The 72,089-nt window shown below is 44.6% G+C and overlaps 1 long non-coding RNA gene across 1 annotated transcript; it reads left to right on the top strand.

Annotated features, from left to right (window-relative positions):
• Nucleotides 1-17,541: 17,541 nt before the first annotated feature.
• LOC123649188 lies at nt 17,542-67,586 on the top strand. The gene is made up of 2 exons (XR_006738891.1): nt 17,542-17,863; nt 67,065-67,586. It is a non-coding gene; the product is annotated as an uncharacterized LOC123649188 (long non-coding RNA).
• Nucleotides 67,587-72,089: the final 4,503 nt, after the last annotated feature.

Genomic DNA, 72,089 nt, shown 5'->3' with positions numbered 1-72,089 from the left:
GCCCTGAAGTTCAGAAGCACTGTCGGCAGGGATGTTGGCAAGTGTAAGGTCCCCGTAAACTTTGCCAGTTGAGGCTTAAGAGTACTGTGGGTGCATCCGACTCGTCCGGAGGACTGAGGACGATCAGTGCGATGAAAGTGCTGCAAGACTGCGGATGGCACACACTTGTTTGCTGACTTGTGCAGTTGCTGGGAGCGGGCGGGCGCGGGGTTTCCGCAGGGTAGGGATTACCCTAAGAGGACTTTAGCCCCTGCTGAGGCAGTGGTTCATCTGTAGTGAAGTGCTGCAACCTAGCAGGATGACATCCAGATCAAGACTAAAATATATTTGTCTCCGTGCAAAAGAAGTAGCTGAATAAAAATCCATCTGCCAAACCTCGAATGGCCCATTAGGGAGGTGGAAACGGCTGGGGGCTGTGTGCACTGGCTTTCCCAGGTTGAACGTGGGGCAGGTGGGGTGGCTAAATGAGCATTTTGGCTGATTTTTGATGTCACCCCGCCAGTATTGTTTCATAAAAGTAAGCATCTTTTCTGTGGCTCAGTGACTTACATCATGCAGGGTAAGTTAATAACAGAAATTCCCTGGAGTCTGGTAGGACAGCCTCTTTACTAGCCTAAACCGGAGTTCCTCCTTGTCACTGGCCCGGCAGCCATTGTTTCCCCAATTCTGTTTTTCAGCCTCTGGCGCTGGATTCTGTGCATCTGTAGTAACTGTTTTAAGATCGTCCTTTGGGAACCTTTCCAGCTGAGCCATGACAGAGATTCCATCCGTAGGACCTTAAGGGCCGCATTCTCTGCCGCAGTGTCAGCAAGGTGATTTCTTCCAGCTTCCACAGAGTCTAGTTTTGAATGGCCTGGAACTTTGGTAACGGCTAGAGCAGCAGGTGACTCTATTGCATCTAATAATTCTTTTACATGAGGCCCATTCTTTATTTTATCTCTCTTGGAAGTGAGGAAACCTCTTTGCTTGCACAACATTGCAAAGCGTGAGAGATGCCAAAGGCACACCTACTGTCTGTGTACACGCTAAAGTCTTTCCCTTAGCGAGGAGACAGGCTGGGGTGAGGGCACATAACTCTGCCTGGGGGACTGTAGTGGCTCGGGGCAAAGGAGCTGCTTCCAGACTTCAAAGGAATAACTGCACAACACTCACCAGAGTAGCCCTTTAACAGGCTAAACCCGGGCAGCACAGCTCTGCGCAGGGCAGTCTCTCGCAGAGCCTCCAAGGAGTGAGAGGTGGGCTGTCAGAGTCAGGCAGCCAGGTGTGTCTCCTCTGGAGGAGAGGGGAGGAGAGTTGCAGGGTGAGGGTTACCACAGGGTGGGAGAGGGACACGAGGAGTGGCAGGTAGGAGAAACCTGCGGGAGGTGAGGGGCTGGCAGCAGGTACTGTGTGCCGTGAGCATGAGAATTTCCACAGCGTGAAGCTCAAGTGCAGCTGGGGGACCCCATGGCCGCCTCCCCAGCTGTCTTCACTAACGGGGCTGCTCCCAGGCGGAGGGGAATCCGCGGGCTGTGAGAGCCAATTGTTGACGATAGTGTCCTGGAAAACATTGTTACCCTCCATGCTTTTGGGTTAAGGCCCCCAAAGCGTTTCCTTCCCTTTCATATACAAAGAGGGAGAAGGGAGCTGATAGTTAGGATGACCTAGAGCTGGAGGATTTACCAATTTCTCCTTCAGTTTGTTAAGAACTTGCTCTTCAGATCCTGTCCAAACAGTGGGGCCTGGTTTGGTAACTGTAAGTGAAGCACGTGGGGGTTGGGCTGGAAGAGAAAAGTCAGGGACCCGGTTACTGCAGTAACAAGCAAGTCCAAGAAACCTGCAGAGTTGGCCTTTGGTTTTTGGTTTTTGGCTGAGGAAATTGCAGAACGCCTTGAGCTCAGTCTGGATCTAAATGCAACTCATTCTCTGAAATGCAATGGCCCAAATATTTCACCTGAGCTTTTACTAGCCGCAGTTTTTCTTTAGAGACTTTATGACCTTCAGCAACCAGTGGCTTTGACAGACACACACTGACTTTGCCGCACCTGCCCTGTGAAGGGGCAAAGAGGGAGGTCGTCTATATACATGGTGTAGGCAGTGGAGCCTTGGGGAAAAGTCGCATCCTCCAAGTTTGCCTTTGTATTTGAGAAAAACAGGAAGGGTTTTCAGAAAACCCTGGGGCATTAACGTGCAGGTGGACTGTTGGCCTCGCCAGGTAAAGGCAAAAAGATATGGGCTGCCCTGATCCACTGGAGTACTGAAAAATGCACCACTCAGATCCACGGCAGTGAAAACCTGCTGTCAGTGTAATTAAACTTACTGAGTTTAATGAGGTGTGGGGATTTGGAGCCACTGGATGCCTTGGAATAACAATACAGCTTACTGCTCAGAGGTCCTGAACAAACCTCCCCCCATGGTTGTTTGGTTTTTTAATAGGTAGAATTGGGGTGTCACAAGGACTAGTACAAAGACTCCAAGGTGGAGTCAGCACCGTTTGGTTTGTCAAAGTCTAAAATTACTTCCTGCTTTCAGGAAGAAGAAATTTCATCATGGTATTTTTTCAGAATATCCCATCCAAGCAGGCGGATGGGGTCAGAATTAAGAAGCAAAATGGGGTGGGTGTCTTGTGAAGGACCAAGACTAAAAGGACAGGCTGTGAACCAGCAGCTATCACAGGCCCCTTGGGGACTCCGCCCTGTGGATCTTCTCCTTACTGCGAGGCGGGGGCTGGTTGAGGCTGGAGGGTTAAGGACTAACTGCCTCATTCCCCTATGAACACAGTCACAACCTCATTCCCAGCTTGAAGAGTAGTTTCACCCAGATGATTATGAGAACTGGGGGAAGCCCCTGTAAATCTTCGAGCCCCTTCACTGAGGGTGGTCCCAGGTTAGGGGGGGGGCAGGTGAGAAGGAGATTCCTGGTTTCTTTGGCAGCAATCTCCTTTCCAGTGGCCTCGCTTCTTACCTACGCCACGCAGCCCAGGGAGTCTCTGCCCAGTGTTACGTCTGGGAGCCTCCATCCATGGTGATTGGAGATTAAGAATTTTAGTGGTTTTCTTTTTAGTCGTGTTCTCAAGGGTGTGGGCCAGCTGATTTGTCAAATTAACTTGCTCAGAAGTGGGCAGAGTTCTAGTGGTAACCTTGTCTATCTGGGTACTAGTTTATCCTGACACAAGATAGAATTTTTCTTTGGAGACTGACATCCCTCATTGAATGGTGGCAACTGCCCTGATGACTTTTAAAGAGTCAACTCATGCCCACCTTTTTAGAAAGTAAATTCTGTTCTAGAAGAATGTTCAGAAACAGAGGGGAAAAAATCAAGCAGCAAACAAAAGTATAAGCATACACAAACAACTCAGAACAAAACTGAAAATAAAAGTGCACTCACAAGGATCAGAAAGACAAAATGTCTTTGTACTAGAAAGGACTTGCCAGAAAAGACAGAAAGTCTTTTATAGCCCCAGAAGAGATGCAGTGTCCTTCATTAAGGTGCCTTAATCCAACCAGATCTCAAATATGCTCCCTAGCAAAGCGAGGGCGCTTGACCTGAGAGATGGTGTACCTGGGCAGAAAAAAAGGTGATCTACAGAAACAGAGGATGCAAAGGGATGGGGGGTATCTCCCCTTGTTCCAAGAATCGCCAGTCTTTTCTGAAGGCAATTTTGTTTCATCTCATTTATGACACCAGATTATGTCAACCTAAAGAAAAGACACTAGAGAAAAATATCTCCAAGTATGTTGAATTTATACGGGTATGAAAAATAGGGCAATAATCTGGGATGCATGAAGTGGCAAGCCACAAGCGCATCTGGTAAGAGAAAGGTAAAGGAAGTTTTTATTAGCAAAAATGGAGAGGTTCATGTAAGCTGCTTAGAAACAGAGTCCATTGGTTCCAGAGGCTCAAAGCCAGAGTTGTTGTTACCTTATTGGGGGAGATGCTATTACCAGGCAAGTGTTCTTTTGAGAGCATCTTATATACTGCAGTCCTAAAGAATGTCTAGTGATGCATCTTATCATGGAAATATATGCGTATGTGTGGAACATGCAAGCTGTGCAAGGCAGGAGAGGTGTGAAAGATGTGAAGTGATTTCTTGTGGGGTTTTAAAAAAGTACTTGGAAACATTTCTTATTTCAGACATGCAAGCATGAGAACTCCCCTTCATGCCTTCCTAGCCCTGTTTTGTCTGGGTCTGATAAGAGTGATTTCATCCTGGTATCTGCAATTCTCACAGTTTGTATAGACATAATTTTGCAACTGAGCAAATATTTCTGCAGAGTAATATCCAGGAATAGGAGAGCTAGATCAAAAAGTAAATACATTTGAAATTCTAATAAATGTTGTCGACAGCCCTCCTTAGTGCTGGTACTAATTTACACTTCTAAGAACTGTGTATGGTAGAATCTGCTCTCCCACAGCCTCACCAGATATTTCATTATCATATTTTTGAGTTTTCCTACCTGATAAGTGGACAGTGATTTCTCAGTGTTGTTTTAATTTGCATTCCTTTTATTATGAGAAAACTTGAGCATCTTTTCTCATGTTTAAAACTCTTTCTTCTTTCTTTTTCTATTAACTGTTCTGGTCATTTTTCTATTGGATTGTTGGGTTTTTTCTTATGGATTTCTAGGAGCACATTATCTTATTCCCAGTTCCTCTTTTGACATTGCTTATAGTGTTTTTTGTCATATAGGTTTTTAAAATGTTTTTATGACTTCTGGATTTTATGTTGTACAGTTGGCCTTTCTTATCCGTGGGTTCTCTACCCACAGATTCAACCAACCATGGATTGAAAATATTCATAAAATAGCAATAAACAAGAAATATAATACAAATAGAAACAATACAGTATAGCAAGGATTTGCATAGCATTTACAGTATATTAGGTATTATAAGTAATTCTCATAAGTATAGAGATGATTTAAAGTATTCAGGAGGATGCGCATAGGTTATATGTAAATACTGTACCATTTTATATCACAGACTTGAGCATCCATGGATTTTGGTATCTGAGGGGGGTGCTGGAAACAATTCCCCAGGGATAAAGAGGGACGAGTGTAATTAGAAAATCTTATTTTTTTTCTAACTTTTGGAATTTATTAAGGTTTTCTGTGGTCTAGTAAATGGTCATTTTTTATTGCTATTTCATGAACATTTGGAGAAAGATTTATCTTATGTTTTCAGGTTACAGGGTGTACAGAAATTGTCTGTATACTTACTTTTATTTTTTTCCTACATGATCTGCTGTGGACTGAAAAAGTGAATTAAAGTCTGTGACTAGTAGTATTTCTTCCTTTCTTTCTTGTAATGCCTATAATTTCTGACTTATGAATATTATTGGCACTTAGGCATTTATAACTGTTATATATAAATTTTACCTTTAGTATTATAAATTGCATTTTTTGTTCCTGTGCAATACTCTTCACCTGAATTTCTTCATATGTGATGTTGAGTTTGTGACTCTGATCTCTTTTTTTATTTGTATTTTCCTGGAATATCTATGCCATTTCTTTTAATTTTCAACCTTGGAATCACACTTTTTAGGTAAGTCTCTTGTGTATAGCATAGAGCTTGGATTTGCTTTTTTCATCTAATCTAAAACTCAATATATATAACCTGAACTTTTGTACCCCCATAATAAGCTGAAATAAATTAAAAAAAAGAAATTATCAAAATAAATTTAAAAAAATAATAAAATAAAAATCCTTTGAAAACTTAACTCATTTACATTTATTGATGTGTCAAATATGTTGCAGCTTAGGCTGGTTATATCATTTTGATTTATTATATATATATATATATATATATATATATATATATATATATTTTTTTTTTTTTTTTAGAGACAGAGTCTTGCTCTGTCACCCAGGCTGGAGTGCAGTGGCCAGATCATAGCTCACTGTAACCTCAAACACCTGGGCTCAAGCGATCCTCCTGCCTCAGCCTCCAGAGTAGCTGGGACTACAGCTATTAAATATCTGCTGGAAATGAGACTCATTTATCTGACCTTACTAACTGTCTGAATTACCCAGCTGTGGCAATTGCTTCCACAAATTTTCTGAATTCATGGTTATATTTGGTCACATTTTTTATTTGCTCCATGAAATATTTTGATGATAATTAAATTCACATTTTTCATTTCTTGTGTAAGTTCTGATGCTCTTTTTCACATGGTTTAAGAAGCATCTTTTTTATTGAAACTGGGTCAGTCTTTCCCTTTTTCCTTCTTTTACCCTCACTCATCATTGAACACATGGAATTTTCCCAGGCTGGGCACTTGAAGGACGAGGCACTTTCAGGAGGTCCCTATAGAAGGAAGTCGGAGAAGGGCCAGAGGAACCTTCCGCAGTCCACATAGAGATCGACGTTCCCTCCTGGAACCATGTCCCATCTGTGTGACTCTTTTAGACTCTGGCCTAGTCTGCTTCTGTAAATCCAGCCAGTTCCAGGAGAGCTTCTGCAGCCAGTCCCTGCAAACGCTGTTGCCAAGAAAGGATACAACTTCGTATTAATACTTTAAGAAATGCTTTTGCTGGAACTCCCTGACATCTGTGGCTGCTGGCCCGTTCACCACTCTCTCTTCTCTCTCTGTCTCTCCCAGATCACTTTGCTCAACGTCAGCTAGTTTTGGCAGCCCTAATACTGGCGCCCTGTATTCCCTGGGTTGCATATCCACAGATTCAAAATACAGAAAATATTCAGCAAAAAAGTTGCCTCTGTGCTGAACACATACAGACTTTTTTCCCATGTTGTTATTCCCTAAACACTACAGTATAACAACTACGTACATAGCGTTTACATTGTATTAGGTATTATAAGTAATCTAGAGATGATTTAAAGTATAGGGGAGGATGTGGGTAGGTTATGTGCAAATAATACACCATTTTACATCAGGGACTTGAGCCGCCTCGGATTTTGGTGTCCATGGGGGTCCTGGAACCAACCAATCCCTCACTGATACCAAGGAGGGCATATATATATATATATATATATATATATACACGTATATAGTATATATATATATATGTACACATATATAGTATATATATATATAATATATAATATGTATGTGTATATATGTGTATATATTATATATATATATAAAATGGAATCCATAAAGAATATCTGCCACTTAATATTGCTGAAAATGGATGTTGAGTTGTTTTAATTTTAATTATCTTAATTTTTAATTTCTTTTATATGATTTTTCAGGAGCAGAGGGAAATTATACTAAATTATACAGGAATGTTCATCTCAGACAGCCAAGATTTTGTGAAGGGGCTTGTGAAGGAAACGTGTCAGTCACTCAGATTCCTAGTTACTTGCACTCTTAGTACCCGCAGGTTTCCAGCAAACCCTGTGAATTTTCTCCACAATTTCCTCCAAACGTACCTGTCTGTTTGTGGAGGCCACACAGCACAGAAAGGGTGCTGGATTCATTTCTACCTACATTCACAGAATGGTGATAAACTAGGATTTCCACCTTCCTTTGTCGCCCGATGACATTCCAGAGTTTTTATGCCGTCTTTCTGACCGCTCAGTCTTCTTAGATTTTGCCTTCACTTGGCACATGTGCACTGGTCGGTGTTTATGTGTGGTGGTATCATTGTCAGGGGTCCTAATGTCCTTTAAATACTGCATACTTATTTCCAGAAAACCCATTTTTTTCTCTTTTTATTTTAAGGCCAAATGTTTCAATTTTTCTCAGTGTGCAGCTGTCTTCATTTGTAATTCATCCACAAAACACTTCCTCACTTCCACAATCTGTCAACATCAGCTAAGCTTATAGAAGCTTTACCTTGTAATTGGGATTCTGCTTCCCTGTAAGATGACAATTTGAAGCAGATGGCCTTAATTACCAACAATGGGGCGCTGAACCCACCAATTAGTGCTTAGCAATTCTGGCCTAGGATATTGTCAGTGTATTGATGGGTGACTGGGAGAAAGATTTTTTTTAGTATCTCAATTCTATGTCCCTTGTGTGTAAAAGGAATCAGATCACAGCAAACATGAGATATTTAAATTTTAAAATATGAATACTTTTTCCATTGAGAAGATATTAATAAATAATGATCTGGCAACGCCTGCTGAAATGCATTAATCGCCCACGTAATGATGGCTACCACCCAGCAGCACAATGGAGCAAACTCCTAATACGCACGCCGCACGCATGAATCTCAGAAGCGTTACACCAGCAGAAGCCAGACACAGAGGCGTCCGTACCGTAGGGCTCCATTTTCGTAGGGTCCAGCAGCACTCAGCGCCAGCCTGCAGGGACGGGGACCACAGCAGTGGCTGCCTCTGGGTGGGGAGGGGGAGAGACTGGACACAAACATGAGGGGACTTTCTAAGGGGAGAGAAATGTTCTATACTGAGGTGGTAATTACCTGAGTGCATACATTTTTCAAAGCTTATCAAACTCAACTTTTAAGATCAGCATGTTTTACTGTGTGCACTTATACCTCAATTTTTTTAATTTATTTTTTTACAGTAGCTACTTCATTGCTTCAGTTCCCTTCAGGCTGTATCAGGGAATTCCAAGTTTTCCAGGAAGGCTGTGGTGAGAGCAAGCTTCTCCTCTGAGAGGAATCTTTACCTGATGTGTCTTAGCACTACTAACGTGTGGAGAGGTTACAGAAAATGCCTAAGTTTGGAGGGAGATAAACCGGTTTCAACCAGCTGTGTGAACTTGGCCTGCTTCATTTAACCTCCAGAGACGTGGTTTTCTTCTATGTGAACCTGGGTGACAAACAAGAGCTGGTCGGGGCACGTGCGGCCCAGCAGCCCTTGGTCAGGGTCCACAAATGGTGGCCGGCACCATGTGCGGCAGGGATTGCAGACACTGGTTTTCTTAACCTGACGAGGGTAGAGCTTGGCTGGAAAGAATTCTGGCATGTGTCGGAATGACTTTCCCACACAGACGCCATGTTCTGTCCACTCATGACGTTGTCTTCTCAGGACATGGTGACCCCTCTGTGTGGGGTTCAGCAGAGGCGGGGATGGAATTGTCTCTCTCCTGGACTGTGTGACAAGCCTTCTCAGGGGTGTGTTCATGCCTCCCAGCTCCTGTCCACACGCTGCCAGACTGTTCCTTTCAAAATACCCAGGTGTTTGGCAGCCTCCCGCTCCACCCGATCCCCTCCAGAGAGCGTGCAGGGCTGAGAGGCCAACTCTGGAGTATGGGGGACTCAGGTCAGAGCTGCTGTCCCCGCTCTCCTCACTCCCGACCGTGTTAAGCATGCTTTTCACTCCTGTGAGCCAGCACTCCTACAGCTACATGATGGCCACGAGCTGTTCCCAGTAAACCGTGGCCCACCCCAAACCATCTGGAGCCTTAGATAGCCCCAAACCACGTGCAGTGACAGTCACAGAGAAGGTGAATGTCGCGACAGCCCCGCTTTCAGTCACAGCCAGACAGTGCCCACTCACCCTCCGGTCCTGCCTTCCCATGGAAACTACAATGAAGGCTCATGCCCACAACTCTGATTTCTCCCTCTGCCTTGCAGCTGGGCCTGGTGCTTCCCTGTGTGACCCTGTGTGGCCCCACGTGGGTGCTATGTCCTCCCCCGGAAACTGTGGGTCCAACCAACTGCAAAACTCCCTTTGGTCTCTCTCTCATGAGCCACGTCTGGCCTCATCAGACATCCCCTAAGGTAATGAGGTTAAAGCACCGACTCCCCTCAGAGCACCTGGCACAAGCCTCCAGGCCTTGTCGTGAACTTTCACTGAGGGAAGTGCCATCACCCTTCAGTCCTTAGGTCGAGCATCACTTACTCACTGACCCCGGGAGGCCTTGCTGGTGTTGCTTTAGCTAAGTCCCAAGCTTGTCCAAGCCAACAGGCTGGGAGCTGAAGAGTTTTCTTGGCAGAAGGTTTGCAACCCCCAAACAGGGAGGTTTGGGGAATTGAAGTGAGTTCAGCATGTTGAGAGTTCAGCGAGAGACCCTAGGCTGTGTATTCACTGCAAATTCTGATGTGTGGCAGGTACCAGGATGTGCTGGGCTGCCTGCGGTTTTATTTACACAGTGGGCCTCTTGGCTTCACTGACCTCTTGGAGTCCTACTCAGGATGAAGATCTCCAAAATGCAGGAAGCCAAGGCCACCTGGTACTCTTCTTGGCTGAGAACCAGACATGGAGGGGCTTGGGGGCCCCTGTGGTCCCCTCCCAGGGGGTGGCTCCTCCCATCTTGGCTGGGATAGGTGGTGGGCACAGTGACAACAGTAGCCACTCTGCTCATCCCCCCCAGCTCCTGAGCACCAGGGAACTTCAGAACTGCAGGTCCCAGCAAGGAAGGAGCAGGGATGGCAGAGGTGGTGGTGGCAGGGGCTGCAGTGATATCTGTGCTCATTTCGGATCACTAGCTCAGACCTGAGGGAATTTGGTCTGGGAATCCAAATCACAGCATTGGAAGGTGTTGAAATTTGTTGCATCTAACATCCTTCTCCTCCCACTCCCAACGACGTTATTGCGTCTGACCATAACTCACACAGGTATTTTGTTAAAGCAGCTTGAACAAGCTAAGATAGTGTTGAATTTTATATTTTCATTTTGTCTTTCTTTAGGCCATAAACACTTTGTAACTAAACATATATCCTTCTGTGCTGCGAAATATGAAGTTGTGAGAACAGATTTCTGACATGTGATTGATCAGTTTCCAGGAGGGAGCTCACAATACACTCCCAGGCACCCGCAGGAAAAGCTCTTCGGCTCTCACACCTTCTTGAGAGGGTCTCAAGGTTAATGCAAAGGCAGTCCAGCGAAAGCTGAAGAACTTTTTCCTGTCATGGCAGCCAAGGAACATTCAGCATCCATAAACTGGAATTGCAAGCTTCACAGTGATTGTTCATTTTTCAGAAGTTGAAGCCAACCAGTTGCGGACACTAGACTGCCTGGCTGGGGTAAACCTGAAATTTCTCTCACTGGCGCTGTCACTGACATTCTTTATATCCACTCCAATCTCAAACATGAAAACACTTGCATACTTTCAGGAACACGTATGTGCTCTTAGGAACAGCTAGACGTCATGGACTACTCCTTACATTGTATATTCCAGGCAGGAGGTGTAGTATTTATGGGAGAATCTAAGCAACTTCAGCATCAGCAAATGAAAAAAACAAACACCCCCACACACTCACATGCATGATCAGTTGATGAGGAGGACAGGTCTCTTCTAGAGTGGCAGGTTCTCAACATTTACAATTAAAGTGGATTTCAAAAGGAAAAATGATCAGTTCTAGAATGCACATTGCTAAATTGTTTATTCAATTGTATTAATCTCTCAGGTTGACATCGAACAGTGAAATAGCCCGAGGACATAATAACTTTTTATAATGTGGTGTCCACAAGTGAAAGACTCTCCAAGTTCAGTACAGACTCCAAGAAAGATATGAGAATCTTAAATTTAAAGAGTCAAGAGTCAAGAGTCCAGGGAGGCTTCTATAAAGTACTGGATTAAAAGGATTGTTTAACCTAAAAAAGTGAGGCTAAAAAGGAGGACTCTCAAATTCTACAAAATTCATAAAATTCTCTAAAATGGCAGTGACAAGCAAACTCCGGAAGCGTTCCATGTTTATTAGCTGGCTTTTCTCTGCGATGCTGTGACAACACCTTGCTCAGTCTTTTCCCTGCCTTCCAGTGGGACCATTTTCCCCGGTCTGTCTCCACCATCAGACTGTGAATTCCTCAAGGGCAGGACATGCGTTGTTTCCCAGGCCCTGTGCCTGAAACAGAGCCTGGCACATTGTTTGTCTGAACCAGTGAAGGACACTGAGCAAAGAGCACTGAATGACGATGCACCCCATGACACCTTATTATCCTAGCAGGACATGGGATCCTATTGCCAGCTCCTCCAGGGCGACTGCAGGTGTTAAATTGTGTCTAATCTTCTCTGCTTTAAATTAGAGATGCTCCCTAGTCCGGTGTCATCACCTCTCCCCCTCTTCTGGAGGTCCCCACTGTACCCTCTGTGGCCTCCTCTCCTTCCTCCTTCTCTGGTGTTTGTGTCCAAGCGTCCTCCTCTTCATCACTGTCTCAGCACTCACACTGTCTAGGGACTCTCATGAAGAGATCTACCATTCCTCAGTGGCCTCCCCACCTTACAAGTGTTTCCTTACACCAAAATTCCAATTTACAAAGTAAAGACTACCATTTATATCACAATCGGATTCTTTGCTTTATAAAAGAATTTGCCACAGTATTCCTCAAATTTTCTCCTTTTTTTTTTTTTTCATTCTAACAGACTCTGACAGACTTCAAATTGTCTTTTGAAACCACATTTAAACAACAATTTGATTTCCAGGAATCAGATTTACACATATGTGTTATTTTCCCACTATATTTTAATGTCCTTAGGGACAATTCCTCTTGTTTTAAAACTCCCCAGGTGCCTGGAATATTGCGTCATACCTAGTTACTCAATAAATAGTGGCTAAATGAATGATTGAACTAGAGTTAAAATGAAGAATAACAATTTGTTACCATTTCTTCAATAGCAACAGAATTATGTGCACAGTTGGCCAAAATTAATGCTTTTCAGGAAAAATCTGCCTCACATTTCTTAAGAGCATACTAAGGAGTGAATTTACTAAGAAACCTCAATTTCCATCTAGTTTCTCCACCCTTTGTACTACCTGCGGGTGGTATGTAGCTGCATATCCGGAGGGGATTCTGTGTTAGGATGATCAAGTTTGACATTGAAGGTTAATAATACTGTCAGATTGTGTCAGTTTTGTTTATGTGCCTGTCTCTCTGGGGCACACAATGAAACCGATAGAAAGTAACTTTAATTAGGGTCCCAAGGTGAAATGCCTGCTTGATGCTTGGAAGGATTTAATGTAGCGACATGAGTGAGTCTTTGTTACACACTCTCCAATTTCCTTCCATTTAAATCAAGGCCCAGTAATTCACTAGAGCATTTCATGGGCAAAATATTGCATTTGGAAATTTGGAGAGATTTTGAAGTATATATTTTTATCTGTACAGCATAGAATAAAGAACTTTCTGCATAACCAGCCTAACATTTTTTGTGTATTGACTTGGGACTCAGGACGAGAACACAATGCATTTCTGTGTCTTTCAAAGGCAGAAGAAATTTTTATCCAAATTAGTTAACCATAGATGAGCACAGAAGCTGAGAAAAGGAGATGACCAGAGTGGTGACTGAGTTAAATCTTATGGACAGCACTGTCTAATAAAGTAGTGCATCCATAACAAGATGCTTGAATTTCCAGACCAGTGAACACATATTTTACTACGTTTACTGCATGTTCATAAGAAGCATCATCAGTGTTTGGCCGGCCTTTGTGAGCTATCCACTGGAGAAACAGTTGACACCTTTGGGTGTGACTGAATGCTCAGCCTGGGAGTCCTAGGCATTCCCGACTGGTGGAGCTGAGCCTCGGGCGGCCAGGCCTTCCCCCACCCTCACCTCTTCTCTTTCCCCATCAGTCTCTCCCTAACTCTGTGTGTGAAGGTTGATGTTAAATCCAGAAGCTCTATCTAAATGCGTTCACAGACAAATTTACGGCCAGTGTTAGAAATGCTTCTCAGTACACTCTCAAAGTTGGTCCTGAGTGGAGATGAGGAAAACAGGGACCCAGAAAACACGTGTGAAATTCATGCACAGAGGAAGACTAAGGGCTGCCACCAAGTCAGTTGACAAGCACCTACTGCACTCACGGAGGGCAGAGTACCGTATTAAACTGAAACTAGGGGGATTCAGATACTCATTTAATCCTACGTCTCTCAAATAATTTTGTTAACTTGTCAGAAGTCAATAAAAAACAGAGCTATATATATATATGGTGTTAAATAAATTTTTTTAAATTGGGAAGCCATTAGGCTGGGCCCCTGTAGCCCTCTAAGTTCCTATGTAAGCAAACCCAAGCCCAACATAAACAGTAAAACAAAATTAGAGACTTTACCAACCAGAAACAACCAACTAACCTCCAACTAGGGTCTTTGCACTCTAACGAGGCAAATATATTTTCTCTGTCCTCCTTCTGTATCAGCCCGTGAAAGCTCACTGTCTGTGCTGCCACAGCAGAGCTCTCAGAACCTCTTCTGGGCCAGGGTGCTGCCTGATTCATGAACGATCCTTTACTCAAACAAAAACAAACTCTGCTAAATGTATTTTGTCTAAAGTTTTTCTTTTAACAATAGATTAATAATTTCCTTTAACAGTGGATTAACTTTCTCTTCCATCATAGTGAAACAAAACATGGTCAATGTCTAAAATGTACACAAAACACATACGTACACTGTAAAAAACAATTATGATTGTTCCCGCCCCAAAACTCCAAGGTCCCCCTCCTCTTCACAACTCTATTCCTCTCCCCTAAACACAATATTTTTTCCATGAAATATACCATGTCTTTTTATTATAAATGTGCTAAAGATTAATTTTAGCATGATTTGCTTGTATCACTTTCAGAGTTAGTTCTAAAAGGGTCCTGATGTAAGTTGGTATAAATATATGGAATTTACATAAATGTAAATATAGGAATGCCTGCCCATCTTTTCTATTCTCATTTCCCCTCTGTCTTATTCTCCTATTCTGCCTATTTTTAATTCTTTTTTCTTTCCTTTTTTTGATATTGGATTATATGTATTTATATATGCCATCCAAAATTGTTTCTGGAACAAAGTATGATTGAAATAAAACAATAAGCATATTTATAAGGATATGCTAACAACTAGCATTAGCATTTCCAAAAATTTAAGGTAAAAGTGGATTCCAATGTGTGTAGCAGAAAATAATATGCTTTAAACACTAACCTCCTTGCCCCCCATAGAATTTGGTATGGATCCTTAGAAAAGTAAACCACAGATGTGGCATCCAACCTAGAAATGAAGGCAGCAAATTAAATTCATCCTCAGTCTAAGGGAAAACTTAAATTTATTCTTAGGTCTACACAAACTTGTTTAAGCACAACTGTTACTCTGGGTACTTTCACCCTCTACACGGCCCTTTCCCCTTCTTTTCGTTGCCCTACATTTTATTTTTCTTATTCCCCTAATGCATCTGACGCCCAGCTATTGCTATGCATTTTAAAGAGCTATCTAGTATTAAGAGATTGGTCTAAAAACTGCCTTTGGAACCTTGGAATATTTTGATGACTGCTCCCTCTGGGTTCTTATTCAGAAAGACCTATTTCTAGGTATTGGAACCTGACAATGTTTGGTAGGAAGACATCTGGGTGTCTTCCACACTCTTGCATTGGGGAAGAGGGCAATGGGGTAGAGTTACCACGTGGGACGCAGACTCCAAGGGGCACCCTGCTGAAGGACTGGCCAGCACCCTCTGGGGGCACCGGGGCATTGCTTCCTCAGGTCCCTCTCCTACTGCCTAGGGAGCTGCCCTGGCTCAGCCCCCCAGCCCGGCACAACCAGGAGGCTGTGGGCCAGGACGCAGGCAGCTCTGTGCAGCTCTTGTCTTCTCTGTCACTCACTGCTCTGACTCTGGAGTGACCCAGGAGTCACATTCAGCAGGGACCCATGAGCTAGAAGACAGACCTCCCTCTTATTTTTGTATAAGAGAAGAACAATTTAGTTACCACTGTTCTATTATTAAACAATCAGCAAACAATGGGGATCTTTTCCATTTGCTTCAAAGTGGTTTATGGCTGCCAAAAATAGCACATGCCTGAAGGAGCTCTGGGCTGTAAGAAGTAGCAGGTGCAGGAAAAGAGGTATTTAAACCCCAGGTCCCACCTTGCAATGTGCTGTCTGTTGCTGGCAAAGAAACGGGCCTCTGGGAGCCTCTTTTGGACCGTACTGTGGCTCTAGTGGGAGCTCTGACAATGAGATGACGTATGCAGAGGGCCAGCCCAGTGCCTCAACGGACAATAGCCTTCCCTCGCACCCTGCTGCCCTCAGCAGGGGAAGAATTATGAGTGAGTGGTAAGAATTAGAAAGCAAAGTCTGTACTCCTAATCCAGCAATCAACACTTTCAAAGAATACTGCCGCAGGGCTGGCCTCCAGAATTCCCAGTGACTTTGTTGAGAAATGATTATAAGAGCTAGCCCTGTGACTTTTGTGCGTGATCTCACTTAGAGTTCCCAGCAACCTCTGAGGTGGGTATATGCCCATGTGTGTAACTGGGGAGACCAGACTCAAGAGTCGAAGCACCTGCCCAGGCAATGCATTTGGAGCCCGAGATGACAACGGCACCCACACTGACCACTCAGCCACAGTGTGGGACCCTCTGAGCCTCCGTGTGCACACAGTCAACGCTACAACTTTCCCTGCCTACTCTGAAAACTACTAAAAAACATAGCCCAGTTCCTTTGCTTGTTTGATGAGGAAACAGAAACCCAGAAGGGCACCTATATACCTAAAGTCACAGCTGTGACCATAGAATTAGACCTCAAATACAGTTAGAAAAACCTGGACTCAGTTGGTTCATCAGGAAAGTCACGATGCTCTACCCCTTCTGGGCTTCAAGCACCTGACTCTCTAAATGGCTTTATTTTTCTTCATAACAGTGATGGCTCCCTAACTTTGTATCTGTTTGTACTCGTCCGGCACTAGAAGGCAAGCTCCCCCAGGGCAGGGGGCTGGGCTGTTTGGCTGTCGGTTGTCTTCCTGTTACCCACAGCTTTTGGCACCTATGGATAGACTCTTGGCAGGCACCACCTGTGAGTTGTAAGTGGCAGACTCAGTCTGAATCCACGATGTCATTTAGTGGATTCCAATGGCGGCAATTTCAGGGAGGGGAGAGAAACCATTCTGAAGGACCGCTTGTCATGACTCTGGAACATAGCTCAGCATCAGTGGCTGCTAGTGCTTCCCCATCAGGCCGAATTTGTCCCCTGTGCAAACTTCCATGGGCCTGCCATTTTTCTGCAGTGTTTCCTTTTATTTTTGGAAAATGGGTTTCCAGTAGCAACTTGACTATTTATACATCGGGAAGTTGGGTTGTTTGGGAACGGTGGAGGGCTGCATCACCTTAAACAGCAGAGGGCTAATCAATTATGATGAAATTCAATAGAATCAATGCAACTGATGGTCTGCATATATACATGTTTAACTGCTTTCTTTATGAATGAGAGCACGTAGTTCAAATCATGGTTAAAATCTTGGGCAAAAGAAAAATACCCCAATTTAAGTCTAATCATTAGGACCAGGGGGTTTGGTCAGGACTTCCTTGAAATTCCCTTTGCTCAATTCAGGTGTTAAGAAACGTGTGTGTGTGTGTGTGTGTGTGTGTGTGTGTGTCCTTGCTGCCTGAGGGTGGGGGAAGAAACTGTGAGTAGGAATCCTACGCTTGCTTATTTCTTTTCGCCACCACTCTTTCTCCCACCCTATTCTTCTTAGTGTTTCCTTCCAAACCACTTCTTTTCCAGGTCTTTTCCTCTGCCTCCTCAACCCTGAAGGATTCAAAAGAAAGCGACTCCGCCTTCTTATAAATATGCAGCAGCAAGGGGCTGGGAGAAAGCAGGAGAGAAAAACCCTGCAAGAAATTCAGCCCGGGTCTGCCCGCCTCGGACCGCGCCCGGCCGCTCCCACCGCCCGCCACGTCCTTTAAAGAACAACAAACAACAGCGCGGCCCCAGGACCCGGGAGCTGCGCCCGCCCCTGGGAGGAGCCCTTGGCTGTGCTCGTCGCCGGGGAATGTGGCCTCCGAACAGCTCCCCAGAGGCAATCTGAGCCCTGGCTAGGAAGGTGACAGTCAGACGGAGTAAGCGTCGTCTTCAGACCGAGTGGCAGAAGGTCCCCGCCTTTGTGGTGCAGACGAGGAGGGCGCAGGACACTCCGGGCGGCGCGCGCCCAGGACGAAGTTTCCCATCAGCTTCTCCGTAACTTTCCTCCCGCTTCGAGCTCGGCGCGGGATGGTTGGACCCCTCCGAAGACCCCCTTGCTGACGGGGGAGGTATGCCGAGAAAGGTAAGTGGTTTCTCTGCGGATCGTCACCCCTCCCGCACTTTTGGAGAAGGGACAACCAAGCAGCATTTGGCTAAAATCCTGTGTCCAAGGACTTTTTTTTTTTTTAAACGAGGGTGAGAGGAGATGAGGCTCCGAGGCGCTGGGTAAGAGAAGGGACAGAGAGTCGTGCGGCGGAGGTTTGAAAAGTTGCCGGGGCCCAGGCAGGTGCAGGGGGCTGCAGCACAGGGCTGCAACCGGGCGGCGCGGCCGCGTTGCCATAGCAGCGGGGGCGGGGCCTAGCCGCGGCGTGCCCAGGTTGCCGGGCAACGGAGGGGCGCGGGGGCGGGAGAGCGGGAGGGGCGTCCCCGCGCGCTCCTTGTCCCAGCGTGAGCCTGCGGGGCGATGTTTCCCTCTGCGCTTGTCCCTCTCCATGTTAACCCACGGTCTGTTGGCAGCCACTTGTCCTCGGTTAGGGAGTCAGGCCTTTGGGCCAGCACCTTAGCGCTCTGCTTTTGAAAGTATTTGAATGGCAGTCTGATGGAAGACATGAACAAGTTAGAAACTGTTATTCTAGTACTTTTAGTTTCCAAAGGGAGGAGGGAAGATATTTATTCTCTTTCCTCATTTTCAAGGTAGCATCTACGGACGGGAATTCCCTAATTGTCAGCCTTTAAAAAATAATAAAGTACAAAACCAGGTTTGGATCCATAACGAATTGGCCTTCAGGCTTTCAAACATATTAACCAAAAAGTTTGCAAAAGAAAAACACACACAGCAGGCACAGGGTTAACAGTTTTGTTGGATTTTACATTGTTTTAGAAAAACGTAACTTTCACGAAGTGCTGGAGGCAGTCACCTTCATTTTATTTCACTGGGTATTTTCTTACATGCAAATGTGCCAGATAATTTTGGCTAATTACCTCAAAGGTTATTTGTTGTAGCCATATTGTACAGCGGGAAAAATGGCAAGGGGGTTTGAATGATTTATTCCAGAGCATTTTTTTTGGAGCCACAGTAGTACTTCCCACCCTCCTCCCATACATGCTTTTTCTTTTTATCCTCCTATAGGTAAAGGTACCTTTTGGTGTGTTTAATTTGTTTCTTCAGAGTTTGTGTTTTCCAAAGACACTGTTACCAGTTCTTGAGATGAATTCCCTCACACTAGTTTATTTCTCCCTCTGCTTCTATTTTTGAAATTATCTGTTATTCATTCACTTATATATTCATTCATCAAACATTTATAGAGGCACCACTATGTGCTGTGTCCAGTGCTAGACTTGGGAGAAGAGGAATAAGTGGTGAGAGGTTGAATTAGAAAAAAATCCCAGTTGAAGGAGTGAGAAATGCTGGGAAGCAGTTATAATCCACTATGGTACGTTCTCATCTGGGGATGCTACCAGGACGGCCCCTCTACAGACCTGGAGAGGCGTCCCGATTGCAGCTGAGCTTCATGCCGCACCTGTGTTGTTGCATGTGCCCTGTCAAGGCAGGTGTTACTGCACCCATTTATTATAAATCTGAGGAGGCCGATACTCAGAGAAGTATGGTAATTTGCCTCAGGTCTTAGAGCCAGTCAGGGTCCAGATCCAAATGTCACTGCTGTGACAGGTGCTCCTGAAGTATTAAACCCTTTGCTCCCTATGTCCTCACTACCCAAATGACCATATTTTGATCATTCTTAATGATGAATGCAAATTTCTAAAAATAATAATAGTAATAACGCTGTTCTCTTTTTGGTTGAAATGTTTCTAAAGTCACGTTTCTTAAGTCAGATATCAATTGCATTTCTGAAGAATATTATGTTTTTCTACCAGAATGTCACTAGTGTCAATAAGTTTTTTCAGGGGGTCCTGAGAAGTTAATGAGAAAATAAAAATTTGGTCATTTAAATCATGATTTAGAAACATTTAGAGGTACTTGTGTTTTAAAGTATTCTGTTTATAAATTGCTACAGCATTAGATTTGTTTAAAGCAAAATGCACTAGTTAGTTATCATTCAAGTTTTTATTAACTTTATTTTCAGTCAGATTTGTTAGCTGCCACTTGCAGTGACTTTAGAGAGGTGACAGTGCAAATAGTTATCTGAAAGTTTGTTCTAGAAAGTTCAAGTATGGAGCTGGCTTGACCTGAGCTAGGTTATGTATCGCAGCCCTGAAAACCTCTTTGAACTAATTTAATAAGGGCTTTCACGGTTGAAATTTTATTTTTTCACATAGATTGCAGAATCTCTGAAGGCAAGAACCAGGTTGTTTATTTCTTTAGAATCCTCTTATTAATACCAAGTATAACACTGTTCATAAATATTAACTAGCAGAAAAAACAAAAATAACTTGTACCAGGCCGATGAAATCTGGAGTACAATAATCCTTTAATATATACTATTCAGAGTCACAGAAGTTTTATTTATTTGCCATTTTCTTTTTCATGATACTATACTGTAAAATGCTAGGTAGTACCTATGTTACAGGTAGGAAAACTGAGCCATGGTGATTAGTATATAAAATATTTTCCAATGCATTATTTTAATTGAACTTTACAACAACCACACAAGATTTCATGTCACCATTTTTTTTAATGTATGAGAAAACAGAGGCTCAAAAAGGTTGAGTGACTTGGTCAGGGTCATCCAGAAAGGGAGAGACACATCTTTTGAGGGTGTCAAATGGCTTTGTACTATGCCATTACAAACTAGATGCACATGTGAGCTTTGGGAGGCCGGGTCTCTCAGAGCTGGGGGTGCTGGGTGCAAGATGCCTTTTCTCCCTCTCACTTTGCCAAGGCTGCACTTCTGTCTGGGAGGAAGGTGAGATCATGAAACTTTTTTTAAAGATAAGTAAGGAAAGTGGCAGGGCAGATAAAAGGAAGAGTTGGAGAGATGCTCAGTGGAGCAAAAGAAGGTGAGTGTCCAGCAGAGTGAAGTGAAGTTGTTAAAAAAAGGAGTCAGTATTCAAAAATAGGAGCGAGAGAACAGGGGACTGTGTCTCAGTGTGCTCGGGCTGATGTGACAAAATAACACAGCTGGGGACTTAAACAACAGACATTTCTGTCTTACAGTTCTGGGGGCTGGAAGTCCCAGATCAAGGAGTCGGCAGGGTTGATTTCTCCTGAGGCCTCTCTCCTTGACTTGTAGATGGCTGCCTTCTCACTGCATCCTCATGGTTGTCCTCTATCTTTGTTGTCTGTGTCCTCATCTTCTCTTCTTATAAAGACACCAGTCATATTGGGTTGGACCTCACCCTAATGACCTCATTTTGTCTTAATTACTTCCTTGAAGGCCCCGTCTCTTGACACAGTTGCATTCTGAGGTATTGTGGGGTAGAACTTCAACCTGTGAATTTTGAGCCCACAACAGAGAATAAGGAAGATGACGCTGGTCTATAACTATGAAGACAAGACCTATTTACTTGTTTCAATTGCTTTATTTTCCCATTAGTAGTCTCTTCTAGCACACATAAATGGTTGAGCAAATTGTGGCCATTTTTTACATAGGTATATTCTACTGGATATTTAAAAAAAATCCAGAACTGAATTCTATATTTAGCATGCTTCATACTTTATTTTCACTCTTACCTCTGCAGGGCCAGCTTCAAAACTTGTCAAGTTTTGACAAGGGCCGATGAAGCTGATGGCAACTCCATTTCCAGCTAGGGCTGACCTGTCTCTGTCTTTTCTTGAGCTCTGGAGTGATCTGAGTCATATTTGCTGCCTGTGCAGCGTGATAAGTCTGATAAAAATGAAATTGCAATGGCATGTGGACAGCAAAGCGTAGATTCTACAAGCGTCATGGCCATGAAGATAAGTTAGGGCTACCTTCTACCTGGATGGCATTATCTGTGATTATTTCTAACAAGGTATGTTTGGCACAATGTTTCAGACTGTTTGTGAAAGGTAGCCAGAAGAATTTGAAGGTTTTCTCTGAGGCATTGAGCAACTAACAAGGTTATAATTGGAATGTGTTGCAAGGATTCAATTGTTAAAATATGTGGTCATAAAATAATAGGGTCTAGAGACACGCCTGCAAGTCTTCTTGGCCAATGCCTCGCCCGTGGCTGGACTGCACAGAACCTGCTTTGTAAAGGTGGGAATCAACACTACATTTCAAGATGGCCAAAGAAGGAAGGTTCCAGAGTCTTCCGCAATTAAAATTTCAGTATTCACCAGTCATCAGAATTTCCAAGTACTCGTGTTTGTCTCCTTAATTTCCTTCATTACTCCATACTCTGCCTTCAGAAAGGATGCAGTGTAGTTGTCTACTTTTCTTCGTCTAATATCTTGTCATTTGCTGAAAAAGTTTTAATAGGCTTCTTCTTGGCCCTGTTTTGTGAGTTGAGTAGGAACTCTGCTCGTTGTTCTGGGAATGTGTTTCTATTAGGGTTCTGCAGAACCTGCCTGTCACCGTCTTGAATGGCGGAGCTGTAGTCTGCGTCTTCCTTGTGTCTCCCCACTTGTTCCCTGTAGGGACCATCCTCTTTACTCCCAAGTGTGAGGCCTCACACTATATTCTGAAATACCCTCCTGAAGAATGTGGGCCCAGTGTACTTGGTGGAGCTTTTCCAAGGAATACCAAGAGCTTTTGAAATGTTCTGTCTGGACATAATCCAGCAGCTCCCTTGATAGGTGGTTTCAGAAACAGGCTCTTGTGTAGAATAGTTATTGTTATCCCAGCCAGAAAAGAATGCCTATTTCTCAGAGCCACGCATACTTACTTAGCGTGGGGATCCGTGCCAGCACCTCGAGTTTGAAAAGTCAGCTTCCAAAGTTAGTGCAAGCCCCCAAGGGCAGAGGATATATTTCTCCTGATTTGAGCCAGACATTTGTGTAACTGGTCAGTCATGAAAATCACCTGGTGCAGATTCCGCAGGTGAGTTGGTTTGCACATCTGCTGCTTCTGTGGCGCCTTTTAATGCTCACCTCACACACAGTCCCCTCAAATTAAGGAACAGAAGCACCAAATACAAATGTATAAGAGTGAGGAAAAACGATCGTTCCCATCTGTTTACAACCTCCTCAGATTCTGGCGTAGTGAAATACCTTCCTCCCCCTCTGCTCCTGAAGAAGGCAGTGACACTGAGCCTGGGGGTTCCGGGGTGCTCACCAGTCTTTAGCACTCACTGCCCGTAAACTCAGTGCTGATAGCGGGGTGAGGAGACGTGTCATGCACTTTCTCCTTGAGTAGTTTATAATCCAGTTGGCGGCAAACTGGACATGAACACATGAAAGCGCAATGGAAGGTTGTGTCATAGCATGGGCCGCCCAGGAGCACCTGCTGGGGGGCTCGCAGCACAGCCAGAGAGACGCATCCTTCCCCCTGGGCTCCTTTCCCTTAACCCCTGCAAGCTCGCCTCACCTCAGGACCACCCCCCCATCCAGCCCCTTCCGGCCTTCCACCTCAGTCTTCCTCCAATCCGGGGAGGATGGCTCAGGAAATCGTAACTCCTGGTGTTTACACCAAGGCGAATCTGGCCGTGGGACGGCAAGCCTTTATCTTCCTGGAGGAATTTCATGAGGGTCTGGAAATAAAAAAAGGGGCTGGGCTGAAGGTGAGGAAGGGAGAGCCATTTTCCTCTTTCTTCGTGGTTGACAGCAGTCTTAGGTTGATGGAAAGCCACAGAAGGACTGCCTGAGTGTTCCTTTTGAGGACAGAAGCGTACACAGGCAATGTAAGAACATACGACGGCATTGAGGGCAAGAGCAGGGCAGAGAGGAGAAAGACACTGGACCCAAACCCGAGATGGGGACTGGGAAGACGGCAATGCAAGCGGTCCGTCCCCTGAGGCTGAGCACGGAAAAGACACAGTGACCAGGAAGCCAGCCCTGGGGTGCAGAGGCGTCCCCTGCGATTAGCCCCAAGCTCCCCACTCCTCCCCATGGAGCTCCCCGATTTATGAGCTGGAGGGGTCCCCAGAAGGGAGCATAGCTGTCCCTCATTCCATCGTCCCTGGCATTTCAAGATGGAAAGATAAATTCAGTTCTGGGTGTTAGGTTTGCAGGTGATTTTAGCACATCACTGTTCCATGAGCACACATGAGGTATTTGGGGCTGGCCCAGGGACCTAGTCATCGCATATCCTGTTTCTAAGGAAAATATATGCCAAATTCCAAACAAGTAAAATGTATTTCTGTTGCACGAAGCCTGTGTAACATGAAGATTTTATTTGGGCGGCCGAGGCACAGAGCAGAGAGGGCCAGAGGAGCGGCAGGGGACCTGGGTGCAGGTCTTGCCACCAATGCGTAGTGAGCCAGATTCCCAGAGACTTAGGTGCGTTGCCTGCAGGAGGGTTTTGATTAGTTTCTAAAGTCCCTTCTGCTCTTTCTAAAAACCAGCCGAAAATGGAACATGTCTTCTCTACGAATCCCAAATGCTTCTCAAATATCAACGCCTTTGCCTTTTACCCACGAGTCTTCCAGTATCCCTATGAGGCTGCGAGGGTCATGGTAGCTCCCCGTTTTCATACACGATACGAGGCTGGGAAAGTCTCTCTGGGAAGATTTTTAGAGGTGAGGATTTCTCACCTTTACTTATTTTATCCTTTATGGCCCTTGCCTTTGTCAAATAGAATTGTTTTCACATGGCCTTGGCTTTGATGTCTTAGCTGTGAGATCTTCTCAGCCCTGAGAAAGCACTCAGATTGGCACAGGAAGGTTACAGTCGCTTAAGGCTGTTTTTGCTGACGTTGTCTCCTGTCTCCAGTAGAATATCTCAGGGTGCCCCTCGACCCTCACGCCTGCAGTTTCCTTGGACTGGAAACAGGATCTGCTTGTGCGGTGAGTGGCAGCACATACAAAGTGAAGCACAGTTATCCACCATTTCCACTGCATAGGATATCTCGAAAAGTTTTGGATTTGGGTATTTTGGATTTATATTTTAAATGAACTAGGGGATCGAACTATTTAATACCCAAAACCTACACCAAACCCATTAGTAAAATGAAACATTCATTTATAATGAAAGTAGATCTCTTAGTTTATGGAATGTATAATCTGAGTTTCTTATTTATCAGGCTTCCTTTTAGTGGTCATGTCTCTATTTAGATAGTAAATACGATGTTTTAGAAAATATTTTTTGTAATCTGCTGATTAGAATATGTCTATGACCCGGAAATGAAGAGTCACACTACTTGAAAGATATTCATCTTTTTTTAGTGGGATGAAAGATAGCTGGAATAATGTGAAAATCGACAGTTCCTCTGATTGTGGAAATAATATTCTTTGGAGAAAATTCAAGCACTTTTAAAGTTAAATATTATGTTCATTACTGTTAGCTCTGGGAATCTGCCCAAACAAATCATTTTTCCAACGGTATTTATATTCAGCCAACGTAGGCAGTCAGCCATTAAATTAGGCATCCTTTTTTTCTCTAAAAGACCTGATTTGACCAGTAAGAATTTGGTTATGGAATTATATGTTGACCAGTTAGGAGGTTAAAGCCCTGGATTTGGAAAGTTTGGTGTCTTACTTACCATTTGTAAGTGTACAGTTCAGTGGCATTAAGTATGTTCACATGGTTGTGCAACTGTCACCACCATCCGTCTCCAGGACTCTTTTCATCGTGCAAAACTGGAATTCCATATCCATCAAATAACTCCCTACTCGCTCTCCCCCAGGCCCCAGCAACCACCATTCCCCTTTCTCTCTCTATGAATTCAACCACCCTAGGAACCTCATGTAAGTGGATACATGCAGTATTTGTCCCTTTGTGTCTGGCATATTTCACTTAGTATGATATTGTCGCGGTTCACCCATGTTGCAGTATCTGTCAGAATTTCATTTCCTTTTCATGCCTGAATAAAATTCCATTCTATGTATATAAAACATTTTGTTTATCCATTCATTCATCTGTTGATGGACATTTGGTTTGTTTCTACCTTTTTCATTCTTTTAAATGTCTGTGTAGTATTCTCTTCTATGGTTATATATATTTTATATATGTATATATATGTTATACATATATAATATAAACCAGTTCCCTGTTGATGGGCTTTCGTTTTTTTCCATGCTTCAGTAAATAATTGTGAACTTAAACCATTACATGCATGTGTAACTATATTTGTTAGATTTATTAATATGGATTTGCTGAAAAGGAATGTTTCAGGCATATTAAATTTTGGAATGTTGCTAAATTGCTGTCTATGGAGATTGTACCAGTTTATATCTCCTATAGGGAGAATGTTTCCTAAACCCTCACCAACACAGTGTGTTAACACATTCCTTCATCTTTGCTCATCTCATGGTGTAAGGTGGTGTCTCAGTATAGTTTTAATTTATATTTCTCTTAATTTGAGTGAACTCAATGTTTCAGGGCCATTGTATCTCTTTTAACTGTGACTATCTGTTCGTATCCTTTGTTCCTTTCTCAATTCGGCTGTTGGGTTTTTTTCCTCCCTCTTCTTTATATTGGCTGTTGTTGAAAAATTTGCTTTTGTTTGGCATCCTTAGCACAGGCTGTGGGAGTCTTTTGGAGCTCTGCTGTGAAACAGGGGCTTTGTCTGAGAATAGTAAAACCTGCTTTTCAACACCATTGATCAAATGCTGGCTCAGTGACAGTACATTTTATTAAGGGGACAGTCTGATGCTGTAGGAGGCTTTATTGAAGTGGTTGATATTCAGAAGAAAGAATACCTTTGTGAGAACATTATAAAAATTCCTATTCTCACGACATGTTTTGATGTTAAGATTTACTCAAGTTATCTCTTAAAAGTTGAATGTCTAAACTCAAGATAATAAATAACTTGGTATTAACTCAAAAACCAACCGCAAAATAGCATTTTGTTAAATTTCATTTTGCTAATCCCATATAGCTAACTACATACTGGAAACCTCAAACTCAACGTGCCTCACCCTGAACTCATTCCTGTGACCCACAAAGCATCTCCTCAGTTCCTGCATTTGCTGTCTTGGCTTTCCAAGATATCTCTCCACTGTCCTCTGCTGTGGTCTGGATGTTTGTGTCCCCCCAAAATCTAACCCCCATGATGATGGTATTAGAAGGTGAGACCTTTGGGAGGTGATTAGGTCGTCGTGGGAGCAGAGCCCTGGAAGAGGACACAGGGACAAGGTGCTATCTGTGAGCCACGAAGCGGGAGCTCAGCAGGAGTTGACTCTGTTGGTGCCTGATCTTGGACTTCCAGACTCCAGAATGGTCAGAACTAAATTTCTGTTGTTTATAGGGCACCCAGTCTGTAGTATTTTGTTGTAGCAGCAGGAACAGACTAGGACAATTGCCAATCAGTTCTGTCCACTAACTGTCCCTCCAGGGTGCCCACCGCCCAGTGCCCCCGTGAACACCACATCTGGATCCACTTCCACACTCCTGCAGGTTACTGCAGCTGCCCCCAGACTCGTCCCATTCAACAGTTCTCTGACCTGTCGCCAAGAGTAGTTCATAAAATGTACATCTCTGGTTCTATGAAATCCCATCTCTGGTTGAAATCCCTTGTTGCCCCCCCCCCCATTGCCCTTAGGATAATCTCAAACTCCTTGACATGCTGGGGCCCACATGCCCTGGCCTGTCCCTCTTACCCTTCAGTTTCCTCACACACCACCCCCTCCTTCCTACACTCTGCTCTTCCCATAGTGCTCTTTCAAATCCTTAAACTCACGGTCATGGTAGTGACCGGCGCTAATACTGAGTGTTCACGCAAGCCAAGCACTCTGCTAAATACTTTACATGGATTCTTTTATTTAACCCTCACAGCAGCTTATGACATCAGTAGGATTCTTAAGCCCACTTGCAGTGATGACTGAGGCTCAGGACACTCCCTGACACTCACGTCCAGGTTCTTGGTAGTCAGTGGGGAGCTGGAGTCCAACCGTGTTTTCCCGGCCCCAGCTGATCTGGCTGCACCCATGTGCAGGAGGTATGAGTCTAGCTCTGTGCTTCAGAGCTGTGTGACCTTGTGTAACTTCCTTAAGTCTCTGTGTTTTAGAGCAACGTGAGGCATATAGGGTGGTTGTGAGGGTTGAATAAAATAAGGAGACCATGTATTAGCCAGGGTAAATTTAAGCACTATAATAAACAGAGCCCAGCATTTTGGTGGCTTGACACAATAAAAGTTTACTGCCCGGGTCACAGCCCAGTGCGGATGCGCCTGGTTGGTGGAGGTGCTGGTGGTGCGGATGGCTGTGCTCCACAAAGTCCGCAGGGATCCAGGCTGAGGAAGGCTTTGCATCCTCTACGTGTGATCTCCAGGGCCACTGGGCCTCTCCATCCCACCCACAGACCAGGGAAGAGCGTTGGCAGGGGTGGTCCCTGGTACGGTGAGGCCTAAAGAGAATGTACTTTGGGGGACACTGGTTAAGAAAAGAATACAAAGTAGCCTGTGATGAGATTGCTACAGCATCTCCCAGGGAGCAACCCTGCAGCCTAGCTAATTCATTAGCTTCAAGGCAAACTTACCTCTGTAGTTCACGTTCCATTGACTGGACCTTGGGGCCACGGCCACGTGTGGCTACGAGGTGCTGGGCATCGCTGTCCAGACTGCCCGAGTTAGACGACTGGTAGCAGCCGCTGCCACATATATGCAAAGTGCTTCTGACAGGGCCTGGCAAGTGGCAAGAGCCAGGAGGTGTCAGCTACTCTTACTCTGTTTGCTGTGCCGTGTGAGAATTTCCACCGAGACCAGCTGTGCCCTGAAGCTACTTGTCATTGCCATTTTCACCAGTGTGCTCCAGGCAACTCAGCGTGTGCTTGTGCCAGGGCTAGGGCCCAGGCCCTGTGCTTTCAGAAAAGAAGGGAAGCGTTAGGAAAGATGGGAGTTTTAAAAAGTCCATGATCTGAATTGCTGCACAGACAGCAATGAACCTGCTGTCACAAAGGGTCACGAACAGAGTGTGCCCCAAGCTTGGCCCACCATGGCAGCCCAGGTTCCTAACCTGGTAGTCTGTACCTGCAGAATCACAGCTCATTACCTTGCATAGGACAGAGTGTTGCAAGATCCGTTCGGTTACATTTGCAATTCAAGGCAGCGGTTTTCACCTGTCTCTTTTACATGGACCACTGTATTTTTATTAATGGTTTTAGTTGATCCACTACTAACTAGTCTGTGACCAACATCAGTACTGTCCTTTGCAACCATGTGTTATGCACATTATCAAATACATCGCCCTTGTCAGCACATTCGTGGCAAGAAGTCCTGTCTGCAAATAACAGAAAGCGCACACTTCTCAAGAAGGCTGATGTTGTTTCACGGGTGTCGAGTGCGTGATGCCAGTTTCTGACAATGACATTCTCAGCCCGGGACCTGACACCATGTGCAACCCTCCCCTCAGACCCTGCATTATACTCTTGGACCATAAATAAGAATTTACCTGGAAAAGTCCGTCTCCTTGCTAGAGGGAGAGACAGCAGCTGGACTTACTTTTTAAGGGGATCCCTAGGTGCTTTCCCATAGAACTCCCCCTTCAGCTGCAAACCAGCACTACTCACAGTCAGCGTTTACACAGCTCCAGGGTGAAGGCATTGAAAATTCGAACAACAGATCTAGCTGGGAGATCAAATTCACTTATGTCCCAGGCACTGTGTGAGGGCGCAGGCATCTGGGGGTGAGGGACGCTTCCCTGAAGGCTGGCAAGTGGTGGGTGTGTTTTAGTATTTTAGGTTTCTTTGATCTTTTTTTTTTTTTTTTGACAAGTAACAAGGAGTTTACAACAAAATGTCCTTCTCAATTATGAAGTGACTGCCATGCTTTGGAGTCAGAGCCCATTCTTGCCAATGAGGGATATTCTTGTCATTCTTATAGTTTTGGGGTAAAGAAGATATATTCCTGGCAGCCTAAATTTCAACTAAGAAAACTTTTCTAATGGAAACTCTATTATGAAAATATGAGGGGCTTAGACTGCTCCGCAAAAGCACCTTTGTCCAAACCTATGGCAAACTGTAGCTAAAAAGACCCTGTGTGGGCTCCTGTCAGCCAGTGAAAATTGGAAATATATCTTCATATAGTAGGAAGGGAAATTCAACTTTCCAAAGGGCTACTTACTGTAAAAGGAGAAATTAGACGTCCCCTGCCAGGGCTCGGGAGAGCAAAGTTAGAGTGGAAGCTGGGGGTGATGTAGTCCTCAGTGCCGGCAGAGCTTTCTGTCGCAGAGGCAGCAGGGTGTGGAGGAGACTCGTGCAGGACTGGCCAGCGCTACTCTGAAGGCGCCTGCCAGGCCCCGGCTTCTGTGATCCTGGAACCTGCGGCCTCAAGGCCACATGTGGCCCTCAGATCCCCAAGTGCGGACCCCCAACCAAATCCACACTTCACAGACAAATCCCTTTATTGAAAGGATTTGTTCGGTAAAATTTGGATTCAGCCAAAAGGTCACACTCAAGGATCTGGAAGGCCACGTGTGGCCCCGAGGCCACGGGTCCCCCAGTCCTGCAAGCAGTGGGTAGGTCCCACTCATCTGTAATTGGGGGCATCTTTCAGGACTGCAGGTGGGGTGTGTTGAACTTTTCTGCTCTTCATTGAATAACGACAGTGAGAAAAGGGTGAAATGAATACACAGTGCTCCTTTTTACTCGCTTTGCAAAATTGGAGTTTCTGAGTACAGAGGAATAAATAGCACTAATCTTTGGAAACAGAGGACTAGAATTTTAATAGTTAACAGGCAATGGATTTTTTTTTCCCCCAAAGCTCCTTGGAGTATGGAGAAAATAGCTTGTCACCACGCTTACATTTTAGACCAAAGGGCAGGTTAAATGTTAAAATCACATCAGGACACTGCTACAAAGTATTTGCTTTAATCATTATTAAGCAGGTGAGTTGGTTTAGCTCAGTGTTCTCGATCCCCAGGGGATATCTGGCAACGTCTGGAGATGGTTTTGATTGTAATCTCTGTGTGTGTGAGGCTGCTACTGGCACCTAGTGGGTAAGGCCAGGGATGCTGCTAAACATCCCACAGTGCACAAGACAGCCCCAAACAAAGAATTATAGTGCCCAAAATGTCAATTGTGGCAAAGCTGAGAAACCTTGGTAACCTCAGGATCCTGAAGATACATAGGAATCTCTCACTTGTTTTTGGAAAACTAAAAAAAAAAAAAAAAAAAAGTTAAAATTATTTATTGTGCATAGCTGACCTTCTGATTTTATTCCTGGAAAAACAAAGATGTGATCTTTGAACACACATACATCAAAGATGATTTTGTTTTTCATGTTTGGCTTAATCAGATCCAAGTGATAAATCCCATTTAACTGGGTTTGACATTAACATCAGCACCACCAGGCCTTGGTTTTTAAGCTTGTTATTATTTCTGACTTATTTTTAGATCATTAATTACACTGATAACTTGAAATGGATCATGTCCGGATGGGGAGCAGATGACAGGGGCCAGCTTGGCAGGTGGTCCTAAAAGGCCACAGTTTTTAGTTCAAGCAGATGCAATCTCGAGGTCGGCTGAGGTTTTTCCCTTTGAGATAAAAATGTAATGTTGGTCACATATTTCCATCTGTATCTGATACGCATTTTCATATTTATAATCAACCAGACTTTGTGAAATAGACAGTTCTGAATCCTCTTACCAAAAACTGCTGAAAAAATTGCAAGGATGGTAAAGGGCTGAGATATGGCAGAAGGGTATTAATTAGTGTATTAATTTGCAACTGGGAGCAAAGGATTTAACTCTTTGAGAAGGGGAGGATGGTGAGAAGAAATAGAAACCTACATCAGTCACCTTTCCCCAGAGGGAAAAGCTGAAGGGGGAGAACTGGGAAGGAGGAGGCTGCCTTGAACCGGAGGGAGGAAGGGGTGGCCCACTGTTACCAGTGCTGGCTGGACCCCTCATAGCCTGTCCCTTGTCCATGCTTGAGCTTCATTTTTAAAGCAGGACTGGAGGTGTGTGGAGAGCTACAGGGATCACTGAACAGGTTGATATGGTTCCTGAGACACATGTAGGAATCAGGGTATTTATTCTGGAAGAGAAGACCCTCATGGCGGTCTTTGAGGAATAAGGATTTATAGGTAGGCTATGTATTGGTTTCTTCTTGCTGCTATAACAACTCACCACCAACTTGGTAGCCAACAGACCACGAATGTATTGTCTTATTGTTTCGGGGGTCAGAAGTCCAAAATGGGTTTTGCTGGGCTGAATTCAAGGGCTCGGCAGGATTGTGCTTCTTCTGGGGCTGTAGGGGGAAAAGCCAGTTCCTTGCCTTTCCCGCCTTCGGGAGGCTGCCTGCCTGCCTGGGCTTCTGGCCCATCCTCCGTCTTCAAAACCAGCGGTCACATCACTCCAACCTCTGCTTTGGTCGGCACATCTCCTGTGACCCTCCTGCCTCTCTCTTTCCCTTACAAGGAACCCTGTGGTCACAGTGGGCCCACCCGGGTGATCTTGTAGGTAGGTGCTGTTACTCCCAATGTGTAGGTAGAAAAGTGTGGCTCTCAGACCCTGCTGTTTCTAGTGTCTCTTTCCTGTTAAGAAAGGAGAATAATGGCATAATCTGCATCTGTTCTGGGTTTCTAATCACTCCTGTAAGGATCAGTCATGATTAATAGAAAAATCTGAGCTTTTAAAATGATTATTTCCTTTTCTGACCTATTTCTTTATGAATACAGTTCATAAAGTTTCTGGACTGTGACATTTAAGCTGAGAAATAAATCACACCCAAAGCCTAACCACGGAAACCGGGGACAGCGTTGGGGAAGAGGCCCCTGAAGAGGACTCTAGGGGAGGCGGCAGGACGTGCCAAAGCCCCGTGTGGGGCAGGGCTTGTGTTTAAGGGAAATGGAAGCGGTGGGGAGCCTGGTGCTGAGGGAGAGAGCGGTGGTGGAGGGGTGAGACGGGAGGGATGCAGGCTGAGGCTTAGACGAGGTGGCACTCCTGCGCCCTGATCTCCCTCTGCCAGGCAAGAAGGGAGGGAATCCTTGACCGTGGACTTGTCAGTGCAGTTAGGAAACAGCAGGTGATTGAAGAGGAAATTCCGAGGACTTGGTTAGGATTTAAAGGTTTTAGGAATTACCACCATGTTTCTGGCTGTGAGAACACGATTTCCTGAGGTGGAAAACCCTGGATTTCTTTATGTTTTGTCAAATGTGGTAGCAGAGGGTGCAAAAGAACAGAGTTACATTTTGGAAAGGTTGGATTTGTGGTTTCTTTTTGACATCCAATTGAAGATGTCAGGTAACTGGTTTAAATTATGATCCAGAGCTTGCGAGAGAGCTCCAGATTAGAGGTAGAGATCTGGGACCAGACGGCATATCGGTTTCCTACAGCTGCTGTATCAAAGTATTGCAAACAGTGGCTCAAACAACAGAAACTTACTGTCTCACAGTTCTGGAGGAGGAAGTCTGGGGCAGGTGCCTGCAGGCCAGGTTCCTCTGAGGACCACGGGGGTATCTGTTCCAGGCCCCCCTCCTAGGTTCTGGTGGCCTCAGGAGTTCCCTGGCTTGTGGACGGCCGTCCCTCCCTGTGTCATCACCCTGTCTTCCCTCTGTGTGCGTCTGCCTTTGGGTCCAAATTTCCCTTTTTTGCAGGACACCAGTCATGCTGGACTAGGCCCCACTTGAATCACCTAATCTTAACTTTGTCATCTGCAAAGACCCTATTTCTAAACAAGGTCACTTTGACAGGTACTTGTCGTTAGGACTTTGGCATCTTTTGGAGGACACGGTTCGACCTGCAGCAGATGGCGCTGTGGCTGCGAGCCCTGGCGAGCTCCCCTCGAGAGAGAGTGCGGGGTGGGAAGAGAAGAGGCCGGGGGCCCAGCCTTGCAGGACACTGTCCGATAACGTAACACGGCCACGGAGGGCAGGGGAGGCTGGAAGGAGAGAGGGGGTGGCCGAGGGGCAAGGAAACCGCGCGGCTGCCGGAACCCCGAGGAGGAGAGGTTTAATGAAGGAGGGGCGGTCGATGGTATCAAACGCTGCTGAAAGGTCAAGCACGTTGCAGTAATTCGAAGGCTAAACTGTGCCCGCTGGATTTCGCAGCACTGGAGTCACTGGTGCCCTCTGAGCGAGCTGCCTCGCCATGGACGGGCCCAGCGGGAGAAGCAGCGGGAGGGCAGGACACGGCAGGTTCTGCGCCTCGCCCCGCCGTTCCAGGGAGGAACGTGGGGTTCAGGGGGCAGAGCCTTCTAAACTGGGAGAAATTTTAGTCTGTTTAGATGCCGATGAGAAGGTTAGAGTTGAGAGTAGGTGACACACGGAGGGAAAGTGACCGCGGAGGACGACTGAGACGGAGGGACAAGGGGGTGGCCGGGTTGCAGTGGGGACAGCTCCTCTGCTCTCAGAGCAGGGTGGGATGGACGGGAGACGTGTGCGTGCAAGACTTACAGGTGTGGCAGGGAATTTAACGGCGTTTCTGTCGGATGACAGCTGTCTCCTCGGAAGCGGGATGAGAGTGAGGGGAGGTCAGAGCTGGTGTCGGCGGCTGGAAGTTTGTGGAGGGTGGAGAAAGTGTGAGGCAGTCGCCGCAGAGAGTCGGAGACTGAGGTAACCAGAGGCAGGAGGACTGCAGGGCAGGGCGACGTCCTTGCGGAGGCTGGTGATCACGAATGTCTCTTCCGTCCTCACGCTGACGTTTGCTGGGGGGCCCAGCGGCGGACAAGGCAGGGAGCTGAATTCACCAGGTGAGCGGGCGTGCAGGGTGTTGGCGGGATGTTATTTAATGAGGATCAGGAGGGAAGGGGAGGAAGGAGCAGACAGGTGGGCTGGACAAAGTGAAGCAGTCTGTGACAGGGCAGTCCTGGGGGCAGTCAAGGAGTAGAGGTGACAACAGGGCAAGCACGCTGGGGAGAGGCTGCTATAAAGATTTGGATGGCGATTTTGGAAGATGAGGCTCAGGGTGTGACTTCTGGAAGGATGGTGGGATAAAGGAAAAGATCATGGGAGGCGAGGAGGTGAGCAGACTGAGTGGCTCACGTGGACATTGAACTCACCAGAGGGGACAGCGGGGCCAGAGGTGGACGGCTGCATGTGAGCCAGGGGCAAAGTCTCACGTGGCAGAGAGGGAGTGACTGGGGGTCAGCAAAATGCAATGGCAAAGGCAGGGTCAGGTGCACGTTTGAGGCGTGAGCTTCAAAAAAGCAGCGTCATGGCTGTCTTTCCCTGTCACACGAGGTCATTTACAAGAAGAGGTCTAAGATTATCATCACTTATTTATCCATCCATCCATTCAGTAGCTCGCCCTTGCACTATGCCTGTGACTGAAAAGGTTTTCAAAATTGCTGAATATGTGGAATGACAAGTATTACCAAATTCCTAGGTAGGCTGCAGACACGGGGCAAATGAAAGTCTCTCTTCTCGGGGTATTCATTGTCATACGCAAGATTGGCACATTAACAAGGGAATGCCAGTCGGAGATAAATGTCACAGTAGCTCTGTATTCCTTCGAGAGAGACAGGGTGACATACTTTGGAGGAAGGAGTAGAGGAGCTGGAGATGGGCATGGAAGCATGGTGGGCTTGGGAAAGTGACTCAAGGCAGGGACGGAGGGTGTTTGTATTGTCTCTGAAACCCCCCAGTCCCTCCCTGTTGGACTGACCAGACTGCGAGAATATGGAGCCAACCAACAGTCTCCCCAATTCACCCAGAGTCTCCCTTGAACAAGATGGCCCCACGGCTTGTCTGGCTCCTTGAGTAGGGGAAGGGTATCCGGCACACCTGTAAAGCAGCCCCCAGGGGCCAATGGTTATACTCGCTGAAGAAGACAGGTGTCCTACTTGCTGCTGCTCTGCATCCTTATTCTCCAGCCACGGACTCAGGACCCCATAGCCCGTCTTCCCGATACACAGTTTTATGCAATGTTGCTATAGAGTTAAAGTCACTGGCCATCCCCACTTGGAATCAGGCACTCCTGGAACCTTGGCTTCTGATGTTCCCAGAAGTGGTACAGCTAAACATTCTTCCTTTTCTGGCCATGGGGGAGAATAGACTAAATCACTGCCTTTTCTTCTCTGTTGATTCTCCGGTGAGCTCAGGCGTGGGGTGTGGGGGTAGATTTATTTCCCTGAGGCTATGGGTTCAGTCTTCAAAACTACGGCATTTGCACATTTATTTGAAATCTCATTCATCTGGTTTTTGATGGTTCTATTTGTAGTATTTTCCCCACACGTGTGTGTGTGTGTGTGTGTGTATGCATGTATGCATAAATCATTAGGTGAACATATATAGATAGATGAGGGTTGCCTGTGTCAAATAACTCAGGGTAAGCATTGAATTAAATCATTTTGATGTTTCAGTAATAGAAATCCCAAACTAAGCACAGCTTCCCTGACACCAGTAACAATTTCATTACTGAACCTTGAGATAACAGAAAATTTACAAGAGAAGGTGGTAAAGAAGTTGACGATTGAAATAATGGATGGGCTGCACACAGGAAAGACAGTGTGTACCTTCACAAGGAACCTGAGTTAAGTAGGCTGTTGTGCTAGGTATCACGTAATGTATAATTTTTCTTTGGAAGCATGTAGGGGCTTTGGTGATAACAACTAGCTGTTGAGAAAACTGCAGATTTAAAAAAAATACTAGAGTTAAGGTTAGAATCTTCATTATGTATTCAGTTCTTTACATGCTGTATGGGTATTTAATTAACACAGGCTTAACTGCTTATTATGCATTCCAAGCAATATTGGATGGAGAAAGAATATTATTAATGAATAATATGACTGTAGATCAGCCCTTTTTTGCTAATGCAAAATATTTGCAAAAATATTTGTCTTGAAATTTACATCAGCTATTATCCATTATAGTAATGATTTTTAAAAATACTTCCAATTTAGTTTGATTTATAAACTCACTCAATACAATATTAGAGACATGCAAAAATATGAGAAAAAACACAATGTATGTTTTTGAACACAGAACCCATTAAACAAAATCCATACAGCTGAAGCCCTTTCTCAATCATACTCCCCCTCCACCCCCTCTCTCCAGGCATAATTTTATACCTTTACAACATAAATACATCCACATGAACAATATTTATTACTGTTGCTTTTTAAATATGAAAGTTGACGCTTGTCTCCTTTCATAGTCCCTGGTAGGCAGTCCTGGGCTCTGGTCCATCCTTAAGGGTGTTCAGGGACTTGGGTTCCTTCCTAGGACAGCACTTCTATATTTGGTAAACACACTGCTTTTAAAAATCTCCAAAGCATCATGGACCAATATTTTGTCAATTACCAAAAAAAAAAAAAATTAATTATTAGGAAGGTGAAATTAGAAAACAGATACACAAAATACTGCTCTGCAGACCTAAGTCAGTAAAGAATTGTGAGTAAAAGCTCGATTCCTTGTATCAACAGCTTATCTGCGCACTTTAACAGGTACCATTTATATCAATGTTTCAAGTTGTTAACATGGCAAATATGCTACTTCTTGCTTGTGAAATTTCTCTCATCTAGATTCGCTGGACCCCAGTACATTCATTTGTTCAGGCTGTGTGGTTCTCTAGGTTTCAGTTTTCTTAACTCACTCACCATGCAGGGGTACAGTGCTCCTTTCAGGGGAGTAGATGGGAGTCGATGAAATGGGATCTCCCCTTCATGAAGGTGTCCCTTCCTTCAGGTGTTCCTGCGGGTGTCCTCCTGGAACTTGTAGTGGGCAATACAGACATTGCCCCAGGAAGAGTTTGGAATGGGTCAGAGCAGTACATCGGTTAAATCAATTCCAAGACTACTCTGCAAATTCCAAGACTACTCTGAAAATTTACTTCCCATACTATTTATCATCCTAAATTATGTTCGGTCACATTAGCCATGTAACCTATCAGAGAGTCTACGTATAATAGGCTAATGTATAATGCCAAAGGGCACTCAGATAAAACACCAACCACCGAGAGACCCCCAAATTAGACTACAAACCCCTTCCCACCATCAGACTTGCAGCAAAAGCTACAAGCTTAAAGCTCATTTCTTGACTTTAGTTTTTCTATTCTTATTTCAGGCTACCGTATGTGACAGTAAATCAAGTAAACTATCAATGTGCATTTGAAAATGCATCTACATTCCTTTTCATATTACTGCCTTTTAATGACACACAAGTTATCTTTGACAACTTGCTTTTTAAGCTCTAAGAGTTCCTCAAAGTAAATACTTTTCCGAGAGTCCTTAATTTGAAAGAACTCTGCTTTTTCTGACTCTCTAGAGGAGTGAACAAATGTCAGTAGACATCGATGTCAGCACTTAATTGCAAATAAATTCTGTTCTTTGGCAGCCTGTATATAGTGCTCACATTTCAAAGTTATTTTAATTATTAACCTTTTATAATTTTACTAAATCTGGATGGATTATGAAACCTTGTTCCTAAAAGATACTCGTATGTTTAGAGACAAGAACTGGGGATCTTCAATGGACTAGAGAATTGTCCAGTGTCTTAGACCACGGATGCAGTTCACAAATAGAGATAGTCACTATACAGGAGAGTAGGTCCCCGGAAGGAGCCCATATTTAAGTTTGAGAAATGGAGGTATGCAGATATAAAATGAAAATAGTAACTGTAAGGCTGCCGTGGGGAATAAGGCATAGTTAGTGAAAGGTGCAACTGTATGGCCTCCTTGTCTGGTGAAGGGACAAACTGGTGATCTGACCACTCTTGGTGTGGGGACCGAGGTGTGGGAGGGATGGGAAAGATTTTAGCTCATGAAAATGTCTTTCAAAAACTCAGTCGAAGAAGAACAGCTGATAAATGTCATATTAAGGGGTCTGCGGACACATAAAATAGAGACGGGCATTTCCCCCCAAAATGTGCATTCTTTTAGATTTGCCACCAAGCCGTGAGAGCGAGCTCTGGGCTCCGTGAGCAGCAGCCTGGGCATTTTTGTCAATGGAGGAGTAGATTCCTTTTCCTGCGCGCAGCAGCATAGCTGGCATTTTTTCCCTCCTTAATCAAGATGTCCACCCCTTTGACCTTTAGAGCTGACCTTCTATGAGATGGTACACTGTTTCTGCCATCATTACCACCTGTTCTGCCACACAATCCCCTGCTGGGATTCGTACTTCTGGACAGAAGACGTTCCGCCTGGGAAACGCAGGATCAGCCTCGCTGAGCAGGAAGCGGCTGTGGCTGTAGGTGCCGGCTGCATTCTTCAGTGTTCAGCGGGAACTGCAGAGGACAGGCGGCAATTTTGTGAGTAACTGTCCATAATCAGGGGACAAGTTAATAGTTGACATATTAAAGTATATCTGGGGGAATATAGAGGGTAAGTTTAAATATTCATTAGGAGTTATTTGCCTCTTTTTTTTTGAGACAGAGTCTGACTCTGTTGCCCGGGCTAGAGTGCCGTGGTGTCAGCCCAGCTCACAGCAACCTCAAACTCCTGGGCTCAAGCGATCCTCCTGCCTCAGTCTCCCAGTAGCTGGGACTATAGGCACGTGCCACCACTCCTGGCTAATTTTTCTATTTTTAGTACAGACAGGGTCTCACTCTTGTTCAGGCTGGTCTCGAACTCCTGACCTCAAGCGATCCTTCTGCCTCGGCCTCCCAGAGTGCTAGGATTACAGGGTGAGCCACCATGCACAGCCAGGAGTTATTTCCTCATACAAAGAAGTTTTCCTATTCCTAGTATACACAGGAATAGCCATTCTTAAGTCTTTACGAGACTGACTAATGCATTCGTGGGTAAATACACAGGGCCTTCTAGCACCTTGAGAATTTTATAATATTAGTCCTCCTTAGATTGCAAATATGATAGGAAAAGATCTGTAAATGGTACGAATGAGCCACAGTTTCAGACAGTGACATAGCAGATTTGTCCCCAGCATGTTCCCATGTCATGCACTGTGTCAAGTGAAGGAACCGAAAGAGGCCAGAAGGGAGATTGGCAGACGGAGGGGCTCAAGGAGCAAGGTGGGTGGTGGAGCGGGGCGGAGGCCGGGCCAGGCAGGCCCCCTAGCAATTAGCAATAGCAGCGGCCACTGCAGTTTGGCGCACACGTGCAGAGGCACTAGCTGGTGTGATCTGCAGTCATCCGTGGAGTATGCACAGTCACGATCCCACTCACAGCTGGGGAACTGAGGCACAGTGAGGCCCACAGCCTAGTCACAGGCAAGTTGTGGGGCCAGGAGAGCCTGAGACACGCAGCCCGGGCTCCTGTGGCCACTGTGTCCCGCGTGGCCAGCTCCCAATGTGGGGTGCTACTCTGAAATTTTAAGAGTGAAAGGGAGTCACATGCATGGTGATAGGAGAGGATGCTCTTGCTCTCGGATAAACACGACGCCTCCCCTTGAAAAGACGATGTCAGGTGTGGAGTTCGCCTCCATGTCCTCCCTGTTTGGTGGCTTAGGACCGGCCTCCCTGTCCTGCACCTCCTTACCGTGGAAGCCACCTTTCCTCTGCGTCCGGCCTGAACGCCGGCTCTTGCACAAAGCCTCCCCTGAGATCTTCCACTTGCGCTGGAGTCATTTCAACTGTCACACATTTCAAGGGCCTGTACTGGCCTCCTGGTGGCCTGAGGTGCAGCGCACAGTGCCCTGTGCAGAGTTGAATATGCTCGTGGCGTGGCCCATCAGGGTGAGGCTTGCCCGTGGGGGGCGGGGGGCGGGCTCAGCATGGGGCAGTCATGTCTGTGGTCAGCAGCTGGGCCTGGGTGACTGGGCCTGGGCTGCTGGATTCCAAGCCCTGTTCCACCACGGATGAGCTGGGTGATCTCGGGTTATGAGGCTCTGTGTTTTCTCATTTTACATTTAGGAGTGATGGTATTACTTACCTCCTGTGTTTGTTGTGAGGATTAAATGAAATGTTATACATGCTTTGTCCATCTCAAGACTTAGTAAACAGTGTTGTTATCATCACTGTCTGAGTGACATGCTGCCCCCAGAAAGGGCAAAAATTCTTTCTACTTCAAATGAGGATGCATAACCTTTAAGTTTGGGGGAAACAGCGTTAGCCGGCGCAAAAAGGCTGCTTGCCGTCCCAGCTGCCGCGTGCAGCAGGTGACTTGTGTGTACACAGAGCTGGACCCGCCAGCGCAGGCCTGTCTCTCCTGAGTGAAGGCTGAGAACGCAGGCTCAGGAGGGAGGGACAGCTGCTGCAGGCCTTTGGCAGCCTTCCTGGTGTGCTGAGGGCTGCTATGCGAGTTTCCTGGGCTCAGGCTCCGTGGTACATGGAGTGGGAACCTTTGAATCACCGAAAGCTCTTGCTGATCAGACAGGGTATTTTAGATTTCAGGAGAAAACGTAACTGAATTGCTGAATTAACTCCTGAAATTTGTGGGCTAAGGGGCCTTTCTTTCAAGTTTCCTTCATGGGGGGGGCGGGGAGGGGGGAGAGATGGGGGAGGGGGAGAGAGAGAGTATGCACAAAACCCTGACTCCTTGGTCCACCTGGGCAAGCCCCAGGACTAGTTGCACCTGACTTTGTGTTACAGAATCAATGGCAGCTACTGGTGCTTTTCCTGTTGGCTGCTAGAAGAGAGGGTGTGTGCTCCTAGGCCCCCTCAACCCTCCAAATGGAAGACCACACTGGTATCTTTTGAAAGGAGTTGAGGGTAGGAGGGGAAAGGGGGACAGAGAGAGAGACAGAGTATCAACAAAGGGAAGAACAGTATAGGAGCTGAGAGAACATTTCAGGACAGCACTGAGGATGGAGCTGCACTTAATTAGAAGGAAAAGTGATGCTGAAGGGGGGGGCGGGTAGGGCTGGGTCAGCCCGAGGAACACAGAGGCCTCTGACGAGAATCTACTGCCAGAGCCCTGGGGACTTCACTGGCCCCCAGCCCGCACTCCCACTGCACCCACCCCCAGGGCCATAAGCAAGCCAGGTGGGCATCACCGGGGAGTGCCTCTGCAGTCCCACCCAACCAGTCTGCATTTTTAACAAGGTGCTCAGGTGACTCCAATGCACGTGGAGGTGCGAGAAGCTCTGGTCTCCAGCACCCTCTGGAAAGGAGTGTGGCAGCAGGAATCAAGATTCTAGGATAATCATAATTCTTGAATTTCCCTTGGGATCAAAGCATATCCTAAGAAATAATTTAAAATATGGACAAAACAATGCATAAAAAGATGTTTATTCCTGGTGATTCTTCTTAGTGACAAAACATTTCTGTGCAGTGTTACTTTCTACTATTTTTGGTGGGAAAATTGTTGTATTTCAGGTGATATATGCGTTAAAGATGTTCTTGCTGGAAACAGTCTCTGAAATCTAAACAGACGTAAACAAATTTCTAGAACAACACCTATTGGTAAATTTGGGGATTGTAGCAAACAAATCACTGGACTAAAGGGTAACTAAGGAATAATTATAATTTTTTTGAGTGTGATAATGGCATTACGCTTACGTAAGAAACTGTCCCTTTTTTTGAGAGGATACTGAATTATTTAGATATGAAATGGCGTGAGAACTGGGATTGCTTTTTTAAAATTCAGCAAAATGAAATAAATGAAACATGTTAGCAAAATTCGATGATTGTTGAAGCTAGATGATGGCTTCATAGAGGTTCCTTGGACTCTACTTTTGATTATATTTGGAAATTTTCACTATAAAAAGGTTTTAAAATGCAATCATTTAAAGTATTTAAAAAATTAACTAATTTTCTCTCAGGTGTTCACAAAGTAATTGTCAGCTACTTTGGTCAAAGAATATTTTAACAGTCTATTTCACTTTTCCTTAGTTTTCGAGTTTGCAATAAAATGGTGTATATATGTCTTCCTCCCAAAAGGTCATTACTGCTATTTGCTGACCTCCCCTAAAAGGAAGATCGGTGGTTTAGTGGGACTGATGAGAGGAAACTCTTGCTTTAATTGTTAATTAAGGTTGTAATTCACACAGATTATTTTAACTTCATATTATCTCCCTTTTAGATAAAGTTGTCATTCTGGGATAGGTTCCTCTTTTTGAACTTTCTAGATTTACAGTAATAGCAATGTTTTCTTGACAGAGCAAGCCCTGTCACTTCTAAACTGAGCCCCATGAATCTTCACAAGAGACGAATTGATCCAACAAGCCTCGGAACCCAAACAGTCTGCTAAAAGGGAGAGAGTACTCCAAAACAGACACCTGGCATTATTTAATGTTTCTTTTCCAAAATATTCAGAGAACAGAAGTTAAAGCCCTATCCATTTACCTTTCACCGAGAGGAGCTAGTTGGACTTCACATTTTAAGAAAACCATTTCTTCAAAGTGAACATCAGTAGAAACAAAATTTCAGGGATAACCCTGCCTCCAAGCTCATTTCTCTCTGTGAAACCTGTTAGCAGGCAATTTATCAAAAGCACAGATAGAACAGTGTTGCCTTTAGGATGGATCCTAAACTCCGACTGAAGCACGTCATCTGGCTACTGCCTGCTCTTGGCTTCATTTCTTACCACTCCCTGCTTGTCAAGTTTCCTTTCTGGTCATAGTTAATTACTTATGGTCCCTCCCAGCCACCTCCCAAAACAGCAGCAGCCACTGCAGCCACAAAACCTCTCCCACCCCTGTCCCAGCTCCCCTTCTGTCCCATGGGGTGGCCCCACCTTGCAGGGGGGCTGTCCCAGCAACACTTCTGCCGCCCCCATCCCCATGGGCCTCCACTGGCAAAATTTCCAGAGTCCCCATCATGACAAAACCTAAATAATCCGAACAAAGTTGCTTCTTATTTTTAGAGATAATTTAAAATAGTGATATTTCTCATGTAGTGGGATGCCATCATCAAGCCAAAGACATAGTTCTGTTCTCCTTCGTCCTTCACTTCTGAGACAAGCTGTGTGCCAGGAGGGTCGAGAAAGTGTCTGTGGAGGAGAGAGCATTCCTGAGAAATTGTCAGATGTTTAGCCACAGAGAACAAATTCGCCACATAACAGCATCTGTTTGCATAGGCTTGCGACGTCCCGGGCACTGTTCTAAGCCCCGCGCAGACATTAACTCATTTAATTCCCATTGATTGTGTTATCCTCATCAGAGAAATGAAATAACCTGCCCTGGGTCACGCAGCAAATGGTGGGCTGGAATCTGAACCTACGTAAGCCCACGTGCTTACCTAAACTTCAGTGGATTTGAAACCCAGGGCTTATGGTTTTAAAATGCACAGCCTGAACCACGGGGCTGGTGTGTGATCCAAATATGTCAGGCAGAGATTTCCTCTGTGCTATAAAAATCTGCTATTAAGGCCATGTGAGATGTGTGTGTGTGTAAATATATATTTTTCAGGTCGGATAGAGCCCTGACATTCTCAGTTAACCTCAAATAACCTATTTTCACACATCTATGCACTAACAAGGCAACTTTTTTTCCTCTCCAGAACTTGTCTTCAAAAGTAGCCAATGCACCAAACCTGGTAAGAATGGCCTTGAGTCCTCCCTCCTCCTCTCCTACAAATCCCACCTCCACTCGCAGACTGACAGCTTCACCTGTTTCCCGACTTTCAACCCACAAAGCCGGTTTCCCTCAGAGGCCACGAGAGGGAGCTGTTGAACCTTAAATTAAACATATTGGCCCTTCAACAATAAATCTTGGGCTGAACTGTTGGATAACCTGGCCTGTAATATTTAACTTGCATTGTAATGAGCAATAGTATCGTTTTATTTCTATCAAAGCAAAAGTTATGCATGTAAGTAAGAGATACTGTAGGTAAAGCCAATGGATACTTTGAGCACTCCTTATTTATAAGACACTTTATTTTAAAAGGAGGTACAAAGATGAGTAATTCAAGTGGCTCATAAACGTGTGTATGTCTGTGTGTATGCACATTTGCATTACAACGTAGAACATAATCTGTAGGAAAGAAAATAGTGGACTTTCCAAAGAGAAAGAGGCATCAGGAAAGTCTGGAGGGGGGAGCTGGCATTTAAGAAGGGCTAGAGGACGTCTCGGTTTGGGAAACCGAGAGAGGGAAACGTTCCAAGTACAGAGAACAGTTAAGCAGAGAAACTGTGGAGAACCCTGAATGACCTGGTTTGCTTGAAGCATAGGTTGCACAGAGATGATTAAGACAATATGAGGGCTGGGCGAGGTGGCTCACGCCTGTAATCCTAGCACTCTGGGAGGCCGAGGCGGGAGGATCGTTCGAGGTCAGGAGTTCGAGACCAGCCTGAGCAAGAGCGAGACCCCGTCCCTACTAAAAATGGAAAGAAATTAGCTGGACAACTAAAAATATATAGAAAAAATTAGCCAGGCCTGGTGGTGCATGCCTGTAGTCCCAGCTACTCAGGAGGCTGAGGCAGTAGGATCGCTTGAGCCCAGGAGTTTGAGGTTGCTGTGAGCTAGGCTGACTCCACGGCACTCTAGCCTGGGCAAGAGCGAGACTCTGTCTCCAAAAAAAAAAAAAAAAAGACAATATGAGGCAGGAGAGCTGGGTCAGGCTGCATTGTGATGGTGCATATGTGCCCAAGGACTTACTTGTCCCTAATTGTTCTGAATGTCAAAATTTGACCAAATGAACTCTCAAGCTGCACATGCGGAAGTGTGAGTGGGAAGCAAGTCCTCCACTACCTTTGGTTTCCCCTAATACTTCTGATAGGTTTGGGCCTCGAACCCGTAAAACAGGCTAATAGTGTTTGCAGGTCAGTGGCCTTGATTTAGCTAAAATACCAAAGTGTACTCTGTCCATTGGGCATTATTCACCAAATGTCAATTGAAGTCATACTATGTGTAGGTTCTTAGAAAATCTCAGTATTTTCTAATGACAGTATTCTGAACCTGATAAATCACTGGTAAAATTTTCAAAAATCATTGAAAGCCATCTTTTTATTTAGGATAGAAATGATTACTTCTTAGAGTATTGGAGGTTGCTTTAAAAATTTAAAATAATGTTGTTTGATGAGTACAGATTTTTAGTGTTGCAAGACAAAAAAGTTCTGCAGGTCCACTGCACAACAATAGAATATACTTTACTGAACTGTAAAATCGAAAATGATTAAGATGGTAAATTTTATGTTATGTGTTTTCCGTTACTATTTTTAAAAGACTAAAATAAGAAGTTTTTTTTTTTTAGAGCTAGAACAAAAAGAAACTATCTACAGGAAGTGGAATTAGTTTAGCTCTGTGTTTCTGGCAGCCCATGCAAGGAGGGGTGGGTGGGCAGCATTGTGGGCCACATTGTTCTCGTTTGTTGAGTACCTCTGCAGAAACAGAAGTTTTCCTGGAACTAGACTCAAGCAAAATTTACAAGGTAGGCTCCTATAGAAAAAGGAACACTGTATAACGTGCTGGACAATAACTTCAATTCCTGATTTTTAAAAACCACTTAGAGGTTGTCCAAATATACTTGAATCCTCTGTAAAGGCTGTAGACATTAAATTAAGGCAAACCTCAGTAAATTCACTTCTCCGGAGTATGGAGATAACATGATTCTGATACTTTCCCTTTTTTTGGTCTAATTTAAAGAGAAAATTCTGGAATAACAAGGGGCATTTCATAGTGCAATAAGCAGAGTCATGGTTCCCCCAAAGACGTCCACGTCTTAATCACTGGAACCTGTTGCTTTAGGTTGAAATTGGAATTAAGATTATAATCAGCTGATCCTAAAATAAGGTGATGGGCCCAATGTTATCAGGAGGATCCTTAACAGTGGAAGAAGGAGGCAGGAGAGGCGCTCAGAGGACGCAGTGTGAGAACCCAATCTGACGTTGCTGGTTTGGAGGGGAGGAAAGAGCCCCCAGCTGCGGAGTGTGGCGGCCCCAGGAGCTGGAAAAGCCAGTGAAATGGATCCTCCCTTAGAGCCTCCAGAGGAGAACTCAGCCCTGCCAGCACCTTGATTTGAACCCAGCCAGACCCCTGTGGGACTTATAACCCCTGGAGCTGTGAGATACTAATCTGCGTTGGTTCAAGCCACCAGGTGTACGGTAATTTGTTACGGCAGCGATAGGAAACAACTCCACACAGAGGCTCTCCAATATCACAGTCGGCCCCTAATAAAATCCCCTGGTTCCACGTCCTGCAGATAGGCCGTGATGTTGGTAAACGTGAGCTGTGAGCTTTCTTACCAGAACTGAGGAGATCAGTCCAATGTGCTGGAGAAGCTTGTTAGTCCTGTGCCGTGGGAGTTCGTGCGTCAGAGTTCTCATCTGGAGCAATCCAAGGCAACACAGACGGTGGTAGCTAAGGGACAGTGATCAGATACACCGTGTCTGTAATTTGCTGGCCCATGGTTACATGTGCCCAAAGATTCTTCAGACCATAGGATTGCGAATGAAAATACAGTGTGGAGATGGCCAGGCCTTGGCAGGGACCGAAGTATTTATCGAATGGACGGATGGATGGATGAGGAGGATGAAGGGATAAAGATGAATCAGGCTGCTGGCTGAGGAAGGGACACCCTTCATTCTCTGAGGCTGTCTAGTGACAAGACCGGCCACATGCAAGAGGAGGGTCCTATCTGGTGAGTGTTAGAGACCCGAGGTCTCTGAGTCCCAAGCCTCCTGGTGGCTACACAACACTGTCCCCACAGGGCAGCAGGCTCAGCAACTGTTGCTCCTGCTGTGATGCAGCCAGTGCCTACTAGGTGCCACACAGTAAGTTCTTTTTAAACATTTTTCATGCTTTTATAAATATTTGATAACATTAAAAAGTTATTAACATATACATAGCAAGACCTTCATCACTAAAATAAATAAATAAATGAATAAAAATAAAAGAATTGAAATTCAAATACATTAGCTGGGTGCAGTGGCATGCCCCTACAGTCCCAGCTACTCAGGAAGCTGAGGCAGAAGGATCACTTGAGTCCAGGAGTTTGAGTCCACACTGGGCAACATAGCAAGACCCTTGCCTTTAAAAAAATTCAAATTATATGTATAAACACAGATGAAGCTTAATGATAAAGTGAACATTTGGACCCCCCTCCATACATCTTAAAAAATAGAGCAGTATGAAATTCTAAAGTTCCCTGCACATTAATGCCATGAGTGCATAGTTCTGTCTTCTCTCCAGAGGTAGCCAATATTCTCAATACTGTGTTTAATTCTCTTGCTTTTCTTTATTGTTTTGCTGCAAATGCTTATGTCCCTAAGCAATATTTTACTTTTGATTGTTTTTAAAATTTTTTGTTAAAATGGTATCATAGTGAATGCACTCTCCTTTTAATTGCTTTTTTATTAGTCATACTGATGCTGGAGGTTAGAGTTTATCCATTTTCACTGCTTTGAAGTATTTCATTGCACTTATATACCAAAATATTATATATGTGTGTATATATGTATATACTCCTATGGATGAACATTCATGTCCAGTTTTAACTATTGCAAGAATGCTTTTCAATGAACATTCTACATGTCTCCCAGTACCCGTGTAAAAATTTGTTTAGGGCATATACTTAGGAGTTGCTGGGTCATAGGTAATTGTATGTTAAACTTTAAAAAATAATCCCAAACTATTTTCCAAATTGATCATACCAATTTATACTTAAAACCAGTAGTATGTACAATTTTCCTTTGGCCTAAATTCTTTCCAGAATTTGTTTTCACATTTTTGCCATATAAAATGGTTCTCATTATGGTTTAAATTTCCCTTTTTGTGATTTCTAAAGAAGTTGAGCATTCTTTCATACAATTGCTAGCCATTCACACTTCTATAAAGTACCTGATCCTATCTTTTGCCTATTTTTAATTGGGTTGCTAGTTCATGTATTTTGGTTGCTAGTTCTTTGTTGGTTACATAGGTTGAAAATATCTTCCCCTCCATTTGTGACTTGACTTTTCATGGTATCGTGGTGAACAGACGTTTTTATAGTATCGTGATGAACAGACATTCTTTCCAATTTTTAATATCTGTGTTGCCAAAGCGAGCACCAGAGTTCTTAATGTATTCAGTCTTTTTTCTTTTATGATTGTGATATTGTGAAATACATATATTTGGTCTTCAACCCTGTTTTCTGACATACAATTCCTAAAACCTCATAATCTCCAAAGGGGGTTTTTGTGTACCAATGATTGACTGGTGGCTGGCAGCCCCGCGGTAGCTTTCAGATGGAGGCTGGTCACAGAAAAGACCAAGGCAGAATTAGAGGTGGGGACTTCCAGCTCCACCCCTCGACCTGCAGGGAGGCAAGAAGGGCTGAAAGTTAAGGCGATCACAATGGCCAGTGATTTAATCAATTGTGTCTATGTAATGAAGCTTCTGCAAAAACCCAAGGGACAGCATTGGAGAGCTTCCAGACAGTGAGCACGTGGCAGCTCCAGGGGTGGTGGCCCGGGGAGGGCACAAAAGCTCTGTGCCCCTTACCCCATGCCGCATTCCATGTGTCTCTTCATCTTCATCCTTTGTAATATGCTTTATAATAAACCGGTCGGTAAATGTAAGTAAATGTTTTTGTGAGTTCCGTGAACTGCTCTAGCCAATTAATGGAACCCAAAAAGGGGCCATGAAAGCCCCAACTTGAAGCCAGTCCATCAGAAATTGCAGAGGCCCAGACTTGTGACTGGTGTGTGTGGGGGACAGTCTTGGGGACTGAGCTCTCAACATGTGGGATCTGAGGCCGTTTGCAGGGTGACAGTGTCAGGATTGGATTGGAGAACACCCAGCCGGTGTCCGCAGCCAAATCGATCGCTTGTTTGGTGTGTGGGGAGAAACCCATACACATTTGGTCACAGAAGTCTTCTGTGTTGATGTGGCTTGGTGTGAGAGCAGAGGAAAAGCACAGTTTGAGTTGGTTTTTGCACTCAGAACCATTAATAGCTTTTGTGAGTTAAGAAAGCCTTTCCTATCCCAAAGTCACATAGATACCCTCCTATATTTTCCACTCAGAGTTTGAAGTTTTGTGGCCCACACATTAAGGGCACATGAATTATTATTTATTTTTGGTGTGGGCTGGGGAGAGAAAGGTACGAGGGGAAGCAGAGACCCTCTCCTGTGTTCCAGATCAGTTTCAATATCAATTATTTACTAGCCTCATCGATGGGCAGTGTCTCCTCTTTTACTTGATTGTGTGTAAGATGGAATTATTTGACTCTTTAATGTTTAGTAGATATTGTTTATGAAACTACGTGTAGAAACTGGATACAAACTACTGTTCCTTTCACAGGAAGATTTTAAATGACTGATTCACTATCTTTAATGGTTGAGAGTATTCTGTTTCTTCTTAAATCAATTTTCTATTATTTTTTCTAGGAATATGTACATTTTATGTTTTCAAATATATAGTATATATGTAAAAGATTGATTATCTTACAGTTTTATCTTTTCTCTGTTGTACCACTGTCATATCACCTTTTCATTCCTGATGTTTTTTATTTAGCCTTTCTTTTTCTTTTTTGATAAATCTTGCCAGAGGTTTAGTAATGTTATTAATATTTTCAAAGAATCAACTTTGACTTTTTTTATCCCTGTGTTGTATCCTTGTTTTCTACTTCATTAATTTTGTTACTTTTGTCTACATTCTTTGGTTTATTGGGTTGTTTTTTTCTATCTTTATGTGTTAGTCCTTAGTTCATTAATATTCAGTTCTTCTTTTCTAATATATGCAATTAGGCTTCTTTTCTGGCTGTGTGACTTTGGCCAAGTAACTTAACTTCTCTGTGCCTTAATTTCACATCCTTGAATTGGGGGTAATACCAGTGTCATAGTGTTGTTGTGAAGATTAAATGAGTTAGTATATGGAAGGGACTTAGAATAACACCTGCTGTACACACTACACAAGTGTTTTTCCTGCCTGATTCTTTATTCTTGTCCTCTTCTTAAACATCATTTAGCCATTTAATTCCATAAAAACAATGATAGAAAGTATTTTTGTTATAATTCTGTTTGAATAGTTTCCAATTTCTATGATATCCTTCTTTGATTCATGAATTATTTAGATGTTTTCGTATTTTCCAAATATATGGAAGAATTTTTTTGGTTGTTTTAAAAATTACTCCATAAAATCAATTGATTTTATAAATTGATTATATTGTGGTCAGAAAACATGCTCTATTTGATATCAATTTTTCAAAATTTATGAGACTGATTTATGGGCTAATACATTAATTTTTTTAAATCTTCACAAGTGAGACTATTATTATAATCTTATATTATTAATGTTTGTTTAGATATACACACATTATATAAACCATTTTCTTTGTTCATCATTCCTTTTCATATTGGGGCTAATTTATTTTCTTCTGTAGTAAATTTTCTCAAAAGTCTTTTCCAGAGGATCTCTTGTTGGTTTCCTGCTCCCAATTTACCTGAATGTATCTGTTTATCTGAAAATGTCTACATTTGGCCATCATTCTTGAAATATAGTGTTGCTGGGTACATAATTCTAAACTGATACTTCTATTTCTCTTAGTACCTTGTAGAAAATATTCTTCCGACTCCTGTGGTTGCAGTTGTGGAGTCAGCTGAGTGTCTAATTAGATACAAGGTCAAATCTTTTTCCTTTGGTTGCTTTTAAATCTTTTCTCTGATTTTGGCATTCTCCAGTTTTTTAGTAACATGTCTAAGAGTGACCTTGCTCCCTATTCTTCAGGCTTCCTCCTTCTGAGGATTGATGCCTACCATCAGTTTTGGAACATTCTAATCACCTCTGCTTTATTCACTTTACTGTCTCTGTAGAGCTGTGGTCCCCAACCCCCGGGGCCGAGGACCGGTACCTTCTGTGTCCTGTTAGGGACCAGGCTGTAGAGCTGCCTGCTCCCCACCCCTGCCTCCCCGGCACCCTGCCAAAATCTCGTGGAAAAATCGTGTTCCTTGAAACCAGTGCCCAGTGCCAAAAAGGTTGGGGACTGCTGCTTATAGAATTCCGACTGAATGTTTGTTGGTTCTTACGCTTCAGGCTTGAGTAGCTCTTAAATGTTCCCTCACTTTTTTTATAATTTTGTTTCTCTGTACTGGATTTTAGCTTCTAGATCATGAATTCTTTTTTCAACTGTGTGTAATCTGCTCTTTAACAGTTGCTTTGAGTTTTTTTGTTTTAATAATTATATATTTCTCTATTTTAGAGGTTTATTTTTTATGTTCTTGGTCATTTTCAAAAATCTCCTTGTTTATGGTTTCAATTTCATCTATTTCGTTAAGCATGCAAACGTTTTATAATCTATGTCTGTTAATTCTAATATCTAAAGTCCTGGTGAGTCTGGTCCATTATTTATTTATTTATTTATTTATTATGGCTCTTCTGTTTCCTTGTACAATTATATTTGTTTGAAATGTGTTTGTAGAAATTGCTTAAGGACTGGGGAAAAGATGCATTTTTACAGGAAGAAATTTTGTTTGCTTTTACCAGGTGACTGGACTAATACAAAGTAGGATCTATTTAATATAAACATTTTAGTTTATAATTTTTCAGACATACAGTGTGAATTCAGGACCCAAATCCACATTAGAGCTGGCTAATGGCCATGGACTCTCAGGAGTATGGTTGCCATAAAAAATACAGAATGCCCAGTTAAATTTGAATTTCAATAAGCAATGAATAATTTTTAAAAGCATGTTATTTACATACAATTCAAATTTAACTGGGCCCCCTGTATTTTTTAGAGCAGCTTTGGATTCACAGCAAACTTGAGCAGAAGGTAAAGTTTCCATGTATGTCCTACCTTCCCCTTACACACATATACACACACACACACACACACACACACACACACACACACTCCCTCCCCTATCAACATCCCCCACAGAATGGTGCATTTGGTACAATCGGTGGACCTACACTGACAAGTCATTATCACCCAGAGTCCAGAGCTGACACCAGGGCTCACTCTTGATGTGTGTTCACTGGGATTTGACAAGTGTATGATGACATGTATCCAGCATGTTATTACAGTATCACACCAGAGAGTTTCACTGCCCTAAAAACTCCTGTACCTGGTATTTTTATTTGCTAAAACTAAAATCCCTACCCAGGGGAGACTTTTTTCCTTCCACTGCGAGCGGAGACCAAGATGTAACTTTCCCTGTCGCCTGCTGGGGTAGGGTACTTACGTCCCTGCTGCTTAACGTTTCTCTGAGGGCATAGCCTTTCGTGTGCCTTGTCCTTCTTGGGTGGTCTCTGGTTCTCCTCCCACCTAGTCTCCTGCCCACTCATGTTTCCACTGAGACTAAAGCCCGAGGCCCTCAGAGTCTAGTGCTTAGGATGCCCCCAGCTTCCCTAGAGCTGGACGGTGCCCTCAGACTAGCTGAATGTTTGATGATCTCGTATTTCCCCAGAGTTATCCTGCATCTTCATTCTTGATTGCAGGAGAATTCTTTCACTCTTGCTACCTCTGCCATACATTTTAAAAACTATTGACTCTAACATTCTTCGGTACTGTGTAGTGGGGGAGTTTTAGGGTCCCCATTCTGCTGCACCGCAGCGCTGGGGAACAGAGATCTTGACGTAGATCATCTCACCCAATCCTTGCAGCCCCACGATGGATACCGTGATCTCAATTTCACAGGGAAAACTGAGATTTAGAAAGGTTAAATAATTTGCTTAAGTCCACAGTGTAACAACCCAGACAAAGTCAGTCCTACTCTTCTGGTCTCCAGAGCCTGCATGGTCACCGGTTTGCCGCATTTCCCTCCATTTCTCAATGATTTGTACCGTTCAAAGTAGCAAACAGTTTGCAAGCTTATGTTTATTTATTTAGTTAGTTGTGATTGATTGGTTGGTTGATGGATTTAGCCCACAATTAGAACTGCTGCCTGTGGGGCAGCCCTTCGTGGGCAGCGTGGACACTAGTTCTGGGACTGGCCCGCAGCTTAGGCAGGGCTTCAGGCTGTGGCAGTCTCTTGGGCATTTAGCATAGACCAAGGTCTTTTGTTAGCGTAGCTTGTTCAGAAACTCACTTATATCAGTTTCCTTGGAGTTGCCTGAACTCTAGCATACCATCCATGCTAACGAGTCCTGTAAGCCAGAATTCCAATGTGTTGATTTACAACGAGACATTGTCCTTTTCAGTAACTGTGTCCACTCTCCCAGGTCCCTCCAGATATCAGGACAGTTGGGAAAACACATCCAGACATATGCTTAACAGACTTTGAATGAGCAAAATGAATAAATATTAAGTGACCTAAGAAATTAAATGTCCTTCAAGCTGTGAAAAATCTGATAAAAGTAATGTTTCTAATAACTGAGATTTCTACCATAAAGTAGGTCAAAGCATGAACATACATTGAGCCTCTACTAGGTCCTGGTTACCATGTCAGGCACTGTGGATAAAACAATGGCTAAAACCATGACCTGCCCTGTGGAGTCTATAATCTTGGACCTTCTCTCTTCCTTAAACAATGCTCCATCCACACTAGAAAATTCCCTTTCTTACGTCTACATGCAACATTCTTCAGTGTGTTCTAGACTGGAGGATGTTGACTTTGGACATCTGGTTGGCCTCTGGGTTTCTAAGACATTCTCCGAACCATATTCAAAGCTGCATCATTAGGTGAGCCGCTTCTTTGGGTTACTTTTCCTTCCATTTTCAGATAATTCTTTACCCACAGTTGTCCTCTGTGTTCTGAGTTCTGACAAAGATTCTTTGCTTGGCCCAACTGTAGTCAGGCTTTCTGAGTCTTCTGCTGCACCTATCCGTGTACCGCCTTGTAAAATCCAGTTACAGCCAGAATACTGCTTAGTCCGTGTAGCAAGAACCCTCCATCCTCGATATCTATCACCCTCCACTGTCCCCCAGGTGATGTCAGACCACCCTGGCCTGTCTTCAGCAAGAATCCTGATAGAGTGGTCCAGCCAGAATCCCCCCGACCCCTGATGTTTCTGCTTAGTGATTTTCTAGCCACTGACCCCACCCTGCTCCCTGGCTATAAATTCCCACTTGCCTAAGCTGCACTTGGAGTCAAACCCGATCTCTCTCCTCCGCTACAAGACCCTGTTGCCGTGGTCCCTGTACCCATGACAATGGTCTTAAATAAAGTCTTCCTCACTGTACTTTAACAAGTGTCACTGGATAATTTCTTTTAACAGTCCACATGGTATTTTTGTGTCCTAACAATCACTCATATGGCAGTAGCAGGAAGTGGAAAGCTGTTGGAGTCGGTTCAGCTCTGCATCTGCCGGTTTCGCAAGGAGTCATTACAAATATGCTGGGTTTCCTTTTGTTTGCTCACAGGGGCAGCTGACTGCAAGGAAAGGTTGTTTGCCTGTTTGCTTTTTATAGTAATGGAGCGTACGGAGACTTCTGGTTGAAAATAGGACATTAGAGTTTCAGGAACATGAGAAAATTCAGTTCACAAGCAGAAGAATTTCAAAATCACTTTATACTTGAGGGCTAAGCTTGCCCTGAAATGGGACCAAACTTTTAAACACGAGTGAACCTAAATGAACTCACTGGCTCAGGGTGGCCCTGCCCGGGTGGCTCGCCCCTGCTCGGGCTCTAGTTCTCACTCTGACAACTCAGTTAGTTGAGTGAGTATGTCTAAGACTTAATATTTTTGTTTTCTAGGTCACCAAAACTGGGAACACTGGGGCGTTTGATAAAGTCCTGGCCAGGGAGTGTTTGACTCATTTATTTCTTTCACTCATCTTGGGTAGGTTGGAAAGGTTTGCGTAATGTAATACTTTTAATGGAGACAAAAAATTCAATTTTTTTCTAGATCCACAAAACATCAAGTTAATCTTTTAAGGACATTTAACTCAGGGCTTACCCCAAGTTCTTTGACATTAGGTGACAGATGGAAGTCCCCAGCCCTGCGAGGTTTGACCGTATCATTTGAGAGCAAGACCACTCCATACCTTGGGAGAAGCCACCACATTGGGCAAAACCACTCAGAACATAGAGTTTACAAAATCTAATAAAAATGAAAACCCAAAGCAGTGAAGTTTTGGGGAAAAAAAAAGCCCACAGTCAAGTTGAGAGGCAGCTACTGAGCAGCTCCTTCATATTTGGTTTTTGATAGGGCGAGAAGGGGACCTGGGGCTTCCCTGTGACTGTGGATGGCCAGATCCTCATGGTGTCAGGGACCAACTCTCCACTCCCCTTACCCGGTACACTAATTTTATCTGTGTACAGAAGGCTCTCTGGCTCCTTCCCCCACCCAAAATGTTCTGCTAACCTGCTGGCTTCAACTCAGACTGGTAAAGTGACTACTCCCGTTAACCCTGATGTGCAAGAAGACACTAGGGACAACGTGGGTTCACAGCAGCCACTTCAGGCTTCCATTCCATGGGGCTCGGGAAGGCTCTGGATGCCTTGCCCCACCTGCAGGGGGGACCTGGCAGTGTCAGTGTCAGTGTCAGTGCTTGGTGTCGCCTGCTGAGGGAAGCAGAAGCTAGTGTGTTGATCAAGTCACCTCTGCCCTGGCTGCCTTTCCATCCCTCACGTGGCAGGTGAGTCCTGCAGTTCAACCCGTGTGATCATAGCCTCATAAGGCAGTGCCAGGAGAAATGTGTCAAAGGGGAATCAGGAGACTTAGGTGACTTCCTGGTTATTAGAGCCACCCAGTCCGCTTTTCTCATTCATCAAGAATAGTCTTTTGAGCCCCGGAGTCCAAGGCTGCAATGAGCTCTGATTGCCCTACTGCTCTCCAGCCTGGGCAACAGAGGGAGACTCTGTCTCTAAAAAAAAGACAAGGGTGGGAACCAGTGTTTTAAAAGGCTGGGCTCTGTGGCTCACGCCTGTAATCCTAGCACTCTGGGAGGCCAAGGAGGGAGGATCACTTGAGCTCAGGAGCTGGAGACCAGCCTGAGCAAGAGTGAGACCCCGTCTCTACTAAAAATAGAAAAAATTAATTGGGTGTGGTGGCGCGTGCCTGTAGTCCCAGCTACTTGGGAGGCTGAGGCAGGAGCATCCCTTGAGTCCAGGAGTTGGAGGTTGCATCAGCCATGATGAGGCCACTGCACTCTAGTCTGGGGCAATAGAGTGAGACCCTGTCTCAAAAAAAAAAAAAAAAAAGTATTTTTACTAAACAGAAAAGAAGAGGGCAATCAGAGTTTGCTGTACCAAGTCCTTATTTATGGAAGAGGAAACCCTTTTTCTGCCCTGCAATTCTGAAGATTCCGCACTATTCCTTTCATTGCTGTGGGTGCACTTTCAACATCTGATTTCGAGCCATAGGCAGTGGCTTCCCCCACCCACAGAAAAATTCCTCTAAGAAATCATGAGACCATCAACATTTAGCAGCTGTTTAAAAGACTGTTTAGACTCTTGGAATGATGCTGGGAAATTCTTGGAATTATGGTCTTGGGCAAGAAGGGAACATAGGAGTGGGAAAATCAACAATCTAAATTTCAAACCCAGGGGAACTCCTTTACATAACCTACTAATCTGTCCCTCTCAACACAGTTATTGTGTAAGTATAATGGAAAAGAAAGTTCACAGTGCCTAGTGCTCTGGATCAAATGCAATGTAGAGACCAATTTCTCCAGCAAGTTGGCCGGGTCCAGTCATTCAGTGCTGAATGCTCGCTGCCGGGTCTGGGGCTCGCGGTGTCGGTTCACGTCCAGAGGATCCCATAGGTCTGGATAGATAATGTGATTTGGAGAGCTGTTCCACCCCTTCATCAATTCAAGTAATCTTTCTCCAAATGATATGTATATATATTTATTTTTAACCTATGGCTGCATAACAAACCAGACAGAACTCAATAGTTTAAAGCAACCACTTTATTATTCCCCAGAGTTGTGTGTGTTGACTGTGGTCACTTACGCGGTTCCAGTCCTGTGATGTCACCTGGGGCCACTGCCATGCAGAGGCTCACTGGGTGGAAGCGTCCAGGACAGCTCACTCACCCGGCTGCCAGAGTGCTGCCCGGGGGCTGGACGCTCCACTGGGGACACTGACCATGGCATCTACACGTGGCTCCTCACGTGGCCTGGGACTCTCACGGCACGGCAGCAGGGTCTGAGCAGCAGAGTACTAGCAGTGAGCATTCCAGAGGGCAGGAGCAGAAGCTACCTGTCAGTCCTCTAAAAAGCCAAGCCTACAGCTGGCACAGTGTCACTCGTGCCGTGATCTACTGCTTAAGCAGTCACAGGCAAGACAGCCGGAGTCTCCTATCTGCTCTTGCGTTTAACCAGTCTGTTGCAATATAGTCTTGGTTGAAGTATATGAAGAAAATCTGGCCTCACACAGATACGGAAGTGGGAAAAAGAGTATTTAAACAGCCTTTTCAGATAATAGTGGGTTTGAGTTTCTTGACAAGTGTAGTTTCTTACAGCATAGTTGCAATGTAGAATCTGAGACAAACATCTAGACCTTCTTTTAGGTGACCATCCTTTAGGGATGTGTTAGGTGCTCCCTTGCCTGGGACCCACAGGTGAGACACCCAAGGCTGAGAACTCTCCGAGTCTTGAAGACATTTGTAGCTCAGCCCTGCCTGCTCTTTCTGCTTGTCTAGAACTTGGCTGTTCTTTAAGATTGTAGACAAATCACAGTTCTTCTGTGAAGACTGCTCTCCCCTTACTAAACAACAGCAATCTCTTTCCTCAATTCCTATAACATTATTATCTGTACCATCTATTTGGCACTTAGTAAATGCTGTCAATTTTAAATTAATTGCCAAGTAAGTGCTTACTAATTGTTAATTAAGCTAACTGGAAACAGGTTCTTTGACTAGTACTCTTTTTAGTTTGTTTTTTCCCACAACAAACAGAAAAATTGATCAAAGTTTCTTAATCTGGGGTTCATGGATTAGCTTGTTCAGGGGTTGACAAACCTCCAGATGTTGTCAGTGAAATTGCAGATGTCTGTGTATATGTCATTTTTCAGAACTCTTGCTCCTCCCCTCCCCCCCAAAGAAAGGTTAACAACCACTAAGTTAGATTCTCACAAATATAAACTCTGGTTGGTCTTTGGGGGGATTTTAAAACCCAAGATCTGCTATAATGTGATCAGGAAGGGCCACAGGACACTCCACTCTTCAGATCCTCATCTACAAAAGCAAATCCTTCCTCGATTGAGCCAATGGGATTTTAGTTCCCTCAGTTCTATAACTACATTGGAATTCCAACCATCTGGTCACCTTTGGAATTGCAAGGTGGTCTGGCTTTGGAAGAGAGCTCTTGGTCTGCTTCATCCCATGCAAGCATCTGGTTAGTACCAGAGAAGCAGGATGTGTGACTACATCATTTGATCGAGGTGTGTCCCTTAGCCCTGAGAAGCAAGACAGCATCTTACTCGGGGGTCAGCAAACTTTCTCTGTAAAGTACAGACAGTAAAGATTTTAGGCTTTGCAGGTCACGTGGTCTCCATTGCAACAACTCCACTCTGCCGTTGTTACATGAATGCAGCCATAACAACAGAGAAATGAGTTGGCATGGCATGTCCAAGTACAACTCTATTTGCAGAAACAGGCGTGGCTGCTTTGGACCAGGGGCTGGAGTTTGTTGACCTCTGATCTAAATTCTCAGGAATTACCAGTTATAATCAGGAAGCACAACACTGAAAAATTGAGTAGAATCCTGGAGCCTCTGAAGACCAATAGTATGTAATTCTAATCTTGGCTTAAAACGTGAGCATACGAATCCGAAGAAAGCGGCTCATCCCAGGTAACAGCCCACAGAGGCAGCCCAGCGACGTAGGGAGGGAACTGAGAGCGATTTGGTTGTCAGGGTTCCAGCTCTCGTGCACCCTTTATCAGAGACAATTAAAAAAAGGTTATTGTTTACACCACCACGGACAAGGAGGGGGTAAGCTTCTCCTATGAAATCCAGACTGCTCCCCGATCTGCCTCTCTGTAATTAGTGACCCTTTCTTTCTCTGTCCCATGCAGACAATGAATAAAAGGTTCACGGTGTATGATGTCACCAGAGTTCTAAAAACAATCTCTTGATTGTTCCACTTTAAATTCTGCCTTTGCACCCGGCTGTGGCTGCAGCTGCTAGTCAGCGCCAGCTACTGCGCATTTACCAAACTGGTTTTGACAGCTCCCCTTGCAGACCTCCCCGGCAGGAGAAAAGCCTGGTGGGAGCAGACGCCGTAGGTAGAAACCCCACTCTTTGGCGTCATTCCCAAAGAGTGAAAGCTCATTCACAACTTCTCACAAGTGTAATCATCAGAAGACACAGAAGGGGGTTAGATAGTTCAACTTGCAAATCAGAATTTAAAACTTGGCAAGGCCTTCCACTTGTTTAGGTTCCTTTTATTATCAAGTTTCCTAGAAGGGCACTTTTCTTTCTTGTTCTCAATAGGACGTCTTGGGCCTCGAGCACTCAGGTTCTTAGCCTTTGCCCTGCTCATTCTTCCTTGTGTCTCCCGCTGTCCTGTCGACTAGAGGGAGCAGTAAGTTGCACGTTTCTTTCTTTGCCTTTATTAATTCTCCCGATCATGTGTGTGATTAGGACTGGGGTATGTTCTGTAGTTGGCTTTGGTCCTGTGTCTTCTGCACCGGAACTCGGTTTGGGGACAGTTATTAATGCTGTCACCTCTGCCCCAGGAAATACCCTTTTGGTCACCTCCAGCACTGTCCCATGGAAGAGAGGCTAAAGCCCAGCCTCTCCTTCTTGGGTCACTAGTAGAGTGAGGGTCTTCTGATCAGTGGAGCCCAGGCCGTGTGCCACTGCCCTAGAAGCAAGGAAGACTGAAGACTAGAATCTGTTTGGCCAATCACAAGCACTTTGTGGTGCAACTAGCATTTTCAGATGAGCATTTTCAACAGCAATTTCCTAAACTTCCACTAAAACCCATTCAGCAGAAATCCCCCAGACAGATGGAGTAGAGATACTGGGTGGCCAAACCGAATGCCCAGCACTCCAGCTGTGCTGCAGAGGGCACATGCTGGGACCTGGTCCTGGGGCGGCGGCTGGGGGCAGGGAGACAGCCTTTGCCAAGTGCTCACCACTCGGCAAACTCTGAGCGAGGCCCTGTACGCCTCACCAGCCTGCCTTTGGCTGAGCCAAGACTTGAAACACATCTGAGTCTGTCTGTCTGTCGGTCCACACTCTTCTAATAGTATGCCAGGCAGGAATTAGAGTGCAGAGCAGAGAAACCAACAGCACCAGCAGGAAGAGAAGCCCAGCATAACTCCACCTTTGTGTCACACGGGCACAAACACGGGGCTGGGGAGAAGTTCCCCCCACAACACTGCTGACGGAAGCTGAGAGTGGACAGAGGCGTCGAGTCCATGGGCAGACAGAAATCTAGAACACAAAGCCAGCGGGCACCAATCTTGTCAAGCTCAGTTTTAATTCAGGGAAATTACCTGAAGAAAATCCAACTAGGGTTTCTCTGTCATGGATACAGATTGTACCGGTTGAAAGGTGAAGAGGGACTTCAAGACACTTCAATTTTAAATCCTTTAGTACTTTGAGTCTCTTCTCTCTGACCTTTGCTAATTTTATAATTCCTTTATAAAACTCTTCCGTGTTGTTTGAGGTTAGAGACTACGGTTGGCCCATTGCGAGAGAGCCCAGCACGAGCTGCAACGCTCTAGTTGTGGCCGCTGGAAACCCCAGAGGCAAACCCGCCAACGTGGTGGGGAACAAGCAACAGAACTCGGGGTGCGGTGCAGGTAGGTCAGATATTAATAGTAAAGCCCCATGTAGACACAAGCAACAAAGGCAGTTTTGCTTTGAAACAACGAATATAGCAAAGCACAAATGCGACCTGTGTGCTTATCTATAGGAACAGCCTAGGATGGGGGTAGGACGCAGCTGAAATGGTTCAAGTTTATCCACTTAGCTTGGTTCAACCCACAGCATGCTCAAAATCACACTGGGAAATTCGAAAAGCCTGTTTTTTACAATAAAAGGTGGCATGTTCTCTTTGTGGAATCTCCTAGCAATTTCATTGTTATATAGGTTACTTGGATTTTTAAAATAAGGGGGTTTTCAACCTGAGTTTTGGAGGAAAAGGTTATTTATTCCTCCCCCTCTCCCCATGTTCTCCATTGATAAATTTTGGCCAGGGTCAGAGTAGCATAATCCGTGATGCCTACGCCCAAGATAAATGCCTCAGAATCAGAATGTCAGGTGTAAATGAAAATCCCACATGGCGTAAAAGATGCCATCTAGTATATGACGCTAAACAAAAACGTCAGTGTCAGTTTTGACTAATAGCTTGTAGGTCAAAGGTTTAAAGATGTTGGAAACATGGAATTGGGCTAGCATATGGTAATGTCAAGAAAATGCTTTGTTTTGGTTCTTTTTTCTCTTATTTTCATAACTCCAAATTTGGTGGGAAAATACCAGTCAGAGAGCAGAAAAGAAGGGAGGCGAGGGGGGCCGGGGCCAGGGGGCTGCCGTCAGGGTGGGCGGTGGGCCAGGGTGTCCGTTTATTCTCATCAACCGAGGAGAAGGTCACCGTCACGCTGTGCCTAAGGGGGAGGAAGGAAAGCCCGAGTCGGGTGAAGGAAAGCCGTTCTCAGGCGGAGAAGAGGGCAGAGGGCTTGGAAACCATAGCAGCTCTGCAGAGGCCGGCTGGAGTCAGAATGAGTCAGAAAGGTCAGTCTTAATGGATGTGACATACAGGCTTCACCTTTTCACCGTCCTATTTGGAAAATGTTGCCTCACAGCCTATTTCGAAGATGTAATGGGCAAGCCCTTGCTCTTGGGTGGTGGGTGGGACACAGAGGCAGCAGGTGTGTCTCAGGTTTGGAGGTGGGTGGACCGACTCTAGGAACAGGCACGTCTTCCCTCGGGCACGTCTGCCGGAGAACCGTGGAGAACCGTGGCGTCCTCTGTGCTGCAGGAGGGTAGGCTGCGGTGGACGCATGTGGGCCGGGAGAGAGAAAGCAGGTTTCTGAGGACAGTTTTGTGACTTCTTTTGTTACTCCTAAGTTTTAGGGATATAGTATTTGCCCTGCAGGCTTATGGATAAGCTCCATTGCTTTTAATGGGAATTTTAAACCCTAACTGAATGGGAGATGAAGGAAAAGTAAATGTATACAATTACTATGTGTCAATTAAAACTTAGGTAAAACTTCAAACAAACAAACAAAGGCAGCAGAGGCCCCCTCAGCCCCCAGGCGGTGTGGCTCTCGCAGTAGGGCCGGTCTCAGGGCCAGACACAGGTGGCCACTCAGCAGTCGGGGCCGGGTACTGCCCGACCCCCCACTTCCATGCCTTAGTTTTCTTATCCAGGAACAAATGGAAATGACAGTACTTCCCCTGACCACCTCATGGCTACAGTGCTTGTGAAAGGTAAAATGCTCCGTCAGTGCAAATCCATCGTCTCAGCTCCAGCAGAGCCATCAAACAGCGAAAAAACCCAACCGTGTTTCCCAAGGCTGAGAAGCAGTTACGATCTGCCATTTACCATTCTCCAGGCAATCCTTATTTGGAGGGTGATTTCATTCGTTCCACTTACTGTCCTCTCCAGTGTAGTCAGGACGGGCATTTATTTGAAAATCCCTATGAATCAGCACAGAATGACAAAAATGTGACCTTTCACAGTGAGCTGTGCTTGCCCAACATTTCGTCCTTTCCCCATGGCATAAAGCTACAAACAAAATTCCCTCATTTACAGTTACAAGGGACATGAAATGTGGGCACTTAAAATTCACTGAGGACTTGATCCTTCAGAAAAGCATATTCTTTTCCTCTAAGCAGACAGTCATAGAGATTCCAACCTGGAAATTTCCAGTGAACTCAAGACTCTGTGTGTTTGATGTGTATACGTGAGTGTGTGATGTGTGTGTGTGTGTGTGTGTGTGTGTGTGTGTGTGTGTGTGTGTGTGATCATCCAACAGTCAGGACCAGAATCTGGGAGCTACACTTTTCCCTGAGTGGCTCTGTGGTTGCCAAAACACGATTTCCTGAATCTCTCAAGCTGCAGAGACCACTGCTGCTGAGACAGCGGAAGCCCATGGGTGCTTGATCACAAAAAGACACCACTCGCCACCCCAGCACCTGCACTCTGTGCCCGCCTCCCTGTCCCTCTGGGCCGCACCATGCCCTGCTGGCTGGAGGGGCACATGCCCATGGCAGGCAGGCAGCTAGAGCAGTGATGCGCCACTGGGTAGCGGGGAGCGGACAGAGTCCACAGTCCACACAGGCTCTCTCCGCTCTTGGGGATGTTTCCTGGGTAGCATACGCTGAAGGGGAGGAAGGACCCTGCCAGCACCAAAAACATACTTGAGATTTAATGAGTTTGCGTATGTTCCATTCCACCGAGCTGACAGCAGCGTTACTGACTGAGACATACATCTTGGGAGGCTTCATTACCCGCTCAGCCCAGCTGAAGATATATTTACATGGATATTTTCATACGACATTTGTGTCATTCTATCCACTGTCAATCTAAACAAAATCATCTTATTTTACATGTGAGTTCCCGGTGGTGTTTCTCATGTGGGGTTCTCAGACCACACGTGACGGAATCAGCTGGCAGTGCTTGATTAAATGCAGATTCCCAGGCCCCCCTGTTGGCCGACAGAGGCAGCCCCTCTAGGGTTGACACTCGGGAATTTCCCTTTTCATCAGGCTCTTTGGATTAAATCTGTGCGTACTACATTTTGAAAAGTTCCGCCCTTAAAGTTACCCCTGGTGATCCGCACACCAGACGCCCATGTGTGAGCAGTTCTCTGAGACCGGGAGTCAGGGCACGTGCGTGAAGGTGCGTTTGTCTCTGCTCTCCGTGACTGCGAGCATCAGAACCAACAGTTTCATCTGGCAGCAGGTTTGCTTTGGAACTGAAGCGCCGTGAACATGCAACGTTGAAGAAAGTGGCCCAGGGCCCTTTCTACAATGGCCGGGACTTCATCATTGCCTTCCCACTTGAACCTTTATATCTGCTTCTCAGCCTTGGGAAACACGGTTGGGTTTTTTCCCTGTTTGATGGCTCTGCTGGAGCTGAGACGATGGATTTGCACTGACGGAGCATTTTACCTTTCACAAGCACTGTAGCCATGAGGTGGTCAGGGGAAGTACTGTCATTTCCATTTGTTCCTGGATAAGAAAACTAAGGCATGGAAGTGGGGGGGTCGGGCAGTACCCGGCCCCGACTGCTGAGTGGCCACCTGTGTCTGGGCCTGAGACCGGCCCTACTGCGAGAGCCACACCGTCTGGGGGCCGAGGGGGCCTCTGCTGCCTTTGTTTGTTTGTTTGAAGTTTTACTTAAGTTTTAATTGACACATAGTAATTGTATACATTTATGGGGTACAGTATGACGTTTCAATACATGTATACATTGTGTAATGATCAAATCAGGGTGATTGTCATATCCATCACCTCAAACACTCATTATTTCTTATGGCCAGAAGGGTCAAAATCCTCTCTTGTAGCAATTTTGACATATATAATACATTATTGTTAACCGTAGTCATTTGTGACAACATGGGTGAACCTAGAGGACATGTGTTACATGAAATAAGCCAAGCACAGAAGGACAAACACCACATCATCTCACTCATATGTGGCATCCACAAATACTGATCTCACAGAGGTAGAGAATTTAATGGGGGTTTCCAGAGGCTGGGTGAGGAAGGGGGGAGGCCGGTCAATGGTACAAAGTTACCATTAGGAGGAATAAGTTGTGTTCCCTTTATAAATCCAAAGTCTCTCTTTTCTCCTTTATTCTTTTGTTTTTTTCCCTTGAACTCATTCTCTAAAAATAAAACCCAGGGCTGTTGAGTTTGTAAGATTTTCCTCTTAAGATGACACTTCTGAATATCACTCTGCATATAATTTAGATCACTCATCGCCAATGCTTTTGACAAAGTTGTATAAGTCTCCTTGGCATGCCACTTGGAAATTTGTATCTGGAAAACTGTCTTCTTTGACTAACTGATCTATTTCCTTTTGTCAGAGAAGGAGATCTGTGTCCTTCTTATCTCCCAGAAAGCTTGGAGCTAAATTTAGTATTCAATTGTGGCCTTTGTATCATCCTCAGTGAGTTTCTTCTCCTTCCATGAGATACTAAGTTGTGTATTTCAGTTTTATTTTATGTGCACCTTTTATTATGAGCCAGACCTTTTTGGAAACAGGCAATTTTGGATAAACATGTTTTGATCTGAGTTTAATTTGCTATGAAGTAAAAACATCTAATGCCCTAAACAAAGCTGTAAGGTTATTAAATTGAATTGGGTGGGTCACATAATACGACTTGTTTTAACTGCTACAAACACTGTAGAGTAACTGTTGTTAGGGAAGAAATTTAATGTATAAAGTGACCCTATAAACAATATCAGGTTTATGACAAAGGGCAATGAAATGAAATCAATGTGCAAGGGAAGTTGAGAAGTTCAACCGAAGGATGCTAACGCTTCATTTTAGTTTTGAAGTATGGCTAAGCAATTCCTATAAAATATCATGGGGGGAAGGTCATTGTTGCACTTCACAGAAAACCAAGCTGAGCCATAGGGTTCCTGTGATGTGCTCTGACTCCAGCCCCTCAGCCTCACTGGGCTGCCGGCCCCTCTCAGCACAATCAGGGGGCGCTACAGACCACAGCTCTCATTAGGGTGATCCGCCACTTAGCAGATGTGTGGTCTCAGATGACCTATTCCATTCTGAGCCTCATTTTCCTAACCTGGAAAATGGGATCATAATATCCACTTCAATGGGCAGCGTGAACAATTAAAGAAAGTGATTTATGAGAATGAATTGGCATAGTACCTGACACAAGTTTCCTTGAAATTTGAATTCTACCTTGTAAAAAATATACAGCATTTTATACCCTGTTTCATAATAAATCCTGTCCAGAGCCCTGTGTTAGGTTTTCTTTGAAAAACATTTGCTGGAGTACATCACATGCAACAGAAAAGCTTGGACTCTCGCAGTGAATACTCAGGGACTGGCATCTAGGGTAAGAAACAGCCCCAGAAACCATCCTTGTGTCCCCTCCAAGTCACACTTCCATCCTAGGAAGGTGCCCACTATCCTGACTTGTAACACCGTAGATTTGTTTTGCCTATTTTTGTGTTTTATGCTATTAATACATAAAGCCATGCAGTGTGTACTCTCGTGTCTGGCTTCTTCCACGCAACATAATGTTTGCAAGGTTCACCCATGATGTGTGGGTAGTGATAGTTTATTCATTCTTACGGCTGTATACATGTCCATTGCGCAGTACCAAGATGTATTTATTAATTGTACTGTTGATGAAAATTTGGGTTTCCTGTTTGAGGATTTTATGAATGAAGCCGCTATGAACATTCTTGTGTGTCTTTTGGTAACTGTATATACACATTACTGTTGGATGTGGGGACTGAACTCTGACCTTTTTTCTTCTCACTCAAATCCTTTTCTAAGAGGTCTGGTGAGTCACGCCTACAAAAGATAAAATCTCATTAAATGGGTTTTTATTAACCAGGTATAGTGTGGCTTACTTTCCAAGCTGATTCTGGCATAGCTTTTTACACTGACATCATACCGGGCATTCGACGCCCCCTGGGTCTCTGTCCCTAAGGCAGTCAGTCCCAAATGGAAGAATGGATCTCGGGTCTCAGGGGCACGGTTTGATCTTCAGATCTTCACTTCTTGGTTATCATTAAACTCGAGCTTATATTTAAATTTTGAATGACCAGCATTCATATTCAAAGTCCTTACTACTGAAAACAGGCAGCTAATACATATGCATATTTTTTCTTTTTAATCCATCCTGTGAGACGTACGTGCTAAGGAGTCCCCGCCCGGGCGCCCTGCGTTCCTGTTTCCAAGTGAAAGCCATCTCCGTGGATGCTGCCCGGTGACAAGGAGAGATGGAAAATGTCAAGGATGGGACTTTATAGAACCCTTTGCACACAGTAGAATGTGATGAAGTTTCTCAGTAAAAGGCACATTTTATAAGCAGAATATAAATATTCAGTGTCTTGGCCTTGGACCCACGACTGCGTTCCAGTGGCCGGGCAGCCCCGCACCTGCCCCACGCAGCCTCTGCCTGGTTCCTCCGAGACTCCTGGGCTCCAGCCCTGCCCAGCCCATTATTCACAGACGTGTCTCCTGTGGCCATGGAAAACTGTTCCACGGAGCTTCCTGTAGGGATATTTTGGGACTGAGAACCTTGGCTTTTGATTTTTTTTTTTTTCCCCTCTACCTTGCATAACAGCTCTGATTCCTAATTCCCTTGGAGTCTCTCTCCTCGCCTGCTGCTCTTCGGGCTGAAAAATAAAGTCTCTTTTGGCATCTCATTTGAGCTTATGAGACCTATCAGTACCTACAGCACGACGTTATTTCCCTCGGTGATATTTTTATTTTAGATATAAAACACTATGTCTGAGTAGCAAGAATACTTTTGTTTCCTTGCCTTTTATAATCATGAAATTCAGAAAAGGTTTTAGAGGAGGTAGGTTTGCAAAGAGTTTCAGAGCTAGGATACTGCCTTGTGCAGTACTCGAGGATCCATGTAGGGGTGAATAATAAAACTGGGAAAATCACTGCATTTAGATGCAAATACCCTGTCAGCCATAGTCCCCTGACACCGCTCCACCACTGAGTGTTGAGTGGCTGGTTTGCATGGAGTTCCCAGGTAGAAATGATCTATGGGAAGTAAGTGCCAACACCACCTATTAGAGATGTGGGGTTGGGAAAGCCATTCTCAGCCTGGATCTCGGCTTTCCTACCTGGAAAAGAGCTTGATAGCTGTGCACCCTCACAGACTTCCCTCAGTGCTACCTGGAGCCCCTCGCAGGCCGAGTTCAGGAGGCCATTTCTCTCTACAGCCACTGGGTGTCCTGGGAGCTCCTACCTGGGGGGCTGAGGTTCCTAAGAGGCCTGGGGCTCCTTCCTGTTCTCCCTCGGAGCTGGTGAGATCTGCTAGAGTGAGGAAGGCAATGTTTTCATTTCATGTTTGTATTATTTGGGGGCTGGTGACTCAGCCATCGTGACTCACACAAGAATTTTAAGAGACACCAAACAATCCCTTAGTTTTGATGGCTGTTTGAATCCTAACTGGGAACGTTCACATTTTCAGGAATGGATTCTATGTGTGTCATGGAACAGGAATCTACAAGGGATTTTCCAAACATCAATGGACACACAAAGGAAGAGTTACCATGGTTTATTTATATGCTTGAGGCATGGACGTCTTTAAAAATGAAACAGTCATGGGCTTGCCTCTGGGTCAGTGGTCTGATGGAGGCTCCTGTGCAGCTTTGCTCGTGAACAACAGGGACTCTGTGCTCAGGGGCCACTTGAGGTGTGGAGAGGGAAGAAGCCACAAAGCGGAGTCACTTCAAGGACAACATGAAAGATCCCAGAAAGCCCCAGAGTCCCCGTCACACCCCACAGCAACCATGCTATGTTAGACCACTGGTTCATTTAGCCAGGAAAAGTCTTTTAGCGTGGATTTAAAGAGAACTCCGAATCTACTTGCAATCATCTTGGATAAATGAATGTCAAGTTTAATAAAATTAGCTCTATCTAAGTGAGGTTTTAAGTAGGAGGTTTCCAAGGAATAATCACTAAGCTACTATTGGAAGGAGCAATGGTGACATTAGAAATATCAGCATGCCCAGAGATAACGTTCCAACTCAGTGCAAAGGGAAATTGTATGATAGTGCAAGGATCATAATACTGACAGATCATACAATAATAACGCTAACTTTTTGGGATAATACGCCCCCCCGGCACTTAAATATTAAGTAGGTTTAGCGAACTACCTTTGCAAAGGTGGTTATGATACTATGATTTTGTATTCATAATTCAAATTTGTTATGAACAACATAATACCAGTTGCTATAATTCAAAATTTGTATGCCAGGAATGCAAATATTGTGCCCTATCATATATTACACAGTCTTTGAGCTATAGATCAGCAAACCACCATCTCTAGCAGTCTGAAGGGTGTATGTGTTATACATAAGGTACAGGGTTACCAGACTGGTTTCTGTTGTATGCCTACCTGAAAGTGCTTTAGGACCCACTGAAAGAGTCTTTGCAAGTTTGGAAAGGAGCAGGCAGCAAAGCGTACACATCTGTCTAACCAAATAGATCTGAGTTTGGACTTTTCACGTGTGAGAGAATAAACTTAGCTTTAGATTTGTTATTCCATGTCCATACAAGACATTTGGTGGGTTAAATCCTCCCCCTATGTACTGCCATAGTACTCTGTTCTTCTGTCCTAAGTGTCACTGTTAGTCACCTATTTAAGTGTTTCTTCTCTATGGTTTAAGCTGTGTTATCTGAACTGCTCACTGCTATACCCACAGAGCCCCGCACGGCATCTAGCACACGGGAGAGAATATGCAGACACGTATATATCTTGAGCAAATGGGAAAGGATGGCTTCTTTTAACAGACTTGCCTTCTGAAGTGTGAATATGTGGTACTTAAAAGACAGTTCTCCATTTCTCTGTTTTGGTTGCTTTGTTTTGGGAGAGAAGTGAAGAAAAGACAAGCAAGTTGCTGTGTGTATCTGACAAGATTCCCAAGCTGGTCTGGGCACAGGTCTAATTCTGTTCCTCAAATTGTTCTGCACATAAAAAAAAGAATAGTCTCGATTATCTACCAAGGCTCCCAGAGTCCTTGACTTGGGCATATGGGGTGAAGGGGAAATGGAACTTCTTAATCTAGCCCACTTCTCAGCCTTTGGTGCCTTGCAATCCCACCATAGCTGCTGGTCCTCTTGACGAAGTCCTGAATTTTCTCTCTCCATCTGCAACAAGGTCTCTTCACTTCACTTCTACTGAGGCAGTTTTCTGACGCTCTCAAATGGAGATCCTCAGTGTAGCAGTGTTAACTGGGCATTTTCTCAGAGTCCTGTGACTACATCTGTATCAGACAGAGTGGTTAGGGATGCTCTGCATGAATCTCTCATGATTAAAGGCACTGAAAGTTCTGATCCAGGGTAGGGAATTTGTTTACCTTTTGGGGGCATAAACTCTACTTCTTTGTTCTCTCTCTACCCTACTCCTATCCCCAACCTCCAACCATCATGGGAAATGTGACTTCCTAAAAACTGACATCCCTAGATTTTTGAAATTTCCATAATACATATTTGTGTCACTGATGTCTTCTCTCATCTCTGAGCGCTGTGACCCTAAACCAAGACTGCAGTCAGGTGGGAGAGGAGGCTCAAAGCCCAGCCCTCCCGCTGGGGTCCAGAGAACACTAAGGAGAGGAAGTCAGACTGAATTGACACCAGATCCCTCTCCTGCTCTCAGCACCCAGTGTAAACATCCCCCACCAAACTCTAATGTTATTGTATCTTCACTCCATGGATGCTGTGGCAATGGGCTGTAGAATGCAGAAAGGAGATGTTCAAGGCCAAATTCAAATTTGGCAAGCTACTGCCAACACAGTGACCTTAGTGCCTCCTAAGCCCAACCCAGGGTGAGCTCGCATCTCTCCGTGCTGTGGCCTCCACACCTGGTGCCACACTGGAGCGTTGTGTCTTTACATTCACTTTTCTTTACATAATTATGATGCTACATGAATTTAGTTGTTGCTGGCTATGAAACCAAACCCAGAAAGCTTACGTAGGATGATGCATTTTAGTCACAAGAGGAAGGCATGATTTCAATGTGGAAAACTGTCAGCAACTCACTCCCTAGTATTGTTTTTCGGGTATCAGATTAGAATAACCACAGTAATGGCAAACTCAGTTTCTATGATCCAAGTACTTTTTAAACTCCCTTAATCATATCAACTCATTGAATCCTCACCACAATCCTTTGAGTAGGTAACTCTGATATCTCTATTTTACAACCGAGAAAATAGAGGCGGAATAGAAAGGCTTTGAACGTCCTGCCTTCGGTGGCCACAGTGTACGGGATGAAGGAACAGCTCATAAGCATAAGGCTTGTCTTTATGTCCTAACGGCTACATATTAATTACAGAAAGAACTGACAACCTGATTAGAGCTTCTAGCAGAGGAATTATTAACGTCATAATTTTCTTGGTTTGAAACTCATGGCTTGGAAAATGCCTACGTAATTATGAAATTCAAATAATTTATTAATTTGCTTATTTTTAAGTTTGATAAAATATGCCAGATTAGTAATAGCTAGTTATTGGGACAATTGTCTAATTGTTCTTTCTAATGATTTATGTTGGGAGGCTATAGTTCACTGGTTAACCTATGAGGTAGCAAAACTTACTTTTAAACAAACTTTCCGGAATGACCCCACACACGTTATTTTTTAACATCATCCTTCTTGGACAACTCTGCATTTGTTTGCTCCAAAGATGGTGCCATTGAGGCTTGCATAGACCTGAGTGCTCCCTGGGGTGAGGGCCACAGTCTGTGTACTGTTAACCTCACCTCCCAACACAGCCGTGGAACGTGGGTGTCTGGAAAAGCCTGTCTGTGGTCCCTACAGCAAATCATTCTCAGTACTGGCATCGGGGCTGCTCCTTACATTGTGGACTTGATTGCCAGTCTAATTTGTCACACTGGAATCCAAATAGGTTTTGGCTATTTTCAAAAGTGTAATTCATCTTAGAAAGATAATGATTTGGCACCACTAAGTGATTTAAATGCTTCAGTTTCTGAGGAGAAATCCCTAAAGGAGAAAGACAAAACGTTTTTGAGAGTCTGTTATACGCTAAGGACAGATACTTTCATTTCCATTATCTCATCTAATCCTCTCATTATTCCTGTAAAGTATAAGTATGTCCATTTTATGATTGGTGAAGCTGAGGTTCAGAGAGGTTAAGTAACTCACCCAAAGTCACACAGCTAGCTAGTATGTT

This window comes from Lemur catta, chromosome 13 (assembly GCF_020740605.2).
Source record: "Lemur catta isolate mLemCat1 chromosome 13, mLemCat1.pri, whole genome shotgun sequence".
In the NCBI taxonomy this organism is placed as follows: domain Eukaryota; kingdom Metazoa; phylum Chordata; class Mammalia; order Primates; family Lemuridae; genus Lemur; species Lemur catta.
The sequence above is the reverse complement of the archived record's forward strand: the minus strand, read 5'-3'. Positions and strand labels throughout refer to the sequence as shown.